Source organism: Loxodonta africana, chromosome 2 (assembly GCF_030014295.1).
Source record: "Loxodonta africana isolate mLoxAfr1 chromosome 2, mLoxAfr1.hap2, whole genome shotgun sequence".
NCBI lineage: Eukaryota > Metazoa > Chordata > Mammalia > Proboscidea > Elephantidae > Loxodonta > Loxodonta africana.
In genome coordinates, this window is record NC_087343.1 from 45,789,896 (window position 1) to 45,861,984 (window position 72,089).

The 72,089-nt window shown below is 37.9% G+C and overlaps 1 long non-coding RNA gene across 1 annotated transcript; it reads right to left on the reverse strand.

The window, feature by feature from the left end:
• Positions 1–9,800: 9,800 nt before the first annotated feature.
• LOC111749955 (uncharacterized) lies at positions 9,801–53,326 on the reverse strand. The gene is made up of 3 exons (XR_002785114.2): positions 52,944–53,326; positions 44,900–44,983; positions 9,801–12,196 (listed from the first exon to the last, which is right to left on the reverse strand). It is a non-coding gene; the product is annotated as an uncharacterized LOC111749955 (long non-coding RNA).
• Between the last annotated feature and the right edge of the window lie 18,763 nt (positions 53,327–72,089).

The following is a 72,089-nucleotide window of genomic DNA, read 5'->3' on the forward strand; positions in this document are numbered from 1 at the left end:
ACAATTACAATTTTAAAATCGACAGTCGTATTTATTTATTCCTTTACCCCCACGTCTTATTATGAAAATTTTCAGAGATATAACAAAGTTGACTTGTATACAACCTAGATTAAAAAATGAACACTTTGCCATATTTGCTTTATTGTATGTCTTTCCATCTATCCATTTCTTCTATCCATCAATCCATGCCATTTTTGATACATTTTAAAGTAAATTGTCAATACTTTTAACAATTCAGGATGCATGCCATTAACCAGAGTTCAATATTTGTTTATAGCTCTCTCTTTAAATTTATATACAGTGAATTAAATATATCTTAAGTGTACTATGGGATGAATTTTAATAAATACAATACCCATGTAGCCCCAAAGGAGCCCTGGTGGCTCAGTGGTTAAAGTGTTTGGTGACCCAAAGGTTGGCGTTTTGAACCCACAAGCCACTCCTGGGTAAGAAAGATGTGGCTGTCTGCTTCCACAAAGATTTACAGCATTGGAAACCCAGTGGGGCAGTTCTGCTTTGTCCTGTAGGGTTGCTATGAGCTGGAAGTGACTCAATGGCAATGGGTTTTTATGTAACCCAGAGCACTGTTACAATTAAAAATCTCTATTACCCCAGAAGATTACCTCATGTCCCCCTCCTACTCATTCCTTGCACAAGTCCCCCAGAAACACTGTTCTAATTTTTTTCCTATTAGAGATTAGTTTTACCTATTATGATGTTGTTGTTAGCAGCCGTCGAGTCAGTTCCAACTCACAGCGACCCTAGGCACAACAGAATGAAACACTGCCCGGTCCTGTGCCATCCTTACCATTGTGGTGATGCTTGAGCTCCTTGTAGCAGCCACCGTGTCAGTCCACCTCGTTGAGGGTCTTCCTCTTTTCCACTGACCCTGTACTTTGCCAAGCACGATGTCCTTCTCCAGAGACTGATCCCTCCTGACAATATGTCCAAAGTATGTGAGACACAGTCTCGCCATTCTTGCATCTAAGGAGCATTCTGGTTGTACTTCTAAGACAGATTTGTTCGTTCTTTTGGCAGTCCATGGTATATTCCATGTTCTTCGCCAACACCACAATTCAAAGGTGTCAATTCTTTGGTCTTCCTTATTCATTGTCCAGCTTTCACAAGCATATGGTGGGATTAAAAATACCATGGCTTGAGTCAGGCACACCTTAGTCTTCAAGGTGACATCTTTGCTCTTTGACACTTTAAAGAGGCCCTTTGCAGCAGATTTACCCAATGCAATGCGTCTTTTGATTTCTTGACTGCTGCTTCCATGGCTGTTGATTGTGGATCCAAGTAAAATGAAATTCTTCACAACTTCAGTCTTTTCTCTGTTTATCATCATGTTGCTCATTGGTTCAGTTGTGAGGATTTTTGTTTCTTTATGTTGAGGTGCAATCCATACCAAAGGCTGTAGTCTTGGATCTTCATTAGTAAGTGCTTCAAGTCCTCTTCACTTTCAGCAAGCAAGGTTGTGTCATCTGCATAACACAGGTTGTTAATGAGTCTTCCTCCAATCCTGATGCCCCGTTCTTCTTCATATAGTCCAGCTTCTCGTATTATTTGCTCAGCATACAGATTGAATAGGTATGGTGAAAGGATACAACCCTGACGCACACCTTTCCTGACTTTAAACGAATCAGCATCCCCTTGTTCTGTACGAACAACTTCCTCATGAGCACAATTCCAGAGCACACTTACCTATTATGATAGTTTATATAAATGGAATCATATAGTATGTGCTGTTTGGGGTAAGACTTCTTTTACTCGTCAAAATATTTTCAGTTTTGTCCGTGTTGTATGTATCAGTAGTTCATTCCTTTTTATTGCTGAATAGTTTTCCATTATCTGAATATACCATAGTCTGTTTACCTATTCTTTTTTTTGATGGGCACGTGGTCTGTTTCCACTTTCTGCCTAATAAATAAAGCTAGTTATAAACAATTGTGTATGAGTCTTTTTGTAGACATGCTTTCATATCTATTCAGTGACTGCCTAGGAATGGGATTGCAAAGTCACAAAGTAAGGTGTATATTTAGTTTTATGAGAATCTAACAGAACTTTTGCCAATGTACTTGTACCATTTTACACTTTAACAAAAAAGGCTTGAGGATTCTTCATTGTTTAATATACTTACCAACATTTGGCATTATATATATATTTGATTTTAGCCCTTCTGGTGGGTGTGTAGTGGCATCTCGCCGTGGTCTTAATTTTAATTTTTCTGATGACTAGAGATGTAGGTCACCGCTTCATGTGGTTCTTGGCCATTTATGTATCTTCCACACAAAGCGTCTATTCAAATCATTTACTCAATTTTTATTTACTTATTTATCTTTTAATTTTAATTTATTTATTTATTTTTAATTTTATTGTACTTTAAGTGAAAATTAACAGTTCAAGTTAGGGTCTCATACAAAAACTTATACACACACTGTTATGTGACCCTAGTTGCTCTCCCTACAATGTGCCAGCATGCTCCCTCTCTCCACCTCATATTTCCTGTGTGCATTCAACCAGTTCCTGTTTTCCTCTGCCTTCTCATCTCACCTCCAGACAGGAGCTGCCTACATAGTCGCAAGTGTCTACTCGAACTAAGAAACAAACTCCTCACCAGTATCGCTTTGCGTATTATAGTCCAGTCTAATCTTTGTCTGAAGAGCTGTTTTCAAGAATCGTTCTAGTTTTGGGCTAACAGAGAGTCTGGGGGCCATGACCTCTGGGGTCCCTCCAGTCTCAGTCAGACCATTAAGACTGGTCCTTTTCCTAGAATTTGAGGTTTGCATCCGAATTTGCTCCTGCTCCATCAGCGATTTTCTGTTGTGTTCCCTGTCAGGGTAGTCATTAGTGGTAGCCAGGCACCATCTAGTTCTGTCTCAGGCTGGTGGAGTCTTCGGTTTATGCTTCCCTTTCTTTTACTTGGGCTCATTTTTTTCTTGTGTCTTTGGTGTTCTTCATTCTCCTTTGCTCCAGGTGGGTTGAAACCAATTGATGCATCTTAGATGGCCGCTTACTAGCTTTTAAGACCCCAGATGCCACTCCCCAAAGAGGGATGAGGAACGTTTTCTTAATACATTTTGTTATGCCACTTGATCTGGATGTCCCTTAAAACCATGGTCCTCAGATCCCCACCTCTGCTACTCTGTCACCTCTGCTACTCTGTCCCTTGAAGTGTTTGGTTGTATTCAGGAAACTTCTCAGCTTTTGGATTGGTCCAGTTGTGTTGACTTCCCTTGTATTGTGTTGTCTTTCCCTTAACCTAAAATAATTCTTGTCTACTCCTAATTGGTGAATACCCCTCTCCCTCTCTCCATCCCCCCCCACCCTTATAATCATCAAAGAATATTTTCTTCTGTGCTTAAACCTTTTCTTGAGTTCTTATAATAGTGGTCTTATCTAATATTTGTCCTTTTGCAACTGACTAATTTCACTCAGCATAATGCCTTCCAGATTCCTCCATGTTATGAGATGTTTCACAGATTCATTGTTGTTCTTTATCATTGCTTAGTATTCCATTGTGTGAATATACCATAATTTGTTTATCCATTCATCCATTGTTGGGCACCTTGGTTGTTTCCATCTTTTGCTATTGTAAACAGTGCTGGAATGAATGTGGGTGTGCATATATCTATTTGTGTGAAGGCTCTTATTTCTCTAGGATATAGTCCAAGGAGTGGGATTGCTAGATCATTTGGTAGTTCTATTTCTAGCTTTCTAAGGAAGGACCAAATTGATTTCCAAAGTGCTTGTACCATTTTCCATTCCCACCAGCAGTGTATAAGTGTTCCAGTCTCTCCACAACCTCTCCAACATTTATTATTTTGTGTTTTTAGATTAATGCCAGCTTTGTTGGGGTGAAATGGAATCTCATTGTAGTTTTGATTTGCATTTCTCTAATGGATAATGATCATGAGCATTTCCTCATGTATCTGTTAGCCACCTGAATGTCTTCTTTGCTGTTCATACCCTTTGCCCATTTTTTAATTAAGTTATTTATCTTTTTGTTGTTGAGGTTTTGCAACATTTCATAGATTTTAGAGATTACATGCTGATCGGATTTGTCATAGCCAAAATTTCTTTCCCAGTCTGTAGGTAATATTTTTACTCTTTTGGTGAAGTCTTTGGATGAGCATAAGTGTTTGATTCTTAAGAGCTCCTAGTTATTTAGTTTCTCATCTGGTGTTTGTGCATTGTTAGTAATGTTTTGTACACTGTTTATGCCATGTATTAGTGTTTTCCCTATTTTTTCTTCCATGATCTTTATCATTTTAGATTTTGTATTTAGGTATTTGATCTACTTTTAGTTAGTTTTTGTGCATGGTATGAGATGTAGATCTTGTTTCTTTTTTTCGGATTGAAATCCAGTTATGCCAGCACCATTTGTTAAAGATACTGTCTTTTCTCCATTTAATGGACTTTGGGACTTTGTCAAATATCAGCTGCTCATAGGTGGATGAATTTATGTCTACATTCTCAGTTCTTTTCCATGTACCTTTCTTTTCTATGTATCTGTTATTGTACCAGCACAAGGCTGTTTTGACTACCATGGCAGTATAATAGGTTCTAAAACTAGGTAATGTGAGGCCTCCTACTTTGTTCTTCTTTTTCAGGAACGCCTTACTTATCTGGGGCCTCTTCGCTCTCCATATGAAGTTGATGATTAATTTCTTCATTTCATTAAAAAAATGCCATTGGAATTTGGATCCGGATTCCATTGTATCTATAGATTGCTTTGGGTAGAGTAGACATTTTTATAATGTTGAGTCTTCCTATCCATGAGCAAGGTATGTTTTTTGACTTACGTAGGTCTCTTTGGGTTTCTTGCAGCAGTGTCTTGTAGTTTTCTTTGTATAGCTCTTTTACATCTCTGGTTAGATTTATTCTTAAGTATTTTATCTTCTTGGGAGCTATTGTAAATGGTATCAATTTGGCGATTTCTTCTTAGACGTTCACTTTGTTGGTGTAGAGGAATTCAACTGATTTTTGTATGTTTATCTTGTATCCTGATACCGAAATCTCCTACTAGTTCCAGTAGTTTTCTTTAGAGTTTTCTGTGTATAAGATAATATCACCTGCAAATAGAGATACTTTTACCTCTTCCTTACCAATTTGGATGCCCTTTGTTTCTTTCTCCATTAAGGATGATATTGGCTGTTGGCTTCGTATAAATGCTGTTTATTATATTGAGGAATTTTCCTTCTATTCCTATTTTGATGAGAGTTTTTATCATGAATGTGTGTTGGACTTTGTCAAATGCCTTTTCTGCATCAATTGATAGGATCATGTGGTTCTTGTCTTTTGTTTTATATATGCAGTGAATTACATTGATTGTTTTTCTAATGTTGAACCATCCCTGCATACCTGGTATGAATCCCACTTGATCATGGTGAATTATTTTTTTGATATGTTGTTGAATTCTAGTGGCTAGAATTTTGTTGAGGATTTTTGCATCTAAGTTCATGAGATATATTGGTCTGTAAATTTCCTTTTTTTGTGGTGTCTTTACCTAAAAAAAAACCTGGTTTTGGTATCAGAGTTTTGCTGGACTTATAGAATGAGTTTGGGAGTATTCCTTCCTTTTCTGTGATCTGAAAAGCCTTTAGTAGTAGTGGTATTAACTCTTCTCTGAAAGTTTGATAGAATTCTCCAGTGAAGCCATCAGGGCCAGGGCTGTTTTTGTTGGGATTTTTTAATCACCTTTTCAATCTCTTCTTTTGTTATAGGCAGATTTATTTGTTCTGCCTCTGTGTTAGTGTAGGTAGTAGTGTGTTTCTAGAAATTTGTCCATTTCCTGTAGGTTTTCAAATTTGTTAGAATACAATTTTTCATAGTATTCTGCTATGATTCTTTTAATTTCACTTGGGTTTGTTGTGATATCGCTCATCTCATTTCTTATTCAGGTTATTTTCTTCCTCTCCTGTTTGTCTTTTCTCAGTTTGGCCAACGGTTTATCTATTTTATTGATCTTTTCAAAGAACCAGTTTTTGGTCTTGTTAACTCTTTTGATTGTTTTTGTGTTCTCTATGTCATTTAATTCTACTTTAATTTTTATTAACTGCTTTCTTCTGGTGCCTGAGGGTTTCTTTTGCTGTTCTCCTCCTATTTGTTCAAGTTCTTCGGTTAATTCTTTGATTTTGGCCCTTTCTTCTGTTTGGGATTTGTGCGTTTATTGCTATAAATTGACCTCTGAGCACTGCTTTTGTGTGTCCCAAAGGTTCTGGTAGGATGTTGTCTTAGTCATCTAGTGCTGCTATAATAGGAATACCACAGTGGATGGTTTTAACAAAGAGATGTTTATTCTTTCACAGTCCAGTTTGCTTAAAGTCCAAATTCAGGGTGCCAGGATCCAGGGGAAGTCTCTGTCAGCTCTGGAGGAAGGTCCTTGTCATCAGGTGTGAGTTTAATGCTGTCATTTTGATGTCATTTTTGTGTGTGTGTTGACAGTTTCTTTGTTCCACTTAATTTTCTGTGCTGAGTCATTTCTCTTTATATGTTTTCTTTTCCTCTTTTTCATTGTTGTTACTTTCATATTTGCTGAGTTTTCATGTTTTTTATTTTGATGTGTAGGATTGTTACTTTCTTTTGTGGTTACCTTAATATTTACCCTTATTTTTCTAAGTTTAAACCAATCTTTTCTTTCTTTATATCTACTTGACTTCCTCTCCATATGAAAGATCTATGACCACATTTTTTAAGTCCTTTTTTTTTGTTTTAATGTTGTCACCTTTTACATAATGATGTCTTTGTTTCCCCGTTTTCAGCATTTTACCTTTGATTTATTTTTGTGATTTCCCTATCTGGGTTGAAATCTTGTTGCTCCATTTTGTGTTCTAGTTTTGGCTTGTTATCTGATATTATTGACTTTCTAATTTTTTTAACCAGAGGGCTCCCTTTAGTATTTCTTATAGTTTTGGTTTGGTTTTTGCAAATCCCCTAAACTTCTGTTTATCTGGAGATGATCTAATTTCATCATCATATTTCAGAGACTGTTTTGCTGGATACATAATTCTTGGCTGACAATTTTTTTCTTTCAAGACTTTATACATACCATCCCATTGCCTTCTTGCCTGCATGGTTTCTGCTGAGTAGTCCGAGCTTATTCTTATTGACTCTCATTTGTAGGTGACTTTTCATTCATCCCTAGCCACTCTTAAAAGTCTCTTTTTATCTTTGGTTTTGGCAAGTTTGATTATATGTCTTGGCAACTTTCTTTTGGGATCTACCTTGTGTGGGTTTTGATGAGCATCTTGGATAGATACCTTTTCATTTTTCACGATATCAGGGAAGTTTTCTGCCAACAAATCTTCAGCAATTCTCTTTGTATTTTCTGTTATTCCCGCCCCCCCCCCCCCCCGCCCTTTCTGGCACTCCAATCACTTGTAGCTTATTCCTCTTGATAGACTCCCACATAATTCTTAGGGTTTCTTCATTTTTTTTTTTTTAATTCTATTATCTGAGTTTTCCTCAGATATGTTGGTGCCAAGTGCTTTATCTTCAATCCACTAATTCTTACTTCCATTGCTTCAATTCTGCTCTTATGGCTTTTTTATTGAATTGTATAATTCTGAAATTTTATTGTTAATCTTCTGAATTCCTGTTTGCTTTCTCTGTATGGATTCTTGCAGCCTATTAAACTTGTCATTATGCTCTTGTCTAATCTGCTTAAGTTCCTCTTCTGCTTTGTGTGTGTGTTCCTTGGTTGTTCTGCATTTTGCCTGATCTCTTTCCTGATCTCTTGAACAATTCTCTATATTAATCTTTTGTATTCTACCTCTGGTAATTCCAGGAAACTCTCTTCATCCGGTAGATTTCTTGATTCTTCATTTTGGGAGCTTGCTGAAGCCATTATGGCCTGCCACTTTGTGTGATTTGATATCAACTGTTGTCTCTGAGCCACCAATAAGTTATTGTATTTATTTATTTTATGTTTGCTAATTGTGTCCTAGCTTCTTGTTTTGTTTTGTTCTGATATGCCAAAATAGGCTGCTTGAGTGAGGTGGTTTGATTATTGGTGCCTTTGAAGCTCTAACATCCTGTTACCAGGTGGTTAGAGCTGTTACTAGGTATGTGAGCCCAGAAGTATATTCACTTCTCTTGTATGGATTCAACTCAGGTGTCCAGATAGTCAGTCACCAAGTGTGTAGTACAGGCTCTCACCTACTGTCTTAAACAAGCAGGGTGATTGGTGTAGACACAGGTATCTGGCTGCCATAGGGGGTCACATGCTGAACAAAGCAGGGGGCTGACAACCACCCTTAAGTGTCTGTGAGGAAAGCATGTCCCTGTTCCCTAGAGTGTGTAGGTGGTGGGTTTTGCATTCAGACTATGGGCACCCAATGCTATTAGCTGTAAGGACTGGGAGGTACCACTTATTCTGCTGTGGGTGGCGAGGTGTCACTGGTGGAGCCATCAGTCCTGAGGCCACAGACATGAGTAGCTGAGGACCCTGCTTAATAGGCACAGTGGTGTCAAATGACATGAACTTGCCTCTCCACCATGTAGCTGAATCAGATGAAGTTTTACTTCAGTATATACCCTGTTTACTGTCCTAATGAGGCCCTATGCTGTTGAAATGGGCCCACAGAGGTCTATGCAAGAGTGAAAGGCATTAAAAGTCCATGGACCCCTTATGGACATACCTAGGCAAGGGAGTGGTTTCTGCCCTGATTTCCCACCTTAGGGTAACCAGCAGATAATTTTTCCCCCGGTTTGCTAATTTGTTCCCTCTTCTAAGGCTGGGAGAATGGCTCAGGGTGAATGCAGGGTCCTTATTCTTGCCCAGGAGATGCAGCTGGCAGGGACCCAGTGCAGAGTGAGAAGGGAGCAGGTAAATGGGTGAGATGTTTTTCCCAAAGGGGTATTTTTGGATTGTGGTAGGTCAAACACAGGTGCTTACCGTTTGCCAATTGAGGGCCAGTAGTTGCTTGTCCTGCAGGGTTAAGCGGACTCCACCTTTTGGCCTTCCCCAATGTGTAAAATGTGTCCCAAATGCTTCTGTTTGCTTCATCATGCTCACGGCAGCAGTAGAATCAGCCTGCGTGGTGCCGTTCCCTGCCAGGTCAGATCTGGCAACTCCTCGCTACTTCTGAACCATTTCTTACTCCCCCTGCTACTCAGTCTGATTCTTCAACTTTGCCTTTGATGCTCAGGGCTCCTAGCTTGTCATATATAATCTATTCACTTGTGTTTTTTTTTGGTCTTTGTTGTAAGAGGGACTACAGGGAGCATCTGTACTCCACCGTCTTGGTCCCGCCCTGATTTTAAATTTTTGAGTATATTCTGGAGAATATATATAATTCTCCAGAATGTATTCTGGCATACAGATTTTTTTAAATTATTTTATTCTGTTTTTTGGCTTGACTGTTCATTTTTTAAATTGCCTTTTGATGAGCAGAGAGTTTTAACTCTGATGAAGAGGAATTTATTGCTTTTTTTCTTTATTGTAATATTGCTTTATGTGGCCTTCTAAGAAACAGTGACTTATCTCCAAGTCCCAGATATCTTATGTTTTCTTCTACAAACATTATCATATTTTTAGCTTTTATGTTTAGGTCTATGATCCACATTGAATTAATTTTTATGCATTGTGTAGAGTAAGGGACAGCATTTATTTTTATTTTTGTCTAATAGAGATATCCAGTTCTTTCTGTACCATCTGTAGAGAAGATTTTCTAAAAGCCTGATGTTATTATGATTGGAATTGTATTAAATTAAGAGCATAATTTGAGGAATATTATTATTTTAACAATACTAAGTGTTCTTATTCATAGACATAGTATATTACTTCATTTATTTATTTCAGTATTTGTGGGGAAGAATGAGTGGTAGCTACAACCGCTTCTACAAACTTGTGAGCAATGAAAATAAAAGGCATAGAAGCAGGGACAAATGGTTATGTAGAAGAAGGAAACGTTGAAAAATGTGAGTGGGACTTTTATTAAACCAGAACCGATACATATATAGATTACACAGGGATCTTGGGAAATGAAAGGTCAAGGATCCTTGGGAAAGCTTTTTAATGTGAATACTTTAGATGTAGTATAAAGCCAAACCTACAAAGTAATGAACATTTCATTGTGCAAATAGCGTAACAACTTTATGTATATTAGACTTATTTGTATAATGAAGGAATGACAAAATAAAAATTCTAGGAACTCATTCTAATGTCATCCTAAAACATTAAAAAAAAATGCTAAGATTATACAATTAAGTTTCTGTTTGAAGGTCAATATAATTATCTCATATCCACAGCTATTATGGCAAAACCAGATCATCTGTTGGTTTGACTAATGGGAAATGATGAAGATCATGTAAGGTACTGAACTGAATTCTTTTCCTGATGTTTCTGTTCCATATAGCACACTGTCATGAGCATACATAGAGTTATTAATGCCATATACCAGTTGATGTGATTATTACCCCTTTAATAATCACTGTGAAGAAAAGTATAAATTTTTGAAGTGAAAAATCACACACACACACAATATCTTCTATTTTTTTAACAAACCAATTTAACAGAACACAAGTTCTGAAAGTTTAAGTAGTTCCCCTGAGTCAAAAAGCAAATGTAATTTGTACTGGATCTTTCTCACTTCAATAAGACATATTTCCATATACTCCGCAGCTTCCTAATCTAAAAACAAGGTTAAAAAGAACTATGTGAATCCCTGAATTTTCTACCCACTTTTCTATTGCTGTGTCCACTGGATTTGGGAAGATCTTACCACTGCAGAGACCATCTCTAAGCCAGATCAGAAAAATTCCATCAAATTTTGTTTTTAAACTGAGAATTCTAAAGTTATAACTGAGAGATAGAATGCCAAAACATTAAAAGTTTTGGTAAATTATCTTTAATCACGTTTCAGAAATCAAACAGAGCTTTCATCCTTCACATGAATGCCTCATTCCAATTCTGAAGGCTGCATTCCTCCTATCACTATTAATGTTTCATTTTAATCCATTCTAAATGTAATCACAGAAGCACAAAACACTTTAAGTTGTCAAGATATTCCGAATGGTATCTGTCTTAATACGCCACTTTGCATTTATGAGGTGGATTTGTCTTTTATTGATCATCCCTCATGTCACATAATAGGGGAGCCATGGGTTGTTATATTTATCATAATTAATACACTGAAAAACAGAGGTTATATGCTTGCTTCTCTAGACTATGAATGTGTGTGAATTCTGTGGCTTATACTTATTCTTTTTATAATAATAAGACTGTAAAAGAACTTAGATATCAGCCGTCTAACCTCCTCATTTCATAAATAAGAAATTGAGAAGCAGAGATATGTCGTAACTTCATCAAATTCATACAGGTAATAAATATTTAGTTCAAATTAGAATTCTTCTGGGCCTTCCTGCTCCTAAAGCAACATTGTTTCCGTAACAGGAAAGGAAATGATAATGTATTTGTTGATTTACTGACAAAAAAAAAATGGCAAGCAACTATCAAGTGAACACTAGTCGATAGCCTGGGTCCCATACATATTTCTCTCTTCCTCCATTGTCTAATATCAGCCTTACCCTGGCTGGTCATTATCCATTACCCCAGCCAAGATGGTAACTCTTCTTCTGCTTGCTGGTCCAGCATATCAGTCAAGCTTAGCAATAGTCACTCAATTCCTTTGGTCTTATGGATACCATTTCCTCCAAACTTCTAAAATGCCTGACATATTGCACCAGCTATTGCATTCCCTTCCACCACTATCCCATGACAGCTCACCACTGTCGGAAGTTTTAACAGTTGCACTCCTACCTTGTGTCAGGGACTATCTATGTCCACCTACCATCAGTGATTAGTATCCAGACAGGAGGGCAAGTTATCTAACTCCAAAATTTTATCCCACTGTCTGTTTTTTCGGAACCATCCTGGTATAAAGTTTTACCTTGGAGTTGGTTCCTCAGGGAACATACTTTGAAACAGCAATTAACATTTCTGTGGTTTATCAAGAGAGTTCTTGAGATGAGAAGTCCTGTTGGCACAGTGGTTAAATGCTAGGCTGCTAACCAAAAGGTCTGCTGTTCTAACCCATCGGCCACTCCACAGAAGAAAGATGTGGTAGTCTGCTTCCATAAAGATTACAGCCTTGGAAACCCTTTCGGCAGTTCTATTCTGTCCTATAGTGTCGCTTGAGTTAGGATTCGATTCAGCTACAGTAGGTTTGGGTTGGATTCTTGAGATCAGCCCCTGTGGACGAGAAGATAAAAGGTCAGGATTGTGCAGTGGCAGAAGCTGGACTGTAATTTTTCAGGCAGTCAGAAATCAGGTAAGAGTTTCTGAAGTCTGGATGAGTGGGCTGGCCTTTATACTTTCATATCAATTAGTTGTTAGCTATGGATAACCCTGGCAAGGCAGCATGCTCTTGGGTGATATTGTTCTGTTCAGCTGAGATAGGGGCTGCCAGCTAAAGGCTTTCTTCCAGAGGTGGACGAGTAAATGTTTTATTCCTGTGCAGGGATAAATGCAGTGTATTACATTGTCCATCACATTTCCTTTGAAGATTCATAATTTGTCATTTGTTCTTTCCCTTATATCATGGTTACCTATTTATTTGCATTATCCTACTTTCTAGATTGGAGGCTCCTTGAAGGTAGGATAGTGACTGTTTCCACTTTCACCCATCTTACAATGTTAGCCTCTAAATTCTACCTTTGCATTATTATCCTGCATGAATCCATGATCTTTTCTCTTTCATACTATTCCCATACTAAATTGAGCATTTCTGCCAATGTAAAGTCAAACTTGCCCAACAATTGCTCCACAAGGAGTCCCTCTCCCCTTTTTTTAAAAAAAAATTTCTTTTGCTAGTACCTTTGACTTTGCTTTACAACTCTAACTATGCTGTAAAGTTCCTAGCTTTTTCCATCCTGTCTCAATTCTAGCTTTATCCAGAAATCCCTCTGTTGTCCTCCATTCCACGACCACTTTTGTTGTACTGAATCTCTTGCAAGACACGAGTCTTACCGTGTGCCATGTTATTCAGATATTATACTTAGCATTGAGTCTTCTATACAGGGCATAGTCAATAAATATATACTGGATTAAAATGGATCTTCCCACAGGCATTTTATGAAATCTTAAATATTTTATTTTTAAGAGGTAAGTCTATAGTTTCTTTTAGTTCATTTTATTTATTACAAGGTGTGTGTATATAGATCACGGAAAAGATAAAATCTAAATGGATGCACCATTTCATCTGAAGTTTATACTTAAATACCTCTTCACCTCAGGAGGGAGTTTTGTGCATAGTGGAAACTCAGAATTTCTGTGTGTTGATTCCTCATCTTGTATTAGAGATTTTTTTCCAAGACTGACAGATCAGGTTATTAGGGTGACCAGCTCCCCAGCAATCAGAAGTACAAACTGACCTCAAACACATCTATGGTTCTCTCAGGGCACTCTGCTTCAACATATGAGAATAGTGGAAGGAAAGGTAAGTTTTTGCATTGGTATGATTACATTTTTAAACACTGAGCCAATTCTAGGGAAATCAGAACTAACCATTTACTGAAGATCTGAAGAGGAGCTCTGGTAGCACAGTGGCTAAAGCACCTGACTGCTAAACAGAAGGTCCACTGTTTGAACCCACCAGTTGCACCCTGGGAGAAAGACATGGCAGTTTGCTTCCATAAAGATTTACATCCTTGGAGACCCTATGGGGCAGTTCTACTCTGCCTTATTGGGTCAGAACCGACTCAACAGCGGTGGGTTGGTTTTGGTTTTAAGATCTGAAGGAAAGAAAAGTCAGAAAGAAAATTCCACATATAAAAAATGCATAAGGAGTTCTAGCACCATTTTAGTTTTGAAAAAGTAAGAATTCCCATTCCTGTTCATGCGGAGACATTTTCTATGCTACACATTACTTCTTTAAAACCATGTCCTTCTTAATTTGTGTAGTCTTTCTAGGCTTTACCTGTCATAGCATGGCAAAATGAGAGGTCCTTTGCAATGTGCTTGCTCTCCCCGAAGTCTAGTAATATTAGGTGGAATTACACTCTTAGTGAGCTTGAGGCAGACAATATTTCATTTTGACATAACAGTAACATTTACAAAAATAAGACTCAAGTAAATTCAGGTGGCAGTATTTCCCTTCAGGAAAATGAGAATATGTGCTTTTTGTGTGTCTGGAATCAATAACCTAAGAGTATTTAACATTACACTGTGATAAAAAAAAAAAATGTGATAGAATGTCTATATGCATGAGCTACTAAGTTAATGTTTGTCAATGCCAAGAAATATGGATGTGAACAACATGGGCAACCAACTGGAAGATATCCATATTTGTGCCCATTCCAAAGCAAGGTGTTCTAACAGAATATGGAAATTATCAAACAATATCATTAATATCACACGGAAGGAAAATTTTGCTGAAGATCTTTCAAAAGTGGTTACAGCAGTACATCAACAGGGAATTGCCGGAAATTCAAGTCAGATACAGAAGAGGGCTTGGAATAGGGGTATCATAGCTGATGTCAGATGAGTCATGGCTGACAGCAGAGATTACCAGAAAGATGTTTAGCTGTGTTTTATTTACTACACAAAGGCATTGACTGTGTGGAGCATAACAAATTATGGATAACATTGTGAAGAACAGGAATTCCAGAACATTTAATTGTGCTCATGAAGAACCTGTACATAGACCAAGAGGCAGTCATTCTAACAGAACAAGGGGATACTCTTTGGTTTAAATGAGGAAAAGTATGCATCAGGGTTATATCCTTTCACCATACCTGTTCAAACTGTATGCTGAGAAAATAATCCAAGATGCTAGAATATATGAAGAAGAACACGGCGGAAAGATTGGAAGAAGACTCATTAATGAGTCTTTTCAGCACTTGCTTGCTGAAAGTGAAGAGGACTTGAAGCACTTACTGATGAAGATTAAAGACTATAGCCTTGAGTATGAATTATACCTCAACATAAAGAAAACAAAAATCCTCACAATTGGGCTAATAAGTAACATCATGATAAATGGTGAAAAGACTGAAGGTGTCAAGGATTTCATTTTACTTGCATCCACAATCAGTGCAAGTGAAAGGAGTAGCCAAGAAATCAAAGGATGTATTGCATTGGGCAAATTTGCTTCGAAAGACCTCTTTAAAGTGTTAAAAAGCAGTGGTGTCTTTGTGTGGACTAAGATGCTACAGACCCAAACCATGGTGTTTTCAATCCCCTTATATGGACAATGAATAAGGAAGACTGAAGAAGAATTGATGCATTTGAATTATGGTGTTGGTGAAGAATATTCAATACATCATGAACTTCCACAAGAACCAACAAATCTGTCTGGGAAGAAGTACAGCGAGAATACTCCTTAGAAAGGAGGATGGCAAGACTTCATCTCGTGTACCTTGGACATGTTATCAGGAGGGGACAGTCCTTGGAGAAGGACATCATGCTTGGTAAAGTAGCAGGTCAATGAGAAAGACCCTTATTGAGATGGTTTGACACAGTGGTTGCAATAATGGACTCAAACATAGCAATGATTGTGAGGTTGGCACAGGACTGGGCAGTGTTTTGTTCTGTTGTACACAGGGTTACTGCGAGTTGGAAATGACTCGAGGACACCTAACAACAACAGCAACAACAACAACAACAAAGAAGTTAATAAACACCCTAATAATTGGTATTGTTAGATGCTGTCAAGTTGATTCTGACTCATAGTGATCCTGTGTACAGCAGAACGAAATGATAATACTCTATAACATTCAAAGTTTATAAAGCTTACGGAGCTAAGAATGGGCAAGTGAATTTCATTGTTGAAATGAATAAAAACACAGAAGTGGCTGGTATCTGTTCTTTTATTTAGTTGTTTTGTTTCCTGTATAAATGACCATTTCTATTAATTTTTAAACTGAATTTTTATATCATTAATGCCACATAGTTAAACATTAATTGCAGCAATATAGAAAAATACAAGAAGGATAAAACATTCCCCATGCTTCTCCAAATAAAAAATAATTATGATAGCTATTAGGTGAACATTATACCAAGCATCTCTGTATATACAGAGAGATGGATAGGGATATAGATGAAAGCAGTTAAAAAATTAATATCACACTTTGCAAGGTATTTTTTTTTAAATGTTAAAATTTATGTTTCTTATATTTAAGAGAGGAAAAAGAAACAACTGAAAATGAAGGGAAATGGTAAACATCAAATTTTTTTTTAAAGCTCATTAAAAGCAAGCCAAATCCGTTGCTGGTGAGTCAATTCCTACTCATAACAACCCTGTCTGACAGAGTAGAACTGCCCCACAGAGTTTCCAAGGAGTGTCTGGTAGACTCGAACTGCCAATTTTTAGCAGCCAAGCTCTTAAAAATTGCACCACGGGGGCTTCCTTTAAAACTCATTAGAGGGTAGTTATTAAAGTTCCTCTAAAAATAAAAAAAAATTGGAAATCTAAAGTTTTCTATTTTTCTTTTCTTTTTCTACTATTTAATATCCACCAGTTAATAATCTCATCAATTATGCTATTATTTTACTTTGTTAAGGTTTAAAACATCTACATTATAATGTGACTATATTTTCCAGGGAGCCCTGGTGGCGCGGTGGTTAGCAGCTTGGCTAACCAAAAGGTTGGCAGTTCAAATCCACCACCCGCTCCTTGGAAACCCTATGGGGCAATTCTGCTCTGTCCTATAGGGTCACTATGAGTTGGAATTGACTCGACAGCAAATTTTTTTTTTTTAATACTTCCCATGGTTCTTTATGTCACCTTGAAGACTACAGTGTGACTGACCCAAGCCATCGTGTTTTCAATCTCCTGCAGTGAACAAAGCCAACTGATAAGTTGTTCCTACCTGGCCTTTGGATGACATCTTCAGATCTCTGAGCAGTCCCTTAGCTTATCATAAAAGGGTATTTTCTAGCAGCTGAGTCCGACATGCTATTTTAATTACACCAGTAGTGGTAGTTGTAGAAGAATGATATGCTAAGTTGAATAATAATAGCCAGATTTCTAATATCTCTCTTATCTCCCCTTTCTGATGAAGTAGTGAACAATTATAACTATTTACCTTTCTATCAGTAATTTTCCCACAAAGAATCCAAGATAAAGAATATCAAGCTACCTTTCTCCTCACTTTTATCCAAATCAGGGAGTGAGGTGAGAAATTGGTAAGATACTATAGTATAATAACAGTTTAAGTTTCTAGGCTTCCCACTTAGAGGGTTCTAATTTAAATTCTAATTCCATGTGTTTTTCTTCTAATTGCTAACAAAATTAAGAATAATGTTTTGTTTTTAGCTTTTTTTTTTTCCATCCCCCCCCACCTCCAAGTCAAAGAAGAACCACCACGTACTCTCAGGAGAATTGCATTGCATTACTGATGGATAAAATCCATGAATTGTCTCTTCATCATAATTGGTACAAAAATAATGCTATTTGAATACAGTAATGTTCAACTCATTTCAGAATGCTTTGGTTGAAGACCATTTTGATTCCATTATTAGACAGACTTACAGTTGTCTGTAGCTTCCCTTTGCACATTAGTCTGTGGAGATAATGATCCCTGGCGGCTACCACTACTGTAACTACTGGCCCTGGCGTATGAAGTCTGGAATATGAAGATGTAGCAGATTGCACTGTTTAAATACACATTAACGGAAAAGTCAGCTAACAGTAAATTAGACAAATAGGAGTTAATTTTTTCTCCATACAAAAAGCCTGGAGGTAGGTTGCCTTCAATGTTGGCTGGATGAAGGAAAGTGTGATGATGCTAACCACAATGGTCCCTTTTATTAGGATGCAAAGGAGGCTGCAGGAACAAGTAAAGGGGCAGGGAGGCAGGACTTGGGAATGCTTATTGAATCAACTGTTCTTCAGGAAATACTATGAAAATAACACGTTTCGCAGACTTCTTATTTTCCTTTTAGTTATACTTCTTACATTCATCAGCAAGCTTCTCTTGGGCCATGAATATGCCTTTGTTAGATTAGACTCTTTAGATTGAAGCTATCCAAAGAGCTGAAGGTTTCTGTTTTGAATATAATCTAAACTGACTCACTGATCAACTCATTCATTATCCAGTAGATTCTTCTAACATTTCCATTTGGAAAATATTTGTTAACACTGAAAGTTGGAGTTTTACTTGCAGTAGTCAAGTAAATAGACTTAGTAACATGATAAAAAAAAAAAAAAACATTGTGCTCATAAATACTCAAATCTCTACTTTGATCCGTTCCACACATGTATTTGTGGAATAAAAACAAAACAACAACCACAAGAGTCCAGGATCAGTGAGCCAAGAAAAGAGAGTCTAAGAAACCATGCTGGAGCGCTGAACTGATTTAAAAACTAAACACTGACTTTTGAGGATTTGCCTCAGGGGAGTCAAGTTATGAAGTTCTGTGGGTAAAACTAACAATGGGAAGCCCTAGATGTAAGGATTTGAAGTTAATATTTATGTAAGCTTTGAACTATTAAGGCCCCTTAGGTTAATGATCTACATAATATTAACGGGAAAATTTGGTTTTATCACTGTTTCCCATAGAATGGGAATATATTGCATTTGCTTATAAGTATAGGTAGTCCTTGACTTATGATGTTTTCAAGTTATGATGAACCACACTTACAGCAGTCTTTTTTTAAAATTTATTTTGTACACCTTATCCTTAGTAATACATACTATATACAGTGTGCATTTCATTTTCTGATGTTGTCATCCTCAGATGTTCATTCGCAGATGTTCAAAGATTGAACTTGTAGTTGAACTTATAGATACTGGATAATAAAAGTCATTAATAATCAAAACTTAAAAAAAAAAAGATATTCAACTTACTTCAGAACTGACTTACAACACAGTGTTCAGAATGGAACCCTGTCGTAAGTTGGCCACTACCTTGTCTAACAAACATATTTTAAAATATCAGATTTACCTAGGGGTAATTGCACTGTGGGAGGTACTTGAGGTCCTCAGAACATCAAATCACTTTGCAAATAATATAATAATAATAATAAATAATAGTAATAATAAAAAGAAAGAAAAGAAGTTTGAAAGATGTCAAAAAAAGCTATTATCCTAACTTGAGAGGTGAGCACTTGGAGTCTTGCTGAGCTTAGAGCAGGGCCCTGGTTAACATTAAATCACAATAGTCAGGAAATAGCATCTATGGCCTGCGGGTGGTTGGGATATGAGAGCACCCTAAGTGCTGGCTTTTTTTTTTTTTAATAAACTTTTTTTAAGAGCAGTTTTAGGTTTACAAAAAAATTTTGCAGAAAAGAAAATACAGAATTCCCATTTGCCCCCTCCCTCTGCACATTGTTTTACCTATTAACATCTTGCATTCCTTTGGAACCTTTGTTACAATTTATGAATCTGTATTGACATATTATTAATAACTAAAGTCCATAGTTTACATTAGGGTTGACTCCTTGTATTATATAATCCTATGGGCTGGTAGGCCCCTACAATGGAAGCAAACACAGCCTGTTACTACACCATCTCCATGATCCTTTGTGGATTGGACCATTGTGACCCTTAGGGTGTCATTGGCTGATTTTCGGAAGTACATGGCCAGGCTTTTCTTCCTAGTCTGTCAGAGCCTGAAAGCTCCTCTGAAACCCGCTCAGCATCATAGCAACACACAAGCCTCCGCTGACAGACGTGTATTGGCTGTGAGTGAGGTACCCTGACTGGAAGCCTGTGTCTCCGGAAAGGAAGGCAAGAACGCTATAGCAGAATCACCACTGCCCCACAGGCAAAATTGAGTCACACATAAAGGCAGTGCCTAGGGTATGTTCATGGCTCTTCTCATTGTTTCCCTTAGTGTTTCATCTCACAACCTTCAGGGTAGCCTCTGGTTGCTAAGAAACCCCACCTTGCCCATTCTTTGTGCTCTGTGCCCATGCACTTGTCTGGCAAAACTGGTCCCTGCTTTTTACCATGGTGCATAGTCGTGTAGTAGTAAATAGCCACCCCAAAGGATGTTTATTTCTGTAACAAAGGACAATGTTTACAAAAGTGAAATGTTGAATTGTGAATTTTCTTACATTTGTGGATATTTTGGGTTTCAGCTCCTTCTGAGTACTCCCAGAATCCTACCATTTGAGTAGCTTCTGCTTTGTTTTAAGGTTCATTTAGCTTAGATCCCTGCAAAGGAGAAACTGAGATAAAGGCTTGTTTACTGGCAGTTTTTTTTTTTTTTTTTTGGAGGAAGGAGAGAACAGGGGAGAGGAAGAAAGAAGGAGAAAAGCGAACGCAAGAATATTTTATCTAATTGGTTAACACAACAGGTGGCTGAGGCTCAATATTGGGGAACTGATGAGGAAACATGTGAAACATGCCTCAGAGTTGTCCCAAGGAGGACGCAATTATCCATCAACTGCCGACTCTGTTGACCAAAGTCAGCCCATGGTCATTCAGCCCCGACACTCCCCAGTTGTGCTTGTGCAAGTACTGAGTGTCCCTGGATGTAGGAGAAGCCCTAGGGCAGGAAGCACAAGGGCTGAGGTGGGTCTGAACAAGATCAGGAGGCACCTGCAGGAAACTAAGCACAGGTTCAGCGAGCTGGCCTTTGCAGCCGGTGCTGGAGTGAAAGGTGGGACAAACAGAATCTAAAGTAGCACATAGGAGGGATCCAATACAGGGTTCCTGTCTGACGACTTCGTGATAAGTCAGTTGGTTCTGATGGAATTTGAATAACTCTTTCTTTGTTTTAGTTTTCATCATTATTGCCTTTTATTGACAAAGATTGGATTTAGAAAGATACTAATTTTATTATTAGTATCTTTCTAAATCCAATCTTTGTCTTTGGGGGTTGGAAACATTATATAAAAACTTACAGATATATTTTAATATATATGTATATAAAAAAATACACGCATTCATTTTAAAAAATGGACAACTTTCACATTTTTGTCAATTGCAGTAATAACTCCAATCGTCGGAGGTTGTGGATCATCGGAATTATCCCTGGGAATGCAGCTGGTGTTTCTAATCAAAAAATCAGTGAGAGTTGTCTGTATGGTCCTTTTACAAGCTGCAACGCTATATGTAGCACGTATTGTTAATGATAAAATGTACAATAACAACAACAAAAGGTCACAATTGCAGTTTGGAACTTGATTTATGTCTATGTCATAAATTAGGGACCACCACCTGTAGACTTGAGAAGGCCAGTTGTGATGCTTCCAGCCTCCAAGAAGTCTCTTCTCAAGATGTACAGTGTGAGGCTGGATAAAGCACTTCCCCTCAGGAGGGGTAACTGAATAGCACAGTCACAATGTCTCTTCCCTCCCAGAGTCGTTACCAGAGAGTCGTGGGTGATAAATGGACCTCCTTGGCCATACATTATTCTCAAATGGAGCATGTTGCTTGTAATGAAATGTCACCAACTTTTCAATAAAACAAATAGAGGTAAAGCGTTACAGGATCTATAATTAAATCTAAATCTCAGGAAAGGTCACAGAATAAAATATTCTGGTTTCCTCATTTCTCATGGTTTTATCAAAGGAAGGCATTCTTGATGAAACACTTTAGGAAAAGCAAATAACTACATGAAAGTATTTAAGTGGGTGAAGAGAGAATTCAGAAATCTAATTCTATGGAATACTGGTATTTAAAAAAGCAGAAAGTTAGGACTCCTTACTGCCCCATCAAGCTGTATAGTGCCAGCTTTACTGCTTCTGTGGCTTCGCACTGTTTGATCATCATTTCTTCTTAACCCTTCCATTCCATCCTAAATTCCACCTTTCATTCAGGACTTCAATCTAAGCCCTTTCTCCTTCAAAATTTGTCCCTGAATCTGTCAGCCCGTGTTTGCCTCTCCCTTTCCTCCACCTTCTTAAGAGCAAAATAGAGTTTGCCAGTGTTTCAAAATCACTGTTCCACAGACTAAGCAGACAGAATAACTAACATATCTGTTTTCTTTTTACATCTCTTTCATTGATGATGGAATTTGTGCCTCAGTTCTTCTCATCTCTACCTCATTACTTGAAGTATGCTTATGTAAAGCATTGTGTAGGTTACAAAACATTATCTTTTACAAACTGAACATTCGTTTATTCAGTCATTCCAAAAAAAAAAAAAAAAAAAACCAAGCCCATTGCCATCAAGTCAATTCAGACTCATAGTGACCCTATAGGACAGAGTAGAACTGCCACATAGAGTTTCCAGGGAGCTAGGTGGATTCGAACTGCCAACCTTTTGGTTAGCAGCCGTAGCACTTAACCACTATGCCACCAGGGTTTCCATTCAGTTATTAGTTCAATAAAAATGTATTGAACAGTTACTCCAAAGCAGGTGCTTGGAAGTCAAGGATACAGTTCGGAAACATGGACAAAACTGATATGGTTCTTGCCTCAAAGAACTTATGTGGGTCTGGGAGGAGAGTACACACAAAGCATGAAATTCGACAAGTAAATATAAAAATCCAACTTGACTAGGTTCCAAGAAGGACACAGGGAGTGAGGTGAAGAATAACAGAGGTGGACTTTACGTCTAGTGTTAAGGAAGTGCTCTCTGAAAAGGTAACATTTAAGCTGAGACCTAAATGATGAAGTGATCAAGCTCTGAGGAAAGAACAAGGAGGCGAGTGTTTTAGGAAGTGAGCCTACCTCCACCACCAGATGTCGTTGAATTGTGTCTGACTAATAGCAACCCCATGTGTGTCAGAGTAGAACTGAGCTCCATGGAGTTTTCAATGGCTGATTTTCCATGAGTAGATTTTCAGGTTTTCTTCCAAGGCACCTGTCATGGGTTGAATTATGTCCCCCTCAAAATGTGTGTATCAACTTGATTAGGCCATGATTCCCAGTATTCTGTGGCGGTCCTCCATTTTGTGATTGGATCCCTGATCCAGTGGAAAGGGAGCTTCCCTGGAGCATGGCCTGTACCACCTTTTATCTTCAAAGAGATAAAAGGAAAGGGAAGCAAGCAGAGAGTTGGTGTCTTAGTTATCTTTTTTTTTTTTTTTTCTGTTCTCTAGTGCTGCTATAACAGAAATACCACAAGTGGATGGCTTTAACAAAAAGTTTATTTTCTCACAGCAAAGTAGGCTAAAAGTCAAAATTCAGGGCATCAGCTCCAGGAGAAGTATTTCTCTCTCTGTCAGCTCTGGAGGAAGGTCCTTGTACTCAATTTTCCCATGGTCAAGGAGCTTCTCAGGTGCAGGGACCCTGGGTCCAAAGGCTATGTTTTGCTCCTGGTGCTGCATTCTTTGTGGTATGAGGTGCCCACTCTCTGCTAGCTTCCCTTTCCTTGTATCTTTTGAGATACAAAAGGTGGTACAGGCCACAACCCAGGGAAACTCACTTTACATTGGATCAGAGATGTGACCTGGTAAGGGTGTTACAATCCCACCCTAATCCTCTCTAACATAAAATTACAATCACAAAATGGAGGACAACCACAGAATGCTGGGAATCATGGCCTAACCAAGTTGATGCACACATTTTGAGGGGGGGGGACATAATTTAATCCACAACAATTGGGGACCTTATACCACCAAGAAAGCAGCACCATTTCCTTTGGTTCTGGGGTCCCTGTGCCTGAGAAGCTTCTTGACCATGGGAAGATTGACTACAAGCACCTTTTTCCAGAGCTGATGGAGACAGAAAGCCTTCCCCTGGAAGTGACACCTTGAATTTGGACTTTTAGCCTACTTTACTGTGAGGAAATAGAGTTCTCTTTGTTAAAGCCATCCGCTTGTGGTATTTCTGTTATGGCAGCACTAGATGACTAACACAGCACCTCTGGGTGGACCTGCACCTCCAACCATTCAGTAAGCAGCCAGGTGTGTTAACAATTTGTCCCACCCAAGGACTCTAGGAAGAGAGTGCAGCATGGGAAAAGATGATGAGCTAGGAGACTGGATACGGGGATGGAGAGTGCCCAAGAGGAGGTTGGGTGGGTGGGCAGGGCTGATCCACTGAAAACTTGGCAAGGGCTGTGACCTGCATTACAGGGGAAATGAAAATACTCTGCAAAGGAATGACATAACTGGTTTTGCTTTAGAAAGACCAGTTTACTACTATGCAGAGATTAGTTTGAATAAAGCAAAAACGAAAATGTAGAGGTCAGTTAAAAGGAAGTGGTTCAGGCAAGAAATGACAGATGGCCTTCTCCTAAAAAAAGAGGAGAGAGTCAAGATATATTTTAGGGAACAAACTGCAAGATCTTGCTAAAGAACTTGAAGAAAGAGCAAATAAAGATATTTAGTATCAAGTGCTTTGAGTCTAGTTAAATTTGGAGGTATGTTCATCTTCTCTTATCCACTATATTACTAGTTCTTCAGAGTAGAGTCAATTTCTCATGCAGAGTGTATATTCTCAAATTTCTGAGAACAAAACAGACTTTCAATAAATATTTGTTGTCTTGTTCATTTTATATTAAACAGAACACAAAATGTTCTGCTGAAATTATATTAGATGGCAGAATAAAATATCTTGAGTACTTTTAAGTCATTCCAATGTAGTTTTTCTTACTTTGTAACTTGAGGAATAGACGTTAATAAACAGAATGTTGACTTTTGTGGGTGTTTCATAAAAAATGGGAAATCTCTCTACTGGGTTTAGAAATGAGGCCGCCAAACTATCAACTGTGGTCTGCAACAGAACATAAACTTGGCGCCTAAAATAAAGCACTTTGTGCCCTTGCATTTGGAGCAGATCAAAGAATTCATAATCTGTGTAGACTCAGAATAAATGTTATAAAAATAAAGTCAAATCCTACCAGGAGGAGGGGGCACAACACCCTCCTCACAGTAGGAGCTCCTGAAAGTGAAAATCCAAACTAGCAGGTGAGAATGAGTTTGGGGTGTAATGCATAGCAAATCTTTATCATAGGGGCCCTGGTCTCAGGGCTGGAGATAGAATAAGATATAGTCCTAGCTTTCAAGAAGAAAAAAGTGTATAGAGAAAAGAGACAGGATGCCTCACCGAATAAATTTAATCTATATTAAAAATGTAAGCTCTTCAATACTTGAAGACATTTGTCATGGGTTGAATTATGTCCCCCCAAAAATATGAGTATCAATTTGTCTGGGCCATGATTCCTGGTATTGTGTGACTTTCCTACATGTTGTAAACCCTGCCTCTATGATGTTAATGAGGGAGGATGGACGGCAGTTGTGTTAATGAGGCAGGACTCAATCTACAAGATTGGATTGTGTCTTGAGGCAATCTCTTGAGATATAAAAGAGAAGCAGGTAGAGAGCCAGGGGGACCTCATAGCACCAAGAAAGCAGCACCAGGAGCAGAGTGTGTCCTTTGGACACGGGGTCCCTGTGCCCGAGAAGCCCCTCAACCAGAGGAAGATTGACAAGAAAGGCCTTTCTCCAAAGCCGACAGAGAGAGAAAGCTTTCCCTGGGAGCTGACATCCTGAATTTGGGCTTTTAGCCTACTTTGTTGTGAAGAAATAAATTTCCCTTTGTTAAAGCCATCCACTTGTGATATTTATGTTATATTATAGCAGCACTAGATAACAAGGACAACACTTAATATGCTTCCCAGTTTCCATTTAAGTCTTCTTAAAACCATGCAAAATCGGGATGCTCAACACTGAAAGAAATCCTTTCAATATCCAGGTAGTCTTCTGTAGAATAGAAAACAATACTGTTAATCATGATCTGATAAGTATATAATAGTTAATCTAAGGATTCTATAGAATTCCGATCAAAAGGGGGGGATGCAGAACAGAATTTCAAATTCTCAATGGCATCCAGATTTTCTGTAGTCATTGAGGCTGGATGAACTTCTGAAACAATTGCCCTGAAATTCTTTAAACTTTGAACCTTAAACTGAAACTATCCCCCAAAATCATCTTTGAACCAAACGATTGTTTGGTTAGGTGCCACTGAGTCAGTTCACATTTATAGCAACTCTATGTATAACAGAACAAAACACCACCCGGGCCTGTGCCATCCTCACAATTGCTATTATGCTTGAGCCCATTGTTGCAGTCACTGTGTCAATCCATCTCCTTGAGGGTCTTCCTCTTTTTCACTGTCTATTTTACCAAGCACGATGTCTTTCAATTGTTGGGCTTAATTAGAAAATGTCTGCCTTCAGCATTGTGCTTTTTAAAAATAATTATCTATGGGAGATCAAATAGACAACACCAATTTAAAAGGTCAGATATGAGAAGCTTAGGGGCCAGTGAGTTTAAGTTAATAGTGGTAGAATAATTTGGAAAAGGATAATGAGAATGATTGCGAGACTTGAAGAGTGTAATCAATGTCACTAAATTGTACCTGTAGAAATTGTTGAAATGGTGTGTCTTTTGTTGCATATATTTTCACCAAAACAAAATAAAAAAGTAATAGCTGATCCAGATATAACTGATCCTGTGTAATATTAAAATGGCATAAATTACTTTTGGAAACTTCATCTTGGTGCTAGCAAATAATGAGATTTCAGTCAAGCGTCTTTGGATTTTATGCACAATATACCCCAATCCTGGTGTCATGCAGTTGATAAAAATATATCACTTCTCACCTATTCATTTTACATTTTCTCAGTTTAGATCATTATTCAGACAGTATTGTCTCTAAAAATTGGGTTTTGTTACCCATCACCAATCACTGCAGGCTCTCTTTAGAAAATCTAACTTGTTTGTGTATCATTCAAAATGATTAATAAAGACATCGAGCAACACAGGACTAAATACAAATCTGTGTTGCGTGTCACTCGAGAAATATTCAGCCTGAAATTTAATAGAAATTCCAAAAAACCTGAGAGTTAAAAGCAGTTCATTATTCACAGGGAAAGAATCCACCATTTTTTAGTAATAGGTTAACTTAATGGTATAAGAAGAAGGCCAAGTGGGTCATAGAACTTCTATTACCTTATCGAAGGAAATCAAAACTAAAACAAAAGAAACAAAACAGTAGTACCTATCAACATAGAAAAAACAAAATATACAACGATTTCTCCAGACATATCAAGGCTTGTTCTACACAAATAGTGATTTTCCTGTCTTTGCTTTGAGATTTTAAATGTCAGCCAACAATCTTCTTGGCTTCTTTTTCTGGCTCCAGTTACTCTTGGCTATTTTCTAAAACCTCATGGAGACTGTTTGCTTCTCCATGTTACATGTGATTAGGAGTTGGATGTAACTAAAAAATAAGAAAGTTCCCATTTAATATTTTCTGGTTACATTTTAACGGTATTAAGTCATAATCTAAAAAGCCCTGATGGCACAGTTGTTAAAGAGCTCCACTGCTAACCAAAAGGTCAGCGGTTCAAAGTCACCAGCTGCTCAGTGGGAAAAAGATGTGGCAGCCTGCTTCCGTCAGCTTTGGAAACTCTATGCGTCCATTCCACCCTGTCCTATTAGATTGCTATGAGTGTCGTTTTTTTTTTTTTTGGTGGTGGGGAGGGGAGTTGTTAAGTCATAATCTACCTCTATATTTTAGTGTAAATTCTGCTATAATATATAAATATTGCTCATCTTAGTGTCTAAGTTAATTTTAAATAACTTACAGTAAAATTCTTTAAACATTATGTATTTGTTTTTATTATTAAAAAGGTAGACAGTCAATATTGTAGAAAATTTGGAAAATAGAGAAAACATAAAGATGAATAGAAGCTGATCTGTAATTGTTAATATTTTTGTATAATATCTAACAAAATCTGAAAAACTGTTTATAAAATATGAATTGTATTTTAGAAACATTTCAGTTAGTTATATATTTTGAATTTTTTGCAGTTGACTAATTTCTCCCACAGAATTATATTGAGGATAATATAGAGTTTAATCACAGATGTATACTGTAATATAATCATGTCCTTATTTGTAGATCTGTAGATTTCTCTTTCACTATCTTTAAACATCACATGTTATTATAAATAAATACATCTTTGTATGCATCTCGTTTTATTTCACAGGACATATTTGTAAGCAGAATAACTGGGTCAGAGAAATCTACATTTTAATGCTTTTGATGTAAATGTTTCTTATTTCCAAGTTAACCTCTGCAAAGTTACCATTATCACCAGCTGTATGAATTTTTAGCTATGCGCATGAACTGTGTCCACCAGGAATCAAACCCTTAACTCTCGCATGAAAGGTGAGAATTTTATCATTAAGCCGACACTGCCACCATTTTGACTAGTAGTTCTAAGAGAGGGACATTAAAATTTCAAACCATAATTGCAAGATTGTCTATTTCTCCATTTAATTATGTCAATTATTGCTTTATTTATTTTGAAGCACAGTTAATAGGCACATACATATTTATGATTTTTATGTCTTCCTGATGAATCAACCAGTGTATTATTCTGAAATGTTCCCTGTATCTCTGATAATACTCTTTGTCTTGAAGTCTACATTATCCAAAGTTCAGATAGCCATTCCAACCTTCTGATGCTTATTGTTTACATGGTATAACTTACTCCATCCATTTAATTTCTGCCTAACTGTATTTTTATGGGAAGCCCTGGTGGTGTAGTGGTTAAGTGGTATGGCTGCTAACCAAAAGGTTGGCAGTTCCAATCCACCAGGTGCTCCTTGAAAACTTAGGACCCCTGTCCTATAGGGTCGCTGTGACTTGGAATCAACTCGATGGCAACATGTTTAGTTTTTGGTACTTTTATGTTTATAGTGGGTTTCTTGTAGACTGAATATAGCTGGGTCTAATTTTTAAACTAGTCTGACAATCAGCTTTTTAATTGGAGGGTTTAGTCTATATAATTATTGATACGACCTGATTTAGTGCTATAAATTTTATTATTTGCATTCTGTTTGTTGCTTATTTTATATTTTTGTCCCTCTGGCCCACATTTCTTGCCTTATTTTGGATTCCATTTTATCTGTTGGCTTTTTAACTATACCTCTGCCTTATTTTTTAATCATTGTATGTGTTACAAAATACTTCTTTGACTTTTCATAGCCTATTTAGAATTAATATTGTACCATTTTGCATAAATTACAGAAATCTTTTGATGGTATCCATCTATATATTACATTTACATTTGTTATAAAATCTACATAAACAAAAAACTCAAACCCTTTGCCGTTGGAACCAAACCAAAAACCATTGTCACTAAGTCGATTCTGACTCATAGCAACCCTACAGGACAGAGTAGAGCTGCTCCATAGGGTTTCCAACGAGTGGCTGGTGAATTCAGACTGCTGACTTTTTGGTTAGCAGCTGAACTGTTAACTACGGCATTACTGTTGAGTCAACTTCAATTCATGGCAACCTCATATGTATAGAGTAAAACTACTAGATAGAGTTTTCTGGGCTGTAATTTTTATGGAAGCAGATTGCCAGGATTTTTTTCCCACAGCACCACTGAGTGGATTTGAACTGATAATTTTTAGGTTAGTAGCTGAGAGCAAATTGTTTGCACCACCTAGATGTTGTAATTTTTGCTTCAGGAGTCATATGTAGCCTGGTAAAGAATGTCTGCCTTGAGCGTTGTGCTCTTTTAAGAACTACCTATACTGGATCAAGTTGAACCGGAGTTTTATATGAATGATTTCTCAAAGCTATAGGGATAGGGACAGTAATTTATTTTTCATTTCACAAGGGCTATAGAAAGAAATGAAAATATATCTACTTGCACAAACTTCAAAGCACGAAAACTTAAAAACACCCATAAAGGGTGTCTCTCATTGAGATGGGATACCTGGTGGTACAGTGGTTAAGAGCTCATGTGCTAAACGAAACGTCAGCAGTTCGAATCCACCAGCTGCTCCTTGGAAGAAACTCTATGGAGCACTTCTACTCTGTCCTGTAGGGTTGCTATGAGTCAGAACCAACTTGACGGCAACAGGTTTGGTTTTGGTTTTTTATGTGTCTAATATTTATGATGTTTTTCATTTCTTTATGAAAATCTGAGCTTCCAACCATCATAACTTTTCTTTGCAGTCAAAAGCTTCCTTTTGAATTACTTATCCTCTGATGATGACAAACTTCTGCAGTTCTTTTTTATATGAAAATTTATTTTGCTTTCATTGTTGAAAATACTTTTGCTGGATATAGAATTTGGGCTTGACATTTTTTCTTTTACAACCCTTTAAAAATGCTGTTCCAGAATCATGGGAGCCAAGATGGCAGAATAGACAGGTGCTTCCAGCAAGCCCTCTTTACAACAAAGACCTGAAAAAAAAAGTGAAACAAGTATATTTATGACAAACTAGGAGCCCTGAGCATCAAAGGCAAGCTTAGAAAATGAACAGAGGGGCAGGGGGAGGAAGAGACAGTTCAGAAGCGGAGAGGAGATAGCAGACCTGAATCGCGGGGAGCCCTAAGGCAAAATTCCTGGAAGCAGCAGCGGGCCAATACTAGTGTTCGGCCGCAGTTTCCTCAAGGAGAAGCGGACAGCCACACAGCCGACTCACATCTCCGGAACCAGAGAGGAACGGCGCTCTTGGCAAAAGCTAAGTACTTGCGTATATTTTACTATGCCTCACTCCAACCACAAGCTGGCTTCACCGGCTGAATTCCTTGGGCCTGAGATAGGCACAGTTGAGAACCTAGAGCCATCCTCCCAGCCCTGGAGAAGGAAAAAATTTGCAAATGGGGGAAAGATAATTTGCGAGCTCCACTAACCAGGGGTGCTCAGGACAGAAGCGGCTCCTGTCCAGGCATAAACCGTCCATGGACCTTGAGCACCTTTCCCTCCTGCATGGAGCTGTGTGGGCCTATTTCAGGGAGAATAGACCCTTGTGAGCAAACTCCAACCATTTCAGCTGAGCAGTGGAGAGATGGGTGTTTGATGTTTGACGTTGCTTTCCTATTAAACAGGGTCATCACCTACCCACATCAGGGGCCTAAGGACTGGTAGCTCCACTCAGGTCACCCAGCCACCCATGACAGGGATCCAAGGATAACTGGTACCTCCCAGGTTTTACAACCAAAAATTTTGGATGCCCATGGTCCATCTGCAGAACCCACCCACCTGCAGGCTCGAGGGAACAGAGACGCACTTTCCTCAGAGACACTCGGGGGTTGATTCTCAGCCCCCTGATTTGTTCAAAGTGTGACCCCCTGCTGCAATCAGATACCAGTACATACACCAATCACCCCGACCCTCTAAGACTGTAGGACAGAGCCTGTACCACACACTTGATGATCAGCTACCTGGACACCTGAGATGAATTCATACAAGAAAAGCAAATGAACTTCTAGACTTATATACCTGAAAACAGCTCTAGCCATCTGAGGATGGGACATCAGAGCTCCAAAGGTGAAAATAAACAAGGTAGCTCACTCAAGCAACCCATTTGAGCATATCAAAACAAAACAAAGCAAGGAGATATGACACAGTAAGCAAGCATAAATTAATACAATAACTTACACATGGCTTGGAGATAACAGTCAATATCAAGTCACATAAAGAAACAGAACATGATCACCACAACAAGCTCTCAAAACAAAGAATCAAGGGATCTTCTAGATGAAAGTGCATTCCTGGAATTACCAGAGGCAAAATACAAAAGATTAATATACAGAACCCTTCAAGACATCAGGAAGGAAATGAGGCAATATGCAGAACAAGCCAAGGAACACACAGATAAAGCAGTTGAAGAAATTAAAAAGATTATTCAGGAACATAATAAAAAATTTAATAAGCTGGAAAAATCCATAGACAGACAGGAATCAGAAATTCAGAAGATTAACAATAAAATTATAGAAGTAGACAACTCAATAGAAAGTCAGAGGAGCAGAATTGCACAAGTGGAAGCCAGAACTTCCGAACTTGAAGATAAATCACTTGGCACTAATATATTTGAAGAAAAGTCAGATAAAATAATTAAAAAAAATGAAGAAACCTTAAGAATCATGTGGGACTCTATCAAGAGAAATAACCTATGAGTGATTGGAGTACCAGAACAGGGAGGGACAATAGAAAATACAGAGAAAATTGTTGAGGATTTGTTGACAAAAAACTTCCCTGATATCGTGAAAGATAAGAAGACATCTATCCAAGATGCTCATCGAACTCCACTTAAAAGAAAGTCACCAAGACATATAATCAAACTTGCCAAAACCAAAGATAAAGAGAGAATTTTAAGAGCAGCTAGGGATAAATGAAAAGTCACCTACAAAGGAGAGCCAATAAGAATAAGCTCGGATTACTCAGCAGAAACCATGCAGGCAAGAAGGCAATGGGATGACTTATTTTAAAAATTGAAGGAAAAAATTGCCAGCCAAGAATCATATATCCAACACAAAGCTGTCTCTTAAATATGAAGGTGAAATTAGGACATTTCCAGATAAACAGAAGTTTAGGGAATTTGTAAAAACCAAACCAAAACTACAAGAAATACTAAAGGGAGTTCTTTGGTTAGAAAATCAATAACATCAGGTATCAACCCAAGACTAGAATGCTGGGCACAGCAATCAGAAGTCAACCCAGACAGGGAAAAAAAAAAAAAAAAAAACAAGTTAAAAAAAAAAAAAAACTCAAAACAGGGCAATACCGATGTTATTACATAAAAAAGACAACATTAAAACAATAAAGAAGGACTAAGAAATGTAATCATAGACCTTCTATATGGAAAGGGAGATATGGTGATACGAAGAAATAAAAGTTAGGTTTAAATTTAGAAAAATAGGGGTAATTAATAAGGTAACCACAAAGGAGACAAACTATCCTACTCATCAAAATAAAATACAAGAATAAAATAGAGACTGAGCAGAAACAAAATCAACAACAAATATGAGGAAAGGACAATATATAAAGATTATCTACTCAGCACATAAAATTAGCTTGGAAAGAGACACTGTCAACAACACACAAAAAAAGACATCAAAATGATAGCACTAAATTCATACCTATCCATAATTATGCTGAGTGTAAAAAGACTAAGTGCACCAAAAAAGAGACAGATAGTGGCAGAAAGAATTAAAAACCACGATCCATCTATATGCTGCGTAAAAGAGACAGACCTTAGAATTAGAGACAAAAACAAACTAAAACTCAAAGGATGGAAAAAATATATCAAGCAAACAACAATCAAAAGAGAGCAGGAGTGGCAATATTAATTTCTGACAAAATACGCTTTAAAGTTAAATCCATCATAAAGGATATGGAAGGAAAATATATAATGATTAAAGGGACAATACCCCAAGAAGATATAACCATATTAAATATTATGCACCCAATGACAGGGCTGCAAAGTACATAAAACAAACTCTATCAGCATTGAAATGTGAGATAGACAGCTCCACAATAATAGTAGGAGACTTCAACACACCACTTTTGGTGATGGACAGAACATCCAGAAAGAAGCTCAATAAAGACACGGATGATCTAAATGCCACAGTCAACCAACCTGACCTCGTAGACACATACAGAACACTCCACCCAACGGCAACCACGTATATTTTCTTTTCTAGTGTACATGGAACATTCTCTAGAATAGACCACATATTAGGCCATAAAGCAAGCCTTAGCAGAATCCAAAACATTGAAATATTACAGTGCATCTTCTCTGACTGTAAGGCCATGAAAGCCGCAATCAATAACAGAAAAAGCAGGGAAAAGAAATCAAACACTTGGAAACTCAACAATACCCTGCTCAATAAAGACTGGATTATAAAAGACATTAAGGATGGAATAAAGAAATTCATAGAATCCAACGAGAAAGAAAACGCTTCCTATCAGTACCTTTGGGACACAGCAAAAGCAGTGCTCAAAGTTCAAGTTATATCAATAAATGCACACATCCAAAAAGAAGGCCAAAATCAAAGAATTATCCCTACAACTTGAACAAATAGAAAGAGAGCAACAGAAGAAACCCTCATGCACCAGAAGAAAAAAAATAATTAAAATTAAAGCAGAACTAAATGAAACCAAATACAGAGAAACAACTGAAAAATAAGACCAAAACTGGTTCTTTGAAAAAATCAACAAAATTGATAAATCGTTGGCCAAACTGACAAAAGAAAAACAGGAGAGGAAGCAAATAACCCAAATAAGAAATGAGTTGGGTGATATTACAACAGACCAAAATGAAATTAAATGAATCATATCAGATTACCATGAAAAATTGTACTCTAACAAATTTGGAAACCTAGAAGTGAATTCCTAGAAACACACTACCTACCTAAACTAACGCAAACAGAGGTAGAAGAACAACTAAGTAGACCCATAACAAAAGAAGAGAGTGAACAGGTAATCAAAAAACTCCCAAAAAAAAAAAAAAAAAAAACCTGGCCAAAGCAGCTTCACTGCAGAGTTCTACCAAACTTTCAGAGAAGAGTTAACACCACTACTACTAAAGGTATTTCAGAGCATAGAAAAGGAAGGAATAACTACCAAACTCATTCTATGAAGCCACCATATCCCTGATACCAAAACCAGGTAAAGACACCACAAAAAAAGAAAATTACAGACCTATATCCCTCATGAATGTAGCTGTAAAAACCTCAACAAAATTCTAGACGGTAGGATTCAACAACTCTTCAAAAAAATAATTCACCATGACAAAGTGGGATTCATAACACACATGCAGGGATGCTTCAACATTAGAAAAACAATTAATGTATTCCATTACATAAATAAAAGAAAAGACAAGAATCACATGATGTTATCAGTTGATGCAGAAAAGGCATTTGACAAAGTTCAACACACATTCATGATAAAAACTCTCAGCAAAATAGGAATAGAAGGAGAATTCCTCAACATAATAAAGGGCATTTATACAAAGCCAACAGCAAACATCATAAGTGGAGAGAGCCTGAGAGCATTCCCCTTGAGATCGGGACCCAGACAAGGATGCCCTTTATCACCACTCTTATTCAACATTGTGCTGGAGGTCCTAGCTAGAGCAATCAGGCTAGATAAAGAAATAAAGGGCACCCAGATTGGCAAGGAAGAATTAAAATTAACTCCATTTGTAGATGACATGATCTTATACCCAGGAAACCTTAAGGAATCCTGAAGCAAACTACTGAAACTAATAGAAGAGTTCAGCTGAGTATCAGGATACAAAATAAACATACAAAAATCAGCTGGATTCCTCTACAATGAAAAGAACATTGAGGAGGAAATCACCAAATCAATACCATTTACAGTAACCCCCAAGAAGATAAAATACTTAGGAATAAATCTTACCAGAGATATAAAAGACTTATACAAAGAAAACTACAAGACACTATTGCAAGGAACCAAAAGAGACCTACATAAGTGGAAAAACATACCTTGTTCATGGATAGGAAGAGTTAACATTATAAAAATGTCTATTCTACCAAAAGTGATCTACACATTTAATGCAATTCCGATCCAAATTCCAAAGACATTCTTTAATGAGATGGAGAAACAAATCACCAACTTCATATGGAAGGGATACAGGCCCCGGATAAGTAAAAAAAAAAAAAAAGCATTATTGAAAAAGAAGAACAAAGCGGGAGGCCTTACTCTACCTGATTTTAGAACCTATTATTCAGCCACAGTAGTCAAAACAGCCTGGTACTGGTTCAACAACAGATACATAGGCCAATGCAACAGAATTGAGAATCCAGACATAAATCCATCCACATATGAGCAGTTGATATTTGACAAAGTCCCTAAAACAGTTAAATGGGGAAAAGACAGTCTTTTTAACAAATGGTGCTGGCATAACTGGATATCCATCTGAAAAAAATGAAACAAGACCCATACCTTACTCCATGCACAAAAATGAGCTCGAAATGGATCAAAGACCTAAATATAAAATCTAAAATGATAAAGATCATGGAAGAGAAAATAGGGACAACGTTAGGAGCCCTTATATACATGGCATAAACAGTACACAAAACATTATTAAGAATGCAGGAGAAAAACTAGATAACTGGGAGCTCCTAAAAATCAAACACCTATGCTCATCCAAAGACTTCACCAAAAGAGTAAAAAGGTTACCTACAGACTGGGAAAATTTTTTACCTATGACGTTTCTGATCAGCCCCTGATCTCTAAAATCTGCATGATACTGCAAAAACTCAACTGCAAAAAGACAAATAACCCAATTAAAAAATGGGCCAAAGATATGAGCAGACACTTCACTAAAGAAGACATTCAGGTAGCTAACAGATGCATGCGGAAATGCTCACGATCATCAGCATTACAGAAATGCAAATCAAAACTACAATGAGATTTCATCTCACTCCAACAAGCTGGCATTAATGCAAAAAACACAAAACAATAAATTTCGGAGAGGCCACGGAAAGATTGGAACACTTATACACTGCTGGTGGGAATGTAAAATGGTACAACCACTTTGGAAATCAATTTGTCACTTCCTTAAAAAACTAGAAATAGAATTACCATAGGATCCAGCCATCCCACTCCTTGGAATATATCCTAGAAAAATAAGAGCCTTTATACCTACAGATATATGCACACCCATGTTCATTGCAGCACTGTTTACAATAGAAAAAGATGGAAACAACCAAGGTGCCCATCAACGGATGAATGGATAAATTATGGTCTATTCACACAATGGAATACTATGCCTCAATAAAGAACATGGATGAACCTGTGAAACATTTCATAACATGGGGGAACCTGGAAGGCATTATGCTGAGTGAAATTAGGCAGCTGCAAAAGGACAAATATTGTATAAGACCACTCTTATAAGAACTCAAGAAATAGTTTAAACAGAGAAGAAAATATTCTTTGATGATTAAGAGAGGGGGCAAGGAGGAAGGGTGGGAGAGGGGCATTCACTAATTAGATAGTAGATAAGAACTACTTTAGGTGACAGGAAAGATAACACACAATACAGGCAAGGTCAGCACAACTGGACTAAACCAAAAGCAAAGAAGTTTCTGGAATAAACTGAATGCTTTGAAGGCTAGCGTAGCAGTGTGGGAATTTTGGGACCATGGTTTCAGGGGACATCTAAGTCAATTGGTATAATAAAATCTATTAAGAAAACATTCTGCATCCCACCTTGGAGACAGGCATCTGGGGTCTTAAAAGCTAGCAAGAGGGCATCTAAGGTGCATCAATTAGTCCCAACCCACCCTGATCAAAGCAGAATGAAGAACACCAAGGACACAAGGTAATTAGGAGCCCAAGAGACAGAAAGAGCCACATAAACCAGAGACTACATCATCCTGAAACCAGAAGAGCTAGATGGTGCCCGGCTACAACCCATGACTTCCCTGACAGGAAACACAACAGAGAACCCCTGAGGGAGCAGGAGAGCAGTGGTATGCAGAACCCAATTTCTTATAAAAAGACCAGACTTAATGGTCTGACTGAGACTAGAAGGACCCCAGTGGTCATGGACTGGAACCATTCCCAATGCCAACTCTTCAGACAGGGATTGGACTGGACAATGGGTTGAAGAGGGATGCTGGTGAGGAGTGAGCTTCTTGGATCAGGTGGACACTTGAGACTATGTTGGCATCTCCTCCCTGGAAGGGAGATGAGAGGGTAGAGGGGGTTAGAAGCTGGCAAAACGGACAAGAAAAGAGAGAGTGGCGTGAAGGTCCAGGTTGTCTCATTAGGGGGAGAGCAATTGGGAGTATGTAGCAAGGTGTCTATGGGTTTTCATGTGAGAGACAGGCTTGATTTGTAAACTTTCACTTAAAGCACAATAAAAATTAAAAAAAAAGAAAAATGCTGTTCCAGGGTCTTCTAGACTCCACAGTTTTGGAAGATAAGTCAGCAATAGTTCAAACTATGACCCACTTGTATCAATTGTGCCATTGTTCAGGTGCTTGTTTGAAAGTATTCTCTTTATATTCAGTTTTCAGCAGTTTGTCAACAATGTGCTTATGTAGAATTTTCTTTGTACTTATCTTGCTTAGATTTTCCTGAACTTCTTGAATCTATAAACTTGTGTCTTTCATCAGAGTTGGGAGATTTTTGATGCATAGTTTTTCCAATTATCTCTCTCCTCTTCTTCTGGGACACTGAATACATGTAGGTAAAATCTTGGCGTCACAGTTTCCCGAGTCTTTATTAATTTATTTTTTAATATTAAGCTTTCTGTTCTTCAGATTGGATAATTGTCATTTCCTCATGTTCACAGATTCTCTATTCTGCTGCTAAATCTATTCGAGTATCATTTTTTTAATTCAGATGTTGCACTTTTTAGTTCTAGAACTTCCATTTGGTTTTTTTTTTTTATAGTTTCTATTTCTATGTTGGTAATTTTTTTTTTTATCTTAAAGAGCATATTTTCCTTTAACTCTTTATAGTCATTGTAATAGCAGTTTAAAGTCCTCTGTTAATTCCAATATTAGAATCATCTTGAAGCATGTTTGAGTTGATTGTCTTTTCTGTTGAGAATGGTTCATGCTACTGTGGAGCTTCATATGTTGACTTAGTTTGGATTGTGCTGTAGAAACTCTGGAGCCTCTTATATCCCTTTCAAGACTGGTGATATTTTGTTTATGCAGACCACTTAGTTGGACTCAAATTTGAAAATTGTTTCTAAAAAGGTGGTACAAATTTAAGTTTAGTTCTTTCGTTCCCAGCGAATCTGCTTGCAGTTTGCATGGTGGGGGGTGGGGGCAACAAGAGATTGGGCAACGTTTATATACATAATTGGGCTTCTTCTCTCTGCACCCTGTTTTCCAAGGCTCTCCCTCACTTTCCATTAGATGAACTCTGTACTCTGGTTCTGCAGTCAGAAATAGTGTGGGCTTTCTATTGGACTGTTAGCCATCCTGAAGCCTGCCTTCAGGCTAATGTGCATAAAAATGGAAACTCACAAGTGCCTTTCCTCCATGTAAATATTTGCATCTAGAATCTGCTTGATTTTGTTCACTATTCAGAGCCTACAAGTATTTCATCATGATTTAATGTTCATTTATTTGATGACTCCTAAGATTGGTTATTATTTCAAAATGTTTAATGGCTATTTGTGTTACTTCTTAAAGTTGTTTATGCCTACTCATAAGTTTTTATTTGTGTATATATATCTAATTTCTTACTTTAATGTGACTCCTTGCATTTCAACATTAAGCTTAATAAAGTTCTTGGCCATAAACAAATATACTTATTCTACTGAAGATGCATGCTTCTATACTTAATTTCTCAAGATGTTAAATTTTATCAATACATTTTTTAAAAAGGCAGATTAGATGATAACTGATTTTTTTTTTTTTTTTACTTTTGACCTGCGATTGTGTTATGGATTGAATTGCGTTCCCCCCAAAATATATGTTGAAGTCATAACCCCTGAATGTGCTCTTGTTTAGAAATAGGGTGTTAGAAGATGATATTAGTCAAGTTAACATGAGGTTGTACTGGAGTAGTTTGGGTCCTAATCTTATATGATTGGACATCCTTATAAAAGAGGAGAAAGTACACAGAGACAGGCACACAGGGTAAAGACAGGTGTGTGAAGATGTATCTACAAGTCAAGGAATGCCAAGGAACATCTGGGGCTACCAGGAGCTAGAAGAGACAAGGAAGGATCTTCCCCCAGAGTCACCAGAAAGAGTATGACACGTACAAAACCCTGAATGAAGACTCTTAGCCTAAAACTCTGACACAATAAATTTTTGTTCTAATAAGCCACCCATTTTGTGGTATTTTGTTATGGTAGCCCCGGAAAACTAATACATGATATAAATCATTATATTAATAAAACTCATTGTCCTTTTAACATTATAATAGATTCAATGCATTGGTATTTTATTTATTATTATTGCTTTTGCATTAACGAGTGCAACTGATCCTTAGATTTTTTAGGGATGTGAGTGCGTGTTTGTGTGCACTCTTGTCGCTTCTATTTTATCTTTTCAACTTTTACTACCACATTTTTCTGGTTTCAAAATAGAAAGTTTCACCTTTTTTATACTCTGTGACAAATTAGGGAACTGTTATCCCAAAGGTTGAAGGGATCCTCCCACAAAGCCATCTGAGTCAGCAATAATTTTTAATACACATTTAATACACATTTAATTTAATAATAAATTAAAAACAAATTTTTAATTTATTTCCATTTCTTTTTGATTAAATTCGGTAATTTATATTTTATAATATGCTATGTGCAAAATAAAAATCTGTAAGCTATTTTAAGGATTGCTAAGAATGTCTCTTCTGCAGATAATTTATCTGTTGCCATCAAGTTGATTCCCACTCTTAGTGACCCGTTAGGACAGAACAGAACTGCCCCAGAGAGTTTCTAGGGAGCCGCTTGTGAATTTGAACTGCTGACCTTTTGGTTAGGAACCGAGCTCTTAACCTCTGTGCCAACAGATAACTAAACCTACACAATTTGACAACAGTGACCATTAAGTTATTTTTAGTCCTGTGGTATTGATATTACTGTTTGTAGGTGCCATCAAGTGGTTTTCAACTCATAGCGAAAAAAAAATGCCATGTGACAGAGTAGAAGTGCCTCCTAAGGTTTCCTTGGCTATAATCTTTTCAGGAGCAGATTGCCAAGCCTTTCTCCTGCAAAGCTGTGTGGGTTTGAACCACAAACCTTTCAATTAGCAGCCTAGTGCTTACCTGTTTTTGTCACCAGGGAACCCTCTTTGTTCTTAAAAGACCCCAGGTTTGGATTATCCCTGGTATGATCACCCTGATTTTGAAACATTTATGTATCTTTTAGCAGGGGCACTTTCCTTCAGTGCTTGCAGAGTATCTTCAGACAGTTGGTCATTGACAGCTTGATGTAAAGTAGTGGTCTGATTGCTTTCCAATACATAGATGAAAGACAGTTTTGTTGATGTGACAGGAAAAATACCCGGAGTGTAGTGGGGGAGATATCTGGAGAGCCTGAGACTCTGTTGGAAGAATTTTAGTAGAAATAAGGAGGTTGCTAAGTGGAGAAGGAATAGCAAACTAGGGCTACTTTATTCCTTCACCAAGGCTCAGCCCTGTTTTTTTCACATGTCATTACCCTTGTCAGTTGCCCTTTGACAGGCAAGACAAGATATATCCCACTTGTAAATTATGTTTTCTTTTCTGGTCTATTCCCCTTAGTTTTCCACTTTTGCCTTTTTAACTGTAAAAAAAAAAAAAAAAAAGTGCCCCAAAAAGCCCCCAAAAGGAAATTAATTACACATAATTTCAAATGAAAATATAATCTCTTTTAACTTGTATAATTCATATAGATACTCAACTAATTCAAAAGAATAGTTGAATAATTTGTTTTTTGTTTTGTGTGGTAGTTTTTATTTCTCTGGAAAGTAGTCCATCTCGTTAGGAGTTTTAAAGTTATTAGTACTGAGGGATAGAGTGCATTCTCATCACATTTGTGATTATTTCTCACTTTTTCTCATAAATATGGGATATATACATATTTCCTTTATCTTTTGAAAAGATAGTCTTGCCAAATATTTGCATACATTTTCTTCCAAAAAACCATATCTTCATTAATCAAGTCAACTATTATTCTCTATTGATATCTGCTTTTTTTTTATATGAATACACTTTCCCCATCCTGTTTTCTTAGATCTCCGTTGTAGTTACATGTTTAGGATTCTTGGGTTGAATGATTAGAACCAGTACCCTTGTAACAAAAATGTTTCAGCCCTGGATTTGCTGCTCTGCAGAAATTAACTACAAAAACAAAACAAAATAAAAAAATCAAACCCATTGCCATCGAATCGATTCCGGCCCATAGCGACCCTAAAGGACAGAGTAGTACTGCCCCATAGGGTTTACAAGGAGCACCGGGTGGATTCAAACTGCTGACCTTTTGGTTAGCAGCTGTAGCTCTTGACCCCTATGCCACCAAGATTTCCAGAAATTGACTATAGTACACTAATATTGATATGTAGTGTTCTTGCTCTTAATTTTTTTCTATTTCTCCTTTTACCTAAAGTGTTTTTTTTTTTTTTTCTCTACTTCTTGAAGCCTTAATCCACATTTTATTAATTTTGTTTGTTGCTCACTGGTGAACTTTCACAAGTTTTTAACTAGATTCTCCGAGATGAAACAATGCATGCAAAAGTGTTTTGAACCTGTAAGTTGCTTTATGAGGTAAGGAAGACATCTGTTAAGTTCTTACTAAGAAGTGTTATTTCTTACCCAGTGGAGCTTATTACGGTTTTTAATTCAGTACTTCTAAAAATAGGTCTCTCTATGATTTACTATTTTGTAGTGTGAAGTGTATAATCACTCTTTTCTCCTCTTATTCTATTCTTTTCCTTGGCTTTAAATGACATTAGCATGCTGAGAATTTATGCCTTTTCTGCCCAGTTCAGAACCCCCACTGAGGTCAAAATTTAAGTGTGAAACCACTGAATTATCTTCTCCACTTGGATGTGTCACATGCATCTCAAACAGAGCTCAGTCTTTTCCCCAAGCAGATTCCTACCTCATTTACCTTCATCTCAGCAAACAGTACCACTAGCTACCAGGATACAGCCAGAAATTTAGGAATCATTTTTAAAGCTTTGTTTTTCACCTCCCACATCCAGTCCAATAATAAGTCTGACAAAGCCGATCTCAAATCTGTTTTCATTTTGTCCATTGCTCCTTTCCTTATCCACTTTGCTTAATAAAACAAAACAAAAACAAATAAACAAACAAAAAAAACTGTGGAGTCAGTTTCGAAGCATGGCCACTCCATGTGTTAGAATAGAACTGCTGCATAGAGTTGCTTAACTAGACCTCTGTAAAAGCCTTCCAAAAAGTTCTTTGTTTCTACTCTTGCTCCCTCTTCAATCCGTTTTTCATATAGCAGCTAGAGTGATCTTTAAAAAATATAAACTGAGTTTTGTTACTTCCCTGATGTCAGTGGTTTCAAAATTCGTAAGATGGCCTACAAAGCCCTACAGGATTTCCTCTTGGCCTCCTGTCTCCCATCATCCCTAGTCAAACTCCCGGTTGGTCTCTATTCTTCAGCCTTACTGGCCTTTTTCCAGCACTTTCTCTCCACAGAGCTTTTAGCACTGTTTATTTTCCCCCTGCCTGGAGCATTGTAGCTCTCTCTCCTCACTGAACTGACTTACTGTCTTCACATCTCCGTTATTCCATGAGGTCTTCTCAGACAATTTAATATCTCTGTTCCTCCCATTATCAGTCTCTTAAATCACCCTTTGCTTTTTCTTCTTGGCTCATTGAAGTATATGATGAATATTTTATGAACTTTCTTTTTTAATATGTTTCTCAGTCACATGGCTGTAAGCTCTACAAGGATAAACTACGTTTACTCACCGCTTCCGTATGCCCACCTCCTAGCGCACATTTGTGGCTCTAATTTTACTGTGGCTTAAAGATATTGGAAAAATTCTCGAGAATTTCGTAAAGTATTAGGTCTTGGGGAGAAAACAAAATGCCACATGGACACAGAAACTGCATAGTTCAAAAATAGCATTTTTCTAATTGTTGCTTCTATGGCTGTTTGCAGACTGGTAAATACCATGGAAACACAAAAAGTTTAGATGACGCCTGGAACTTGCTAAATCAATTTAGCTCTTTTCTCTAATTGAAATGTCATCTCTGCTTAGGGATGGCATACCTAGCTCTTTTCCTTTGTGATTCAAATTCCCCTGTTGCTAAGAGATGTGTATAAATGCTTCATTCATTCTGAGGTCCAGTGTTTTACTGCAGAAGCAGTGTATCTCATCACTCAGTACCTTTAGAACTATCAGTGATATAAGACAACTGCTGCCTTAGAGATAGGCGCAGGCTTGGTGGGCCAGGACATAAGAGCAACTTTAGAAGATAGTCTAAGGTCAGAGTTCATCTTCTGATCCAACTCTGTGAGTTGAACATGATTCTCTTGGCCTTCACTGCTCCTGCAATTCTGAGTTGGCCTGGCATAATGGCCCAGTGACCAACAGGACGGTGTTATGGATTGAATTGTGTCCTTCAGAAATATGTATTGTAAGTCCTAATCGCTATACCTGTGGTTAAAATCCCATTTGAGAATGAGTTTTCTTTGTTATGTTAATAAAGCAGTATTAGTGTAGGTTGTGGCTGTCATTCATTTCCATAGGCAAGTACTGTATCTATGGTTTGCCAGCATATTCCTAATTTTTCCATAAATGTGGCCATACCCCTCCCCTACCAGATCAGACTCACAATTCAGTGCTAAAAAAGGGGCCCAGAGATTCACCACCACTGACCAATACTTGGAACTCACTGCTAAATCAGATTCTCTCCTTCACTCTGTAGCTCAAATTTGCCATAGTTTGTAGAACCAGACCACTTCCTTACTCCTCTGACTGAAGCATCATTTTCCATCAGCCTTGTAGCTGAATGTATTTCCTCTACCTGGGTTGATAGCCAGCATAGCATTCCTCTCCCTCTCCAAGACTTTATCTTGGGCCTACCAGGCTCCTTCAGAATTTATCTTGTCACTAGAAACCCAGGTGAGTAGCTAGACCGCTGCCTCTCCTGGCCCTTCTCAATGGCATAATGCCCAATGGATGAGTTTTTTGGTCTGGGTAGAATATATAGAGCCTACCCTGGATTCTCTGCCCACATGTCTATTCCTCTCTCATAGTAGAACCACTACTTCTGATTGATATACCCTCCCTAGGTGCTGACCCAATCCATCAAGAAGCAGCACGCTCTGGACACATTAGCCAGATACCGTGTTCTGTCTGAAGAACCACACTTCCTCTCAGGGCCCCCTCTCTGCCAGTGCAAGGTTTGAATGAATTCCATGTCTTGCTCTTCTTGAGCTTCCCGAAACACTGAAGTCCCCTAGGTCATCACGTTTCTAATTAAGTTATATCACACAGAAAAACTCCTATGTAAATAAAGCCTAAGTTTAATCTCTAATGATTCTGAGATTCCAGTATCGTAGAAATGATATTTTCAATCCACAGAAAAAGATGTATAAGATACGTACATAAGTTTTCTGTAATAGAATCAGTCCTGTCTTCTTAGGAACCTGTATAATTGTCTCTCTCTCTTTTTTTTTTTTTTTTTTTTCTTTTGCTACCTCTCTCTCTCTTCCTTGGCTCCAAAAATAAAAGAAGAAATGGAGGGCAGATGGGAAGAACTGGTTCTGTCTGGGCATATCATGTTCCCATTGAGGCTCCCACTGGGATGGAGTTTAACTTAAAAGACAAGAACTTACCACTTTTTTTGTCAGGGCTAGGACATCTTCCTCTTGTAGCAATGGAAGCCTGATTATCCGTTTCCAAAAAGACAGGGTCACTACCTAAACAAGAAATATTCAGAAACCTGGTTAATGTATAATAATTATGGACTGCTTTTCTTATTTGTCAGGTACTGTTTTAAGTATTATCTCTTAGTTTATTTAACCCTTGAATCTATAAGGTAGGTATTATAATTAGCCACATTTTTGCATCTAAGGAGATAGAGGCAAAAGAGATTATGCACAAGGTCAAACATGAGATAAGGGTCAAAGCTGGCATTGGAACATCTACTAACATCCATGTTCTTAGCTGCTACATGATCAGGTAAGTCTTCTAAATATAATTCTGGCACAAGTATAATTATTTAAAATATTTTATATATTAGCCAGTTGTCATTTACAACATTATGTTTGCTTATTATCTATGGTTTATGGATTGTATTTATTGATAAGAAATACTTCAAATATTCTAGCTTCTTCTGTAAAATATTAAATATATTATAGATCTTCTTCACCTCTTGTCCTTGGATTATTGGAAAAATTGCCACACATGCTAAACAAAGCACACATTAACTAAACATTTGCCCAGGGAAAAAGAATTGCTTTGCTAAGATCAACTATTTTAAAAGTGTGTGTTTCTGAAGAGGGTTTCTCCCTTTATCATGTTTCACTCTGAACATTAATTCTCTAACGTTACCTGTATGATCATTTTATAGAATGATAATAAACATCATGATTATTATTTTGTCAAATTTCCATTCTCCAAAACTTTGGTTTGCTCCTAATTCTTACAATTAATATTGTTGATATCTCCTTTTACTGCTTTACGCAATAGGAACCTAATATCATTGTGTATTTCCAAGTCTGTAATATCATCCCATTTAAAAAAATTGAATTTGGGGGAAAACAAAAGGAAATAAGCATCTTAAAAGTGATTTGAGTTTATTTTAGCTAAAATTTTCAATAAAGTAACATAAACGTTATCATATCCGGGGATTTGTTAGACTTGATGAGCTTTGGGATGTCCTTTTTTGTTTGTTACTAAATCCCAAAGGAAAGCTGAGGTTGTTAATAAAATTTTATTATCTTTGTGGTGTAGTCTATAACTACAAGTTCACTATTCACTCTCCAATGAGAAAAGAGGGAAAGAAATCTCATTAGATACAAAAAAACAAATGCAAGTAAAATGTCCTCAATACAAAAAGATGCATCAATTCATAGAAAACACATTAACTTTCCAAATGCCCCAAACTTGAGAAATGATTTGAATATTTAATTTGGTCTCACTGCTGCAGAGACCCACAGCCTCCATGTGCCTGTCTTTGTAACTGTTTAACTTATTTCATTTTAATATTCTTTGATACTCTCCAAATTGCAGCAAATCTCCTAGTCAGGTTCATCCAGGGAACAGCAGAAGGCTTTGAAGTGGTAGGTAAGTCTTTTTAAAACAAATATTTGGCAAATAGAATTGTATATTCATAAAGTTTCCCAGTTTTCCCTTAGGTTGTAATAAGTCTCAGCCACACCGTGATGGGTAGAAGAGGTGCACTGGTTCTTTCTGGGAGCTTTTAACTAGTTTCCGTGCAGATAATAAACATTTACAGTTTCTTCACTTTTCTATGGACCACAACTCCCACTTCCTCTTTTCTTTTGTCCTTGTGTCTCCCTTTCTACTTGTGCGCTACTCTTGACCCCTCTTTTTTGATGAAGAGACTTATGGAGATAGAAGAAACTCTCAGTGGTGAGCTTCATCCCCTTCCCTGTGCTGTCCTTGGCTCAAACAGGGAGAGTGGGGCCAGAGTCCCAAGCAGAAACTGTAATTAGAGCATTCACGTCCCACTGTTGGAACCTGCCAACAGGTGCAATCATTATGTTTGAGTTTCTTCAAGACCATTGGTGTCTAGATCTCATGAATTTTTATAATTATAAATTACACTAAAGAGGGGCCCAGGGGCATTTGGGATTTCAATAAAGAATCATATTTCAAATCAGTTTATCCTTTTCTATGTTCTACTGCCAACACTCAAGGCCAGAGTAGTTGCTTTGCTTCAAACAGAGAGAACAGAACTCTAGCTCTGGCTCAAGCCCTGGAGGTTAAGTATAAGAATTAAATTTCTTTTAAAATTCTACTTCAGCATCTTCCCAAAATTTCAATCTGTCTAAAATTTTAACCATTATAATAAAGTCTGTGGTCCTAAATCTCTAATTCAAAAGTTTCTAAAAGTAAAAAGTGTGTTTTCTTATTGCATATTTCTTTTTTTCCAGAGCATCTTTTTCATTGTGACGTCAATCTGAAATACTTCAAGTAACTTTAAGAACTAACCCAACCACACAATTATAGAGAATAAGACATGAAGCATTTCTATAAATACCAAATTGTGGGCCATATTTGATTTCAAAGTAGCATTTTTAGGATTTTACTTTTTTTCTCTTTGTCATGTTGCCCAATCCATTCATGTTGTTGTTGTCATTTGGTGCCATTGAGTTGGTTCTGACTCATAGCTACCCTATGTACAACAGAACGAAACACGCCCCAGTCCTGCATTTTTCTCACAATGATTGCTACGTTTGAGCCCATTGTTCAAGCCGCTGTGTCAATTCAACTCATTGGGGGTCTCCCTCTTTTTCACTGACCCTTGACTTTACCAAGCATTACGTCTTTCGCCAGTAATGGGTCCCTCCTGATAACATGTCTAAAGTATGTGAGATGAAGTTTCTCCACCCTTGCTTCTAAGGAGTATTCTGGATATATTTCTTCCAAAACAGATTTGTTTGTTCTTCTTGAGGTCCATGGTATAGTCAATATTCTTTGCCAACATCATAATTCAGAGACATCGATTCTTCTTCAGTCTTCTTTATTCGTTGTTCAGCTTTTACATGCATATAAGGTGATTGAAAATACCATGGTCAATTTTTTCAGAATTAGATTGCCAGGTCCTTCTTCCTAGTCTATCTTAGTCTGGAAGGTCCACTGAAACTTGTCCACGAGGGGTGACCCTGCTGGTGTTTAAAATACCGGTGGCATGGCTTCCTGGATCACAGCAACACACAAGCCGCCACAATACGACAAACTAGCAGTTCAGTGTTTGGAATCCATTCATGAGGGAGAGATTAAAAAGAAGTCCTAATTTTTTATGGACCTTGACATTTTTCTCCAAACTTTTCTACAGCTTTATCATATATATAATATATTTTAATTTTTCATTTTAAATGCTACATGTATACCGACAAACTGAAATAGGAGATGGATGTTATTAAATCTCTCGGTTATAAATTGTGTTTTAAGACATCCCTTTAGTCAATAAACACATATAAACACACATCTCCTTGTAATAAAACTAAAAAATCATTTTATGCTTTAGCGCTTAGATAGAGTTGGGGCTAAAAAGTTATATGAAGAACAAATAGTTAAAAAAAAAAAAATCAAACTCAATTCCAGATATATTCTGTTCATGGGCTTATAAGCACAGTGTGTCATGTTTTCATTAGCAAAAGTCAGATAAAAATAAAAGAAACCAAACAGAAACACAAGACTGGAACTAGGGGAAAAGTATAGCACAGTTTATTTCTCAATACTTAACTTCTTACTCTTTCATTATATTCTCCCTTACTTCCAGCATACAAAGCCATCAAGATCTCCCCTAAGTAGTCCATTTCTTGGGGAAGCATATGAAAATTATTAAAGTATCTCTTAGATTTTGAGTTCCTTTGTCCAAATCAACAATATAATATTTTTGTCCTACCTAATTCACACCTTGATTCCTTAAATAATTAAAACGAGTATAAGAATACAGCAGTTTAAAAAACACAGTAGTTCATATTAGCCAAGGTACTGGTTTTAATACATTCTGCAGTGGCTCCACTAAGGTTTCAGTGACAGGAAATTTGGATGAAGAAAGATCGTAGTGATGACCTATATTGTATTTGAGCCCTTGAACTCAAGGAGAAAAATATCTCGATAATTAATTAATTAATTTACTATAAGTTTATTTAATCAATAAGTCATTATCTATTGTTTACCATGTACCGGGCACTGTTTTTAATGTTTTAGAAACATTAGTTAATTTAACTTTCATAACAACTCTACAAAATAGGGTCTAATGATTTCATCCTTCTTTAAAAGAAGAAGAAACTGAAGTGCTGAGGGGTTAAAAAAAATGTACTGAGGGTCCCAAAGCCCAGAAATGGTGAATATCCTTGTTCCAGAGGCCATGGTCTTTATCACTATGCTATGCTTCAAGATAAATCTAAAATAGGGTCTCAAGTACTTTGAAATATTTAAAACCCTCTGAATTTGTATTCAAAATTTTGTACAACTTTTTATATACTTATTTGATGGAGGTGAGATTGGGATTTTGTATTGGATGATCTATAGCTTTGATCAGTTTTATAAAAAAAATCTAGAACAACAAAATCTACAATCCTTGGTAAAGAAGGAATTTTTCTTTTCCTTAATCAAGCGGACCGTATAACCAAACTTCTTTGTGTTTCCCACCCTAGAAACTGGAAGCCTAAACTATTTTGCAAGGATTGTTTTCTCAAATAATTTATTTTAACCCAAAGAATGACCAGCTTTGAGACTGACCACCCACATGTAATTGTAGCAATTACATGCGGCATATCATTGGCCAAAGAAGCTGTCATACAGGAAAGAGTTGAGCAATCAACCCTACTACATGGAAGTCCAGGGAAATTTTCCAAAGCCTTCCTGCCAAAGACAATCTTCAAACTGGATGTTTGCATGGGAAAGAATGGAAAGGTCATAAGGAAAGTTTTTGCTATCATCTGACTTATCAGAGTGGGTGAACTGATATCAGATGCACAATACAAAGCAATACAAAAAAATTAAGAAACACAGAGTATGTGGAGACTGAGGAAGATTAAAACCTGTGTCAGGTAAGATCAGGGGAGGAAAAAAAGAGAGAAAGAAGGGAGGCTTTGCTGAAGCAATAAAATTAGCTTGAAACTCTTCTTGCCGTAGAGGAGTCCAGACTTCTGAACTAAAAAAAAAAAAAAAAAAAACAACTCATTTTGTGAGGCAATACTGGGGAAAGAGAATATAAAACTAGAGCAAAATGTGTAATGTGATAAAGAATATACCATAGAGGATGGATAAATATAGTCCACATGTCTGTAGACACACATGCATATGTGCCTCTCTCTACACATATGGAGAGTAAAGTATTTCTCTAGAAGAATCAGGGTTAAAGGAGGCAGATCAGGATGATAGGTGGTAGGTACAAAAGGAGGGGAGTAGAGAACTAACAGAATCAGTTAGGAGGTGTCCTTTGAGATGGCTAGTGGTCTACCTATATTTATGTTCTCCCTTTAGCAGTGTGGAGCTGTTGCTGGTAGGTAGCTGCCCATCCTTTGACTATATTTTCCAGCCTACTAACTGTGGCCATACAACTAGTTCACGTCAGTAGAATCTGAATAGAAATGTCATGCACCACTCCCTAAGCCAAGCCTATAGGAAACCCCATGTTTTCCCTTTATATTGCTATCTTCAAGAGACTCCAAGACCCTATGGACTGACAGAACTCCAGGGTGGAAAGAGTCCGAGTCTCTAAATTTTGACACAGAGAAGTTACTGCCAGCCTGAAAAAATCACATTAGATTATTTGTGAGTAAGAAATAAAATTCTATTGTATTGAGCCACTAAAATTTTGAGGGTTGTTTGTTACAGTTGTTAATATTGACCTAATTTTTTATATATATATATGGAGCTGTGGTGGCACAGTGGTTAAGAGCTATGGTGAGCTACGGCTGCTAACCAAAATATCGGCAATTCAAATTCACCAGCCGCTCCTTGGAAACCCTATGGGGCAGTTCTACTCTGTCCTATAGGATCACTATAAGTCAGAATCGACTGGATGGCAACAGGTTTATAAATACACACACACACACACACACACACACTCACACACATATGTATATATATATTATCCACCAGGATTTTTATCCACCAGGAAAGAAATAATAGTAAGTATATTGTCAGTTAACAAAACTTTTGTCTGCTACTCACTGCTTCTGATTCATGGACTCATGATTGACACCTATCAAATATAAATCATTAAGATCAAGAAGGTTATCAAAACCTTCTGAGCTCTTGAGAAGGAAACTGAAAAAAACAGGAAGGAATGATGAAAATATTTTCTTTTATCCTTCACTGAACTTTGGCAGGTTGACAAGAAGGTGAATGGAAGACTTGAGAAATAAATGGGTGCCCAAATGCACGGGGTCTAAGACTGAAGTCTGAGGCCTTTCTTAGGGCTGAAGATCTCCCAAGCCCCAGGAGCAAGTGACTTGCCCAAGAAGAAGCTTTAAAGTAGCTGTAGGGAAGTGAGAAGACTTTTTTTTTTCCTAAAGGATCAAGTGACTATGGAGAACATAAGATGTGATGAGAACAAAGGGATAACAAGAATATTATTAGGTAAAAAAAAAAAAAAAAATTCCGAAGTGATGGGGAGAATAATGGTGCCCCCAAAGTGTCCGCATTCTAATCCCTGGAAGCTGTGAATATATTATGCTATATGGCAAAGGAGTAATTCAGATTGTAGGTGGAATTAAGTTTACTAACGAACTGCCCTTAAAAATGAGAAGATTGCCCTGGATAATCCAGGCATGTTGAATATAATAACAAGAGTCCTTTAAATGTGGGAGAGTCCTTGAAATGTGTCCATTTAGAGATTTGAAGATGCTATCCTAGTGACTTTGAAGATAACGAGGATATGAACCAAGGGCTACAGGTAGCCTCTAAACACTGCAAAATGCAAGAAAATAGATTCTTCCCTAGAGGCTCCAGAAAGTAATGCAGCCCTGCTGAAGCCTTGATTTTAGCCCAGTAAAGTCCATTTAAGACTTCTGAGCCCCAGAACTGTAAAGTAATAAAAACATGTGTTGTTTTAAGCCATCAAGTTTGTGGTTTAAGTTATTACAGAATCAATAGGAAGCTAATACAGCTGTGTTCTTACACATTTCTATGCTACTAAATAGAACAGGGAGAATAAAAAAAGTGAACTTGAGAGTTTCATCTGGCTTTGATGACTGTTTGATATCAATAGTGGAGGATACTATTCTGGACCTAATTCCAATCAGTACAATAATATTGGTTATTTAGTAGGGAAGTAATGAAACCTTGTCAAATAATGATCTTGAGCTTAATGATTACCAAGCAGAAAAGCTTTGTCCTTGCTTCTCCATCCTCCCTCCGTGCCCTCAGCATTTCTCCTCTGGACGACTGAAACAGCCTCCTAAATGGCCTCCATCCATACATCTAAATTTTTTCAATTCGTAAGCCATACTACTGTTAAAGAAATTATTAATTCTCTCAATTCACTTACCATTGCTTGCAAGATGAAGTTTAAACTTTATTGTATAGGGTGCAAGCCTGTCCATAAATTCTGGCTTCGGCTGACTTATCATTTTATCTCTTCCTTTGAGTTTCAGTCATACTGAAATGCTTACATTTTCTTCAAACAGATTAGGGTATATTAAGGCTCCATAGCTTTGTTCAGACTGGTCTTGTTCCAGAAATTTCATCCTCGCTCCCATACCCCAACAACTACAACCCACCTCAAAAAATCCAGTTTTTCTGAGAAACTGAGTGAAAGCAACACCCCTCAAAGATCTTCATAACTACTCCTCCATTCTTCCAGGAAAATTTTAGCTTTATTAGCAGGAAAAGGATAATTCAGTAGTCCCAGGTTGCTCAAACCTTGCACATTCCCAAAAAGGCCTGTCATCAGGACTGACCCTTGGCTAGCTTCTGAGTGATAAACTCTCAACCCTTGGAATACTCTGCCTTGTAAGTGTTTTTGTATGCTTGCGGTCTTGGGCCATCTGTATCATTTCGACCAGATCAGTTTATTCTAATAATGTTTTTGCTTGGGTGGAGGGTAGAATTTGAGTAGCTGAGATGAGCCAATAAAACCCTAGATGCCAAGACTCAATTGAGTTTCTCTGATTGGCAACACTTTGCAGGTGTTCTGACACATGGTTGCTGGGAGAAATAAGTGCATACCTGTGCAACTTCCCTGGAAGTGGACACCTGGAAGCTTTTGACTGGTTTCTCCGGACTTCATATCATCTGTCTTCTCCCTTGCTGATCTTTATCTGTATCGTTTCACTGCAGTGAACAGTAACTGTGAATATAACAGCCTTTTTGAGTCTGGTGAGTTCTTCTAGAAAATCATTGAGCTTGAGGGTGGTCTTGGGGACCCTCAATATACCTTTCTTCCTCTTGCCTTCCCTATACCACATACAAAACAACGAAAATAGGATGTATAACACCTTATTATACTTAGCTGCTTAGACATCTGTCTCTTGTTAAGATCAATGAATGCAGTGACTATGTCTTATTCATCTATTTCACCATCAAGCTTAAAAATGCTTGTTGAATGTAAGTGAAATAAAGTCCCCTTCAACTCGACAGCAACCAGTTTAAATGAGTTTAGTAAGATCACAGCCAAGAAAGCCCTACGGAGTTCTGCTCTGAAATATATTAGGTCACCATGAGTTGGAATTGACTCAAAGGCAATTAGCAGTTTAGAAGCTTGTAGAAACCACAATGAGATATCACTTTGGAAAAGGTCTGGCAGTTTATTACAAGAGTAAACTTACATTGTTCTTATTATCTAGTAATTCTAATCTCTATGTTTTTACTCAAATTAAAACATATGTCAACAAAAAGGCTTGTACAAAAATATTTATAGCAGCATTATTAATAATAGCAAAAATTGAAATGTGCCCATCGATTAAAAAATGGATAAATAAATAATACATTTATACAATGGAATACATTAGTAAAAAGTAACTACTGATACACAGCAACATGGGCGAATCTTAAAACATGCTAAGTGAAAGCCTGACACAAAAGATTACATTCTGTATGAATCCATTTATATGAAGTTCCAAAATAGGCAAAAATAATTTATGGTGAAAAAAAAAAATCAGAATAGTGGTTGCCTCTCAGGGGAATGGGTAGGAATTCACTGGAAAGAGGCGTGAGAGAACTTTCGAGGGTAATAGAATGTTCTGATTCTTAATTGGGGTATAAACATTTATCAAAACTTATTTAACTGTATACTTAAAACAGGCAAATTTTGTTGCAAATAAATTTTACATTAATAGGAAAAAAATCCATAATCAAGTGTTTTATTGAAGTTAGTGATATGATGATCAAGTATCTAAGGAAAAGTATATTAATATCTGTAACTTACTTTAAAAAGCAACAAAAAATAAGATGGATTGATGGATGGATAGGTTATAAAACTAGTATAACAAAATATTAACTGTATTGTTAGTGTTGTTAGGTGCCACCAAGTCGGTTCCGACTCATAACGACCCTATGGACAATAGCATGAAACACTGCCTGGTCCGGCACCATCCTCACAGTCATTGTTATGCTTGAGCCATTGTTGCAGCCACTGTGTCAATCCATCCCGTTGAGCATCTTCGTCTTTTTTGCTGACCTTCTACTTTACTAAGCATGATGACTTTCTCCAGGGGTTGATCACTCCTGATAACACATCTCCAAGTATATGAGATGAAGTCTTACCACCCTTGCTTCCAAGGAGCATTCTGATTGTACTTCTTCCAAGACAGGTTTGTCCATTCTTTTGGCAGTCTATCGTATATTCAATATTCTTCACCAACACCACAATTCAAAGGCATCAATTCTTCTTCCATCTTCCTTATTCATCGTCCAGCTTTCACATGCATATGATGCAATTGAAAATACCATGGCTTGGGTCAGGCGCTCTTAGTCCTTAGGGTGACATTTTTGCTTTTTAACACTTTAAAGAGATCTCTTGTAGCAGATTTGCCCAATGCAGTGCATCTTATGATTTCTTGACTGCTGCTTCCGTGGGGGAAACCCTGGTGGTATAGTGGTTAAGAGCTACCGCGGCTAACCAAAAGGTCTGCAGTTTGAATCCACCAGGTGCTCCTTGGAAACTCTATGGGGCAGTTCTACTCTGTTCATGGAAACCCTGGTGGAGTAGTGGTTAAGTGCTATGGCTGCTAACCAAAAGGTCAGCAGTTCAAGTCTACCAGGCACTCCTCGGAAACTCTATGGGGCAGTTGTGCTCTGTCGTATAGGATCGCTATGAGTTGGAATCAACTCAACGGCAATGGGTTTGGGTGTTTTTGCTTCCATGGGTGTTGATTGTGGATCCAAGTACAATGAAGTCCTTGACAACCTCAATCTTTTCTCTGTTTATCATGATGTTGCTTATAGGTTCAGTTGTGAGAATTTTTGTTTTCTTTATGTTGAGGTGCAATCCATACTGAATGCTGTGGTCTTCATCGGTAAGCTTTTCGAGTCCTCTTTCACTTTCAGCAAGCAAGGTTGTGTCATCTGCACAATACAGGCTGTTAATGAGTCTTCCTCCAATCCTGACGCCCTGTCTTCATTGTATAGTCCAGTTTCTTGGATTATTTGCTCAGCATACAGATTGACTAGGTACCACCTTGACACACACCTTGCCTTACTTTAAACCACACGGTATCCCCTTGTTCTGTTCCAACGACTGCCTCTTGATCCACGTAAAGGTTCCTCATGAGCACAACTAAGTGTTCTGGAATTCCAGTTCTTCGCGATGTTATCCATAATTCTTTATGATCCATACAGTCGAATGCCTTAGCATAGTCAATAAAACACAGGTAAACATCTTCCTGGTATTCTCTGCTTTCAGCCAGAATCTATCTGACATCCGCAATGATGTTTCTGGTTCCAAGTCCTCTTCTAAATGTGGCTTGAATTTCTGGCAGTTCCCTGTCAATATGCAGTATATGCTGCAGCCGCTTTTGAATGATCTTCAGCAAAATTTTGCTTGCGTGTGTTATTAATGATATTGTTAGATAATTTTCACATTCAATTGGATCACCTTTCTTGGGAATAGACATAAATATGGATCTCTTCCAGTTGGTTGGCCAAGTAGCTGTCTTTCATTTTTTTCGGCATAGGCGAGTGAGCACTTCCAGTGCTGCATCCATTTGTTGAAACATCTTAATTGGTATTCCATCAGCTCCTGGAGCCTTGCTTTTCACCAGTGCTTTCAGTGAAGCTCGGATTTCTTCCTTCAGTACCATTGGTTCCTGATCATATGTTACCTCCTAAAATGGATGAATGTCAACCAATTCTTTTTGGTACAATGACTCTGTATGTTCCTTCCATCTTCTTCTTCTTTTATTTTTATTCTACTTTAGATGAAGGTTTTCACAGCAAACAAATTTCTCAGTGAACTATTAACACACATATTGTTTTGTGACACAGATTGACAATCCCTTGACATGTCAACACTCTCCCCTTCTCAAGAAGCTTGAGTTCCCCATTACTAGCTTTCCTATCTCCTCCTGCCTTCTCATCTTTCCCCTGGGCTGGTGTGCCCATTTAGTCTCATTTTGTTTTATGGGCCTGTTTAATCTTTGGCTGAAGGGTGAACCTCAAGACGGACTTTGTTATCAAGCTATTTGCTATAAGAATGTCCAGGGGACATGCTTTCTGGGTTTTTCCAGCCTCTGTCACATCAGTAAGCCTGGTCTTTTTCTTTGGAGGAGGTAAGGATAGAATTTTGTTCTATGTTTTTCTCCATCTCTGTCAGGGACCCTCTACTGTGATCCCAGTCAGTGCCATTGGTGGTGGTAGCCAGGTACCATCTAGTTGTGCTGGACTCAGTCTCATGGAGGTTATTGTAGTTGTGGCCCATTAGGCCTTTGAACTAGTCTTCCCTTGTGTCTTTGATTTTATCCTTTCTCCCTTGATCCAGGTGGGGTGAGACCAGTGTAGTATCTTCGATGGTCGTTCACAAGCTTTTAAGACCCCAGACACTACTCACCAAAGTAGAATATAGAACATTTTCTTTATAAACTATGTTACATCAATTGAGCTGGATGTTCCCTGATACTAAGGTCCCCAGGCTCCTCAGCCCAGTAAAATGATCCCTCAGGGAGTTTGGATGTGTCCCGGTGCCTTGTACAAGTTGTGTCCCCTTCCCCAGCATTGTGTAATGTCTTAACCCTCACCAAAGTTACCACTTGTCTATTAAGTGTTTTTCCCTCCCATTGCTCCCTTCCCTCTTGTTTCTTTTTGTATGTAAACCTTTTCATGAGTTTTTATAGAGTGGTCTCGTACAATATTTGTTCTTTTGTGATTGACTTATTTCACCCAGCATAATGCCCACCAGATTCATCCATGTTGTGAGATTCTTCGAAGATTCATCATCGTTCTTTATTGTTGTGTACTATTCCACTGTGTGTATGTACCATAGTTTGTTTTCCATTCATCTGTTGATGGGCACCTATGTTGTTCTCATCTTTTTGCTGTGTTAACATAGCCCCATATTATAGCAAGATACATTGGATATTGGTAGAATTAGGTGGATTATTTCCTTGTTAAGGAGACCTGGTGGTGCAATGTTAAACGATGGGCCGCTAACCTAAAGGCAGGTGGTTGGAAGCCACCCAGCTACTCCTTGGGGGAAAAGGTTTTGTTATCTGCTCTCATAAATATTACAGCCTAGATATCACTGCCCCTATGGGGCAGTTCTACCCTGTCATAGAGGGTTGCTATGAATCGGAATCAACTTGACAGCACACGACAACAACAGTATCTTGCTAAATGTTTAAATTTAAACAAAAAGTAATACTTTTTACAAACCTGAAAGAGAGGTTTCTTGTGTTGTATCACAGTACTCTGCTCTTGATATTTTATCATTCAACAAATTCATCAGAGACTTAGAATAATTGGAGACATCTTTAAATAAGTAGGTGAAAATTCTTAACAAGACACAATAGTGAACAAAATCCAGCAATCATTTATGGAGTCCCTATATTGAGTAAAAATGTATTATTAGCAGAATATCTGACTTCAAGTCACTTTTAGTTATAGTCATTTAAACCACTTAGATTATCATATCAAAGCCTTATATTTGGTTTCAAAAATGCAAATAAATGTCCAATAACATATTGTATAAATTTGGTGTGTTTAGGTGATAAATATGTTCGTGCCTTAGTTAACTGTAAGCTGCTAACATACTACAGTGCTCTGTAGATGAATTAATTGAGTATTTACTAGAAATTTACTAGAGGAAATTTACTAGAGGAAAACAATAGGCCTGTCACACTTCCTGTGGTCAGACAAACTCTGGAATATTGCAATCAGTTTTTAAGTTCTGTTTTAGCTTCTTAGACAAAAGACCTGAAAGACAAAAGGTCTAGACCTAGATGAAAAGATTTATTTAGACAAATCAATCAAGCCATGATGAAAAATGTAGGAAAAATAAAAACTTTCAAAACAATTAATTTTCTGCTGAAAGACTTTTTTTCCTCTGTGTTTGAAAGCTCTCTTATGAGTATGGAAATTATTTACAAATGAAGTTTATAATATTTTCCTGACAAAAGACTCTGATGTGGTCAAGTAATTCACAGCAGTGTATGTGTATGTGTGTAGTGGGATGGGAGGGGAAGGGGAGTGTGGAGAGAAGTACATCCAAAGAAATAAGTCCAAATACTAATTTCAAATTAATTTTAGCTCAATCAGAGTAACAATTAGTGTTGTATTTCTCTACAGAAAAAAGTTTAAAGTAAATAAATTTATAGTTTTGAGAACCTGAGTGAAATTAATCCTATTAACACATATGTTTTATTTGAAAAGTCAATTCAATTCTGTTTGGAAACTAAGTAGGATTACAACCATGTGAAAGGTTCTACAAAGAACAATCACAATAGAAACATTAAAAGACAAGTACGTTTTTATTTATACCAGTTTCACATACACGTCAAAATGACACATTTCTGCACACACCATTGGCTCATTATCTGACCACAGGATTTGATTTTGAGAGGCTTTCCTAGCTAAGATAGTAAATCCAAGGCTTGAGAAATTTCCTTTTCACAAATACCCCTCTGGTCATAGTAGTAAATGAAAGCCCTGAAGACTTTTGATTCCAGAGATCTGCTATTGCTGACTTTGTGAAGGTCATAGAATTAAAGCATAGATGCTGCTCAGACAGCTCAGCCTTGTGCTGCATCTTCTTCTCCAGTTCCTTTACTCATTGCTGTTGTTAGGTGCTGTTGAGCTGGCTCTTACTCATAGCACTTTATGTATAACATAATGAGACATTAGTATATTCAGAAAAGTCCTGGTACCTTAGAAATAAAGAAGCAAACAAAAAATTTTAAAAACCCTTCAGGAAAATACCTGACATTGTACAATTAAAACAAACAAACAACAACAACAACAAAAAAAACCCATTCCATCAAGTCAATTGCAACTCATAGCGACCCTATAGTACAGAATAGAACTGCCCCATATGGTTTCCAAAGGGCGGCTGGTGGATTTTAACTACCGGCCTTTTGGTTAGCAGCCAAACGCTTACCCACTGCGCCACCAGGGCTACAATTAGAAATCATCTACTTAACTTACATCCTAAATTCCTACTAACTTGGTAATTTCAACTTCTGCTGGAATAGAAGATGGAATTATTCAACCACTGCATTATTAGTCAGAGCTGCTCCGAAGGCATTGGTGAAAAACAAGGCCCCAGGAATTGATGGAATATCAACTGAGATGTTTCAACAAATGGTTGCAGCACTGGGGGTGCTCACTCATCTATGCCAAAAAATATGGAAGACAGCTTTCTGGTTAACTGGCTGCAAGAGATTTATATTTATGCCCATTCCCAAGAAAGCTGACCCAACCGAATGCAGAAATTATAGAACAATATCATTAATATCAGACGCAAGCAAAATTTTGCCAAAGAGCATTCAATGGAAGCTGCAGCAGTATATCAACAGGGAAGTGGCAGAAATTCAGGCTGGCTTCAGAAGAGGACGTGGAACTAGGGATATCATTGCTGATGTCAGATGGATCCTGGCTGAAAGCAGAGAATCCCAGAAGGATGTTTACCTGTGTTTTATTGACTATGCAAAGGCATTTGACTGTGTGGATCATAACAAATTATGGATAACATTGCGAAGAATGGGAATTCCAGAACACTTAATTGTGCTCGTGAGGAACCTTTACATAGATCAAGAGGAAGTTGTTCAGACAGAACAAGGGGATACTGATTGGTTTAAAGTCAGGCAGGGTGTGCATCAGGGTTGTATCCTTTCACCATACCTATTCAATCTGTATGCTGAGCAAATAATCCGAGAACTTGGACTATATGAAGAAGAAGGTGGCATCAGGATTGGAGGAAGACTCATTAACAACTTGCATTATGCAGATGACACAACCTTGCCTGCCGAAAGTAAAAGCGACTTGAAGCACTTACTAATGAAGATCAAAGACCAAACCCTTCAGTATGGGTTGCACCTCAATGGAAAGAAAACAAAAATCCTCACAACTGGACCAGTGAGCAACACCATGATAAACGGAGAAAAGGTTGAAGTTGTCAAGGATTTCATTTTACTTGGATCCACAATCAACACTCTTGGACACAGTAGTCAAGAAATCAAACGACATGTTGCATTGGGTAAATCTGCTGCAAAGGACCTCTTTAAAGTGTTGAAAAGCAAAAATGTCACCTTGAAGAATAAGGTGCACCTGGCCCAAGCCATGGTATTTTCAATCACATCATATTCATGTGAAAGCCGGACGATGAATAAGGAAGACCAAAGAAGAATTGACGCATTTGAATTGTGGTGTTGGTGAAGAATATACCACGGACTGCCAAAAGAACTAACAAATCTGTCTTGGAAGAAGTACAGCCAGAATGCTCCTTAGAAGCAAGAATGGCGAGACTGCGTCTCACATACTTTGGGCATGTTGTCAGGAGGGATCAGTCCTTGGAGAAGGACATCATGCTTGGCAAAGTACAGGGTCAGTGAAAATGAGGTGGATTGACCCAGTGGCTGCAACAATGAGCTCAAGCATAACAATGATTGTAAGGATGGCTCAGGACCAGGCAGTGTTTCATTCTGTTGTGTATAGGGTCGCTATGAGTCGGAACCAACTCAGCAGTACCCAACAACAACATTATTAGTCAGTTACACTTAATCACGAATGAAGATTCCAAGAAGAGATTTTGGAAGAAAAGAGGGTGCAAGGCATCAATGCTTCTTGTATGGTTCCTACTCCTCTTCAACTCAGCTAACCCAGTCTCCCATTATCCCTTATCTGTACTTCTTGAATGGCCTCATAACTAGTCTCCTTTTCTCCATATTTTTCTCTTTTAGTTCCATCTTTCACTTCAGAGACAGTGATTCCAAACACAAATATGTCTGTGATCCTCTTTTTGCAAGTATCTCTCATGTCCTCATCACCCATAGGATTAAGGTTAATCTTCTTCTAATTTGGCTTACAAGGTTCTCCATATACTAACCTCTTGTACCCAGTACTCCGGGCACATGTGATACCCCACAATTTGCCATCTGTTCCTAATAGCCATCTGCCTATAGTTTTAAAAGACATGTTTTATTACTGTTTATTTATTGTTTATTATTCATATTATTGTTTTCAATCAAAAATTCTGGCCTTTCCCTCTTCCTGCCATCACTCACTCAAATTCTTTGTAGTTAAGGCAGTACCTTCCCTAGGATGCTTTCTATGATTTTCCAGGCTGGGCTAAGTACCCCACCTTTTTTCTCATAAAACATTGTTGTATTCTAACTCCACATTATGTTTGTGAAATCCATTCATGTTGTTGGAAGAAGTAGTAATTTGTTCATTCTTGTTGCTGTATTCAATTATATGAATATACCCCAATTTATCCTATCATTAATTGTTATGTATTGAATCATGCCCATAAGTCCTAAGCCTTGGTATCTTGTAGAAATAGGACCTTTGAAAATGTTAGCAGTTAACATTATGTTATACTGGAGTAGGGTAGCTCCTAGTCCAGTATGAGCAAAGGAAGAGACACATACATAGAGACAGAGGAAAGATGGCCATGTGAAGACACATCTACAAGCTAGAAGGCTACCAGAAGCTTGGAGAGACAAGAAAGGGTCTTCCCCTAAAGCCTTCAGAGGGAGCTTGGCCCTGCTAACACCTAGATATCAAACTACTAGTGGAGCCTCGGTGGTGCAGTGGTTGAGAGTTTGGCTCCTAAACAAAAGGTTGGCAGTTCTAATGCACCAGCTATCCCTTGAAAAACCTATGGGGCAGCTCTACTATATCCTATATGGTCACCATGAGTCAGAATCGACTCAACAGCAATGGGTTTTAGCCTTCAGAACTTAAGACAATCAATTTTGTTATGCTAAGTCACCCAGTTCATGGTATTTTAAAAAAAATAACCCTAAGAAGCTAATACATCAATCAATATATTTTCCAGATATTGGCTAATATAAATAATGCTTGTGCGTGTATTTTGGTACATATTTGGATGCATTTCTGTTGAACAGATACTTAGGGCTGGAGCTGCTGTGTCATAGAATGTGGTAAGCAGAATTCTAAAAATGACTCCCGAAATTCCAGGTCCTAATCCTCGTATCCTGTGAACATGATGAGATATCACCCCCTTGATTATATTTTGTTGTATGGCACAGTTAAGATAAGAAGACTCTTTGGGTGGGCCTACACTAATCATACATTTTTGACCATTCTAGATAGTCATGGTGCACTTCTCTACAGCTCTGTCACTTACTCTTTGTATGTACTTGGAACTATTTTTTCAACTGCCTATGTCACTGACTCCTCATTAGTAAAACAAGGATAAGAATACCTACTTAAACGTGAAAGTGTCTAGCACAGTTTCTAGAAGAGTAAAATTAATTTTAAATTTGGGATATAGAATTCTCAATCAGAAAATTATTCTTCGATTACTATTTATTAATTTAGAGACAGATAACCCAGATACAGTGGTAAGGCCCAAAGCAACATAGCACAACCAGTGAAATTAAATTCATTGAAGAGTTAAAATGAGATTGCATTTATTGCTTTTAGAGGACTGTTGTTGTTCTTAGATGTCGTTGGGTCTGTACCAACTCTTAGTGACCCTAATTACAACAGAATGAAACATTGTCTGGCCCTGCGCCATCCTCATGATAGTTGCTATGCTTGAGCCCATTGTTACAGGCACTGTGTCAGTCTATCTTGTTGAGGGTCTTCCTCTTTTTCACTGACTCTCTACTTTACCAAGCATCGTGTCTTCCTCCAAGGACTGGTCCCTCCTGATAACATGACCAAAGTATGTGAGATGAAGTCTTGCCATTCTAGGTTCCTTTTTTTTTTTTTTTAAATGAACTTTAGTTGAAGGTTTACAGATGAAAACTAGGTTTTCATTAAACAATTAATATACATATTGTTTTATGACATTGGTTGCCAATCACACATGTCAGCACTTTCCCCATTTCAACCTTGGGTTCCCCATTACCAGCTTTCCTGTCCCCTCCAGCCTTCTCATCTTTGCTCCTGGGCTGGTGTGACCATTTAGTCTCCTTTTGTTTTATGGGCCTGTCTCATCTTTGGCTTAAGGGAGAACCTCAGGAGGAACTTCATAACTGAGCTATTTGCTATAAGGGTGTCCAGGGGCCATACTCTCGGGGTTTTTCCAGCCTCTGTCAGACTGGTAAGCCTGGTTTTTTCTTCTATTTTTTTGAGTTAGAGTCTTGTTCTATCTTTTTCTCCAGTTCTGCCCATGTGACCCTCTGCTGCAGTCCCTGTCAGAGCAGTTGGTAGTGGTAGCTGGGCACCATCTGGTTGTGCTAGACTCAGTCTGGTAGAGGTGGTGGTAGTTGTGGCCCATTAGTCCCTTGGATTAATCTTCCTTATGTTTTTGGTTTTCTTCACTCTCTCTTGCTCCAGATGGGGTAAGGCCAATGGAGTATCTTAGGTAGCTACTTACAAGCTTTTAAGGCAGCGGATGTTACTCAACAAAGTGGAATGTAGAACGCTTTCTTTATAAGCTATGTTATGCCAACTGAGCTAGATGTTCCCTGAGATCATGGTCCCCATGGCACTCAGACCAGTAATTTGGTCCCTCAGGGAATTTGGGTGTGTCTATGGAGCCTGGAAAAAAAGAAGGATCGGTAGTTGGAAAATATGGCCTTGGTGATAGAAAAGATGCTGGAGATCACATCATAAAATTTTGCAAGACCAACCACTTCTTCATTGCAAATACCTAGTTTGAACAACATAAACGGTGACTACACACATGGGCCTCACCAGATGGAATAAACAAGAATCAAATCAACTACATCTGTGGGAAGAGAAGATGGAAAAGACCAAAATCATCAGTCATAAGAAGGCCGGAGGCCAACAACAGATCAGACCATCAGTTGCTTATACGCAAGTTCAAGTTGAAGCTGAAGAAAGTTAAAACAAGTTCCACAAGAGCCAAAGTATGACGCTGAGTATATCTCAGGTGAACTTATAGACTATCTCAACAATAGATTGGACGTGTTGAACACTAATGACCAAATACCAGGCAAATTGTTGAGTGACATCAAGGACATCATACATGAAGAAAGCAAGAGGTCCTTAAAAAGACAAGAAAGAAAGAAAAGATCAAAATGGATGTCAGAAGAGACTCTGAAACTTGCTCTTGAATGTCAAGTAGCTAAAGGGAAAAGAAGAAATGACAAAGTAAAAGAGCCGAACTGAGGATTTCAAAGGGCAGCTCAAGAAGATAAAGTAAAGCATTATGACATGTTCAAAGAGCTGGAGTTAGAAAACCAAATGGGAAGAATGTGCTCAGCATTTCTCAACCTGAAAGAACTGAAGGAAAAAAATTAAGCCTGGAGTTGTAATATTGAAAGATTCTACAGGTAAAATATAAAATGAAGCAGGAAGCATCAAAAGAAGATGGAAAGAATATGGAGTCACTGTACCAAAAAGAATTGGCCAACTTTCAGGCATTTCAGGAGGTAGCATATGAACAACTGATGGTACTGAAGAAAGGGGTCCAGGCTGCACTGAAGTCATCAGCAAAAAACAAGGCTTCAGGAATTGACAGAATAACAACTGAGATGTTTCAACAAATGGATGCAGCACTGGAAGTGCTCATTTGTCTATGCCAAGAAATTTGGAAACATCTACCTGGCCAACCAACTGGAAGAGATCCATGTTTATGCCCATTCCAAAGAAATGTGATCCAACAGAATGTGGAAACTATAGAATAGTATTGTTAATATCACAATCAAATAAAATTTTGCTGAAAATCATCCAAAAGCAGCTGCAGCAGTACATCAATAGGGTACTGCCAGAAACGCAAGCCAGATTCAAAAGAGGAACCAGGGATATCATTGCTGATGTTAGATGGATCCTGGCTAAAAGCAGAGAGTACCAAAAAGATGTTTACCTGTGTTTTACTGACTATGCAAATACATTCAACTGTGTGGATCATAGCAAATTATGGATAACATTGCAAAGAACAGGAATTCCGGAACACTTAATTGTTCTCATGAGGAACCTGTACATAGATCAGTGGCAGTTGTTTGAACGGAACAAGGGGATACTGCCTGGTTTAAACTCAGAAAACGTGTACGTCAGGGTTGTATGCATTCACCATACTGATTCGATCTGTATGCGGAGCAAATAATACAAGAGGCTGGACTATACGAAGCAGATTGGGGTATCAAGATTGGAGGAAGACTAACAACCTGCTGATGACACACCCTTGCTTGCTGAAGGACCTGAGGCACTTACTGATGAAAGATCACAGCTTTCAATAGAGATTACACCTCAACATAAAGAACACGAAAATCTTCACAACTGGACCTATAAGCAACATCATGAGAAGTGGAGAAAAGAATGAAGTTCTCAAGGGATTCATTTTACTTGGATCAACAATCAACATCCACGGAAGCAGCAGTCGACAAATCAAATGATGCATTACATTACGCAAATCTGCTGCAAAAGACCTCTTTAAAGTGTTAGAAAACAAAAATGTCACCTTGAAGACTAACATGTGCCTGATCCAAGCCATGGTATTTCCAATCACCTCATATGCATGCAAAAGCTGGATGATGAATAAGGAAGACTGAAGAAGAATCGATGCCTTTGAATTGTGGTGTTGGCAAAGAATGTTGAATATACCACGAACTGCCAAAAGAATGAGCAAATCTGCCTTGGAAGAAGTACAACCAGAATGCAACTTAGAAGCAAGGATGGCGAGACTTCATCGCACATACTTTGGACGTGTTGTCAAGGGGGATCAGTCCCTGGAGAAGCACATCTTGCTTGGTAAAGTAGAGGGTCAGCGGAAAAGAGGAAGACCTGAATGAGATGGATTGACACTGTGGCTGCAACAATGGGCTCAAGCATAACAATGATTGTGAGGATGGTGAGGAACGGGGCAGTGTTTTGTTCCATTGTACATGGGGTGCTATGAGTTGGCACTGACTGGACAGCACCTAAAAATACAACATGGAGCTTCTATGACCTCGCCTTGGACAAGTTGTGCTGGCTAGTTGTTGTTAGGTGCTGTCGAGTCGGTTCTGACTCATAGTGACCCTATGCACAACAGAATGAAAAACCTCTCTGTCCTGCACCATCCTTAAAATTATTGCTATGCTTCAGCTCATTGTTGTAGCCACTGTGTCAATCCATCTTGTTGAGGATCTTCCTCTTTTTCACTGACCCTTCACTTTACCAAGCATGATGTCCTTCTCCATGGACAGATTGGTTTTTTAATGTATGAATCCTACTTGGTCATGGTGTATTATTTTTTTGATATGATGCTGAATTCTATTGGCTAGAATTTTGTTGAGAATTTTTGCATCTGTATTCATGAGAGATATTGGTCTGTGGTTTTCTTTTGGCAGTGTTTTTGCCTGGTTGTGGTATCAGGATTATGCTGGCTTCAAAGAATGAGCTTGGAAGTATCCCTTCCGTTTCTATGTTCTGAAATATTTTGAGTAGTACTGGTGTAAGCTCTTCTCCGAATGTTTGGTAGAATTCTCCATTGAAGTCATCTGGGTCAGGGCTTTTTTTGTTGTTGTTCAGAGTTTTTTTTTTTTTTTTTTTGACCTTTTCAATCTCTTCTCTTGTTATGGTTCTGTTTAGATTTTCAAAATTATTTGTGTTTGTTTGGGTAGGTAGTGTGTTTCTAGAAATTTGTCCATTTCCCCTAGGTTTTCAAATTTGTTGGAATGTAGTTTTTCATAATACTCCGTTATGATCCTTTTTATTTCAGTTGGGTCTGTTGTAATGCCCCCATTTCATTTCTTATTTGGGTTATTTGTGTCTTCTGTTTTGTTTGCCTTTGTCAGTTTGGCAAATGATTTTTTGATTTTGTTGATCCTTTCAAAGAATGGACTTTTGGGTTTGTTGATTCTTTCTATTGTTTTTCTATTTCCTTTATTTTTGCTCTGATCTTTGTTATTTTCTTTCTTCTGGTGGCTGTGGGCTTCTTTTGTTGTTTTCTTTCTATTTGTTTGAGTTATGTGACTAATGTTTTGATTTTGTCCCTTTCTTCTTTTTTGTTGTGTACATCTGTTGCCATAAACTGACACCTGACCAGTGCTTTTGCTGTGTCCCAAAGGTTTTGGTATGAAGTGTTTTCATTCTCATTTGATTCTAAGAATTTTTCTCTAATTTCCTCTTCGATTTCTTCCATTAGCCAGTGGTTTTTAAGCAAGGTGTTATTCAGTTTCCATATAATTGATTTTTTTTCACTTGTTTTTCCTATTGTTAATTTCTACTTTGATAGTATTGTGATCAGAGAAGATACTTTGTATTATCTCAGTGTTTTGGGTTTTGTTGAGGGTTGTTTTTTGGCCTAAGATGTGGCCGATTCTGGAGAATATTCAATGTGTGTTGGAAAAGAATGTATACTTTGCAGCTGTTGGATGGAGCGTTCTATATATGCCTTTGAGTTCAAGTTGGTTATCGTGGCCTTTAGATCTTCTGTATTTTTGTTGAGTTTCTCTCTAGATGTTCTGTCCTTTACCGAGAGTGATGGGTTGAAGTCTCCTACTATTATTGTGGAACTGTCAATTTCTCTTTTCAGTGCTGTTAGAGTTTGTTTTATATATTTTGGAGCCCCGTCATTGGGTGGGTAGATATTTGTTATGGTCACATCTTCATGGTGGATTTCCCTTTTATCATTATATAATGACCTTCTTTGTCTTTTTGGTGGATTTTGTTTTAAAGTCTTTTTTCTCTGAGATTATCGTTGCCATACCTGCTCTTTTTTGTGTAACTGTTAGCTTGATATATCTTTTTCCATCCTTTAATTTTTAATAAATTTATATCTTTGATTCTAAGGTGTGTCTCTTGTAGACTCCATAGTGATGGGTCCTGTTTTTTTAATCCATTCTGTCACTCTTTGTCTCTTTATGGGTGTATTTAAGCCATTTACATTCAGTGTGATTACTGATAAGTGCAGGTTTATTACTGTCATTTTGTAGTTCTGACATTTTCTTTGTTCCTCTTACTCTTCTGTGCTGAATTCCTTTGTCTGTGTATTTTTTTCATTTTTCTAGATTTCATGTTTACTGAGACTTTGTTTTTCTTCTTTATTTTGATGACCAGGTTTGTTAACTTTCTTTGTGGTTACCTGAAAATTTATCCCTGTCTTCCTAAGTTTGAACCGTTTTTTGTTACTTCATATCCCTTTGACTTCTTCTGCATTTGAAATTTCTATACCTACACTGTTTATTCCCTCTTGTATTGTTCTGACGTTGTTGTGATTTACAGATTGACCTCTCTGATTCCCTGTTCTAAATTTTTTAGTTTTGTTTCATCCTTGAGAGTTGAATACCTAGGTTGATATCTGGCTGATATGCTGTCTTATCTGCTAGATTCAGACTGTCTGATGTTGTTGGTTCTCTAACCAAAGAACTCCCTTTAATAATTCTTGTAAATTTGGCTTGGTTTTTACATATTCCCTTAATTTATGTTTATCTGGAAAATCCTAATTTCACCATCATATTTGAGTGAGAGTTTTGCAGGATATATTTTCTTGGTTGGCAGTTTTTTTTCTTTCAAGATTTTATATGTAACATCCTATTGCCTTCTTGCCTGCGTGGTTTCTGTCGAGTAATCAGACCTTTGTCTTATTGTTTCCCCTCTGGTAGTAACTTTTGGTTTTTTTTTGAACCACTCTCAGGACTCTTTCTTTGTCTTTGGTTTTTGCAAGTGTGATTATGCTATGTCCTGGTTCTATTCTGTATGGGGTTCATTGAGCTTCTTAGATGGTCAACTTTTTGTCTGTCATAATATTAGGGAATTTTTCTGTCAGCAAATCTTCAATGATCCTCTTTGTGTTTTCCGCTTTCTCCCCCTCTTCTAGAACTCTGATCACACACAAATTTTTGCTTTCGATTGTATTCCACATCATTCTCAGTGTTTCTTCATTTTCCTTTGTTCTTTTCTCTGATTTTTCCTCAAAGTGATATTCAAGGATTTGTTTTCCATTTTGCTGATCCTGTCTTCCGTTGTTTCACATTTGCTCCTAAAACCTTCTATTGCATTGTCCATTTCTAAAATCTTGTTGTTTACCTTTTGGATTTCTACTTCCTGTTTTTATATGGTTTCTAGTTGTTTATTTATTTTGACATTTTTCTTGTATTATTTTCCTGATTTCTTCCAGTGTCTCATCTGTCTTTTCCATGATTTTTTTTCTGCCTTTTCAGTGATTTTGTCTATTTTTTCCTTTTTTTTTGTCTGTATTTTCCTTCATCTGGTGAAGAACCCTGAATATTAGAGTTTCGAATTCCCTATCAGGTAGTTCCATTGCCTTTTCTTCTAGCAGAAGGTCATCCAGTATTTTGTTTCAGTAACTTTCTGCAGTCAACAGCTCATTTTTTTTTTTTACATGTGTCGATAGTGTCTGCTGTCTCTGAGACATTCAGGAACTATTTCCTTCATTTATTGATTGTAGATTTGATTGTTTCGTGCTGCTTTTTTGTTTTATTTGGTTATGTCTGGGCAGGCAGGCCAGGTGTGTTTTGTTGCTTGCTTGCCCATAGGTAATTCTCTCTACATTGACCAGGTGGGAAGAACTGGTCACTCAGCTATGGTGCAGCAGGGTGGGCCCAGTAGGGGTGAAGGGGTAAGATGGGTAGTTTGTGACAAAAACTGGGGGTGAGAGCGTGGTGCTGGGATCCAGTGCAAAGTGAAATCTGGGAGACCACATCAGTACAACTCAGGGGTGTGGCACTTGGCCCAGTGGAGAGTGTCACAAGGAAAAGGAGAGGGTGTGATGTGCAGAGCTAAGTGGGTGGTGAAAGAAAAGAGAGAAACAAAGGTTTAAAAAAGTTTTTAAATAGCTAAAAATGAAGTAAAAAATAAATAAAAGAAAAAAGCAAATAAATTGGCAGTGCAGTAGGATTTGGTGGGTGGGGGTGGGGCAGACCTGGCAAGGCTGTGTGCTGGTGGCTTTTTACCCAAGTGGTGTGTCTTGGCCTGTCAAGAAGCAGCATGGGTGGCTCATGGGGCTAGGTGGGTGGAAGAAAGGAAAGAGAGGAAGGGAAAGAAGAAACCAACAATCAAACAAATAATAAAAAATAGTGAAAACAACAACAACAAAAATGTGGTGGGGAAGCCAGCTGTTGAGGGGAGGATGGAATTACGGTAGCAGGGAGCTCATGTCTCTCTCTCCAGGTGGTACAGCACAGCCTGTCAGGAAGGGACAGAGGAAGTGCAGGGCCTAGGTTGGAGGGAGAAGGAAAAAGAGAAAGATAAAGAAAAATAAAAAAATATGGCACTGAGAGAGCTGGCCTATGGGGACTGTGAAGACCTGGGGAGGCTGTGTTTCAGAGGCTCTCCAGCCGAGTGGTACAGCACAGCCGACCCAAAAGTTGGGGGCATTGCACAGGGCTGGGTGTATGGAAGAGAAAGAAACAGTAGGAAGGGAGAGAGAAGAAACAATAACAAACAACACACAAATAAAGTGGTGCTGAGGTAGCAGGTCAGTGACAGCTGTGCAGACCCAGGAAGGCCACACACAGTTACTCTCCAACCAAGCTGTGCAGTACAGCCCCTCCAGAAGGTGTGGGGGTAATGCACAGGGCTGTGTGGGTGGAGAAAAGAAACAAAGGAAAGGAGAGAGAGAGAAGAAACAAATAAATAAAGAAAAAAAAAGAACAAAGCAAACAAACCAAAGAATCACAGCCTGTCAAGAAGGGGAAGGGGTGGCACATGGAGCTAGCTGGGTGGGAGAAAGGAAGAGAGAGAGAGAGAAGCAATAAAAAAGATACAAACACACACACACAAAAATCAAAATACAAACAAACAAACAAAAAGAACAAAGCAAATGAACAAAAAAATCAAAGCCAGCCAAGAAGGGGCGTGGATGGCACAAGGGCCTAACTGGGCAGGGGAAAGAAAAGAAAGAAAAGAGAGAAGCAATCAAAAATACCAAAAAAAAAAAAAAAAAAAAATCAAAAAACAAACAAAAATACAAAACAAAACAAACAAAAATTGGGACCAGCTGGTGGTGATAGGGCAGACCCAGGCATTAGTGAGCTAGTGACTCTCTGGCAGAGCAAAGCATTGGAAAGAGGCAGAGGCTGAATAGAGGGAAGAAGGATAGGGGGTGGGTAAGTGTGTATCCCTTGTTACCGGCTGCTCTGTCTCCTGCTGGGAGCTTTGTGGAATTGTCATCCCGTACTATTTATCCCCAGTCCTTGGTGGCTGAGGTCCAAGATGGTGAATTCGGGTGGCAGTTAGCTGGTATCTCTCCAGCCAAGTGACCGTGGCTTGTTGGCAAGCAGCAGAGGCCTTACACAGGGAAGAAGGGTATGGGGTGGGAAAGCATGTATCCCTGGTTACCAGGTACTCTGTCTCCTATAGAGAGCTCTGTGAATTTGTCTTAAACTTAGTTTTTCAGGGTCTTTGCTGCAGAGGGACAGCATGGTGCTTCTGTTCATAGCACCATGTTTGCCCTGCCTGCTCCATCTTTGCTTCTAATGAGCATTCTGGCTGTACTTCTGAGACAGATTTGTTCATCCTTTTGGCAGTCCATGCTATATTCAATATTTTTCGCCAACACCAAAATTCAAAGGCATTGATTCTTCTGTCTTCCTTATTCGTTGTCCAGCCTTTGCATACATATGAGATGATTGAAAACACTATGGCTTAGGTCAGGCGCACCCTAGTCCTCAAAGTGATATCTTTGCTTTTCAACCCTTTAAAGAAGTCTTTTGCAGCAGATTTTCCCAAAACAATGTATTGACTGCTGCTTCCATGGCTGTTGATTGTGGATCCAAGTAAAATGAAATCCTGGTCAACTTCAATCTTTTCTCCACTTATCATGATGTTGCCTATTGGTCC